Source organism: Centropristis striata, chromosome 14, assembly GCF_030273125.1.
Source record: "Centropristis striata isolate RG_2023a ecotype Rhode Island chromosome 14, C.striata_1.0, whole genome shotgun sequence".
In the NCBI taxonomy this organism is placed as follows: domain Eukaryota; kingdom Metazoa; phylum Chordata; class Actinopteri; order Perciformes; family Serranidae; genus Centropristis; species Centropristis striata.
In genome coordinates this window covers 3,620,969-3,681,916 of record NC_081530.1, presented here as the reverse complement: position 1 = coordinate 3,681,916, position 60,948 = coordinate 3,620,969, and the positions used below count along the sequence as shown (strand labels likewise).

The 60,948-nt window shown below is 36.6% G+C and overlaps 4 protein-coding genes across 6 annotated transcripts in view; 2 read left to right on the top strand and 2 right to left on the bottom strand.

Moving 5' to 3' along the window:
- Window positions 1-853: 853 nt before the first annotated feature.
- Window positions 854-7,130, bottom strand: LOC131984734 (uncharacterized). The gene is made up of 4 exons (XM_059349669.1): window positions 6,750-7,130; window positions 3,220-3,747; window positions 2,352-2,522; window positions 854-1,568 (listed from the first exon to the last, which is right to left on the bottom strand). Exons 2-4 carry the CDS (start codon window positions 3,265-3,267, stop codon window positions 891-893), a joined length of 897 nt encoding a protein of 298 aa, XP_059205652.1. The 5' UTR covers window positions 3,268-3,747; window positions 6,750-7,130; the 3' UTR covers window positions 854-890.
- A 140-nt stretch (window positions 7,131-7,270) lies between these two features.
- On the bottom strand, window positions 7,271-14,010 carry LOC131984737 (uncharacterized). Of its 3 annotated transcripts, XM_059349673.1 has the most exons (6): window positions 13,638-13,995; window positions 12,288-12,337; window positions 11,917-11,951; window positions 10,820-10,863; window positions 9,725-10,104; window positions 7,271-9,637 (listed from the first exon to the last, which is right to left on the bottom strand). In XM_059349673.1, the coding sequence occupies exons 2-6, from the start codon at window positions 12,312-12,314 to the stop codon at window positions 9,494-9,496; spliced, it is 630 nt and encodes a 209-aa protein (XP_059205656.1). In that variant the 5' UTR covers window positions 12,315-12,337; window positions 13,638-13,995; the 3' UTR covers window positions 7,271-9,493. The 3 variants fall into 3 exon arrangements, with proteins under 3 accessions (XP_059205656.1, XP_059205657.1, XP_059205658.1); XM_059349674.1 differs by lacking the exon at window positions 13,638-13,995 and having other exon boundaries at window positions 12,288-12,460; XM_059349675.1 differs by lacking the exon at window positions 7,271-9,637 and having other exon boundaries at window positions 9,651-10,104; window positions 13,638-14,010.
- A 14,184-nt stretch (window positions 14,011-28,194) lies between these two features.
- rpl14 (ribosomal protein L14) lies at window positions 28,195-34,615 on the top strand. The gene is made up of 6 exons (XM_059349678.1): window positions 28,195-28,242; window positions 29,453-29,554; window positions 30,182-30,276; window positions 31,237-31,336; window positions 33,074-33,127; window positions 34,436-34,615. Exons 1-6 carry the CDS (start codon window positions 28,240-28,242, stop codon window positions 34,493-34,495), a joined length of 414 nt encoding a protein of 137 aa, XP_059205661.1. The 5' UTR covers window positions 28,195-28,239; the 3' UTR covers window positions 34,496-34,615.
- Window positions 34,616-39,378: 4,763 nt separating this feature from the next.
- LOC131984725 (SNF-related serine/threonine-protein kinase-like) overlaps window positions 39,379-60,948 on the top strand; it is a 29,560-nt gene continuing 7,990 nt past the window's right edge. Inside the window, exons 1-5 of the mRNA XM_059349657.1 lie at window positions 39,379-39,590; window positions 45,231-45,543; window positions 46,423-46,641; window positions 48,930-49,176; window positions 57,927-58,068. Of these exons, the coding sequence (XP_059205640.1) occupies window positions 45,421-45,543; window positions 46,423-46,641; window positions 48,930-49,176; window positions 57,927-58,068 (731 nt within the window). The 5' untranslated portion in view covers window positions 39,379-39,590; window positions 45,231-45,420. The remainder of the gene's footprint in view (window positions 39,591-45,230; window positions 45,544-46,422; window positions 46,642-48,929; window positions 49,177-57,926; window positions 58,069-60,948) is intronic.

Genomic DNA, 60,948 nt, shown 5'->3' with positions numbered 1-60,948 from the left:
AAGTGTGACAAGTGCAGGCACAAATGTCGGAAGCCAAACCGCTGAGTCAGTCTCTGAATTAAAAAGCTGCATAGTAAAATGTATGCTGTATGGATTGAGTATGACTCATGTTTTGGTACATAGAATAAAAAGGTTGAGTTGTTGATTTATTTCCTTATTTGTGTGGTGGTTTGTGTGTAAAAAACAAACAACAACAACAAAAAAACCTGCAGCAGCATTGGATCAAAATGGGCATGAAGGATTACAAAACAACAAAGAGTTAATACTATAATAATATTACTCAGTAATGCAGGCTGGTCCCAAACCATTAAGAACTATGACTGCTAGTAAACCAGTGAAAGAACTTTGAAATCAACCCTGAAAGACACTGTGAACCAGTGCAGCTCAGCTAAAACCAGAGCTATGTGTTCTGTCTTGTAGCTTTATTTTAACTCCACTTTATGGACATGAACAGGTTTTTCAGCATCTCTTTGATATAGGAGAGGTCGTACCTTCGCAAAATGTATTCATGAAAGCTGCTTCTTCTTTAAGCAATATTGAAAGTTTTAGTCTGAGTCAAAGATAACCCAGTGATTTGAATGATCGTCTCTATATAGGGGCAAATAATCACATCGTTAAATGAGGCTGTATGTGATCAAATCAAAACAAATGATGACCTTCAGTTTACATCACTGCAGCTTTATTGTGAATAAAATGATCAAATCATCAACTTGCATCTTGTGTGTCACATTCAAACAGCTGACAGACATTTACAATGAATGCATTTGTTTCTTTATTATTACAGCAGAAAGTTTTTCAGTTTTTCACTGATAAAGAAAATAAATCTCTCTGGTCAAGTATAATATCGTATAATGACGAACCATAACGGTAATATCTATTAATATTAATATTCAATCACTTCTCCTTTCAGAAATATATGGGTCATAGAAAAGATCAGTGAATTTAATTTTGCCACATTGCAGCTGCTTTGCAAGTTTAGCAAGTTTAGTATTTTCTACCAATTTCAGCAATGTTATAAGTTTTTTCTTAACACGCTCTTCAGCCATCTCCCTCTTCTCTTCTGTGCACTTCTCAGATTTTGGTCGCGCTTCCTCTCTAACCGTTTCAACATTTTTAATCAAGTTGCTCACACTTTCAACTTCAGCACAGTTACCATAGGCCCAGCTCTTATCTTCAACTCTTCCCAAACCAAACAAATTCCCACATGCCCCACAAGGAGGCATTTCTCTCCCATTACTAAGGCTGAACGTCTGGCACCTGACACGCTCTGGAAGTTTGATGGTTCCATCAAAATCATTCTGGATGTCTGGATAAAAGGTCATCACTGCACCAGCTACATAACTGTGCCAGCTTTTAAGACAGGACGCTGCAACCATGATTTGACCAGGATTACGGCCAGAAGTGGACATGGAGACTCCGTAGTACCGGCCTGGATCAGAGGTCTGAGAGATACAGATGGTGGAGGAGGACAGAGGCCTTTTTTCACATGTTTGGCCCATTTCATTGAAGAGCTCTCTCAGGCTGTCTTTTATTTTGTCTTCTTCCTCTTTTCCACACAGGTGAACAAACTGTAAGCAATCACAAATATTATCAAGCTGCTGTTATTCCCACAAAAGCATTAAATCATCCACCGAGTCTTACAATGATGTACACTACTGGTCAAAAGTTTTAGAACACACCAACTTTTCCAGAATTTAATTGAAAATTATGCAGTTTAATGTCTCACTGTACTCTGAAATTAATGCACATTTGCAACATTTAAAATTCTTTATTGAGCATGATAGTGTTTTGAAAGTAAAAATAAGATTCAAAATCACATTTTATGTTGGACTAAAGGACAAAAAAAAGACACAAAATGACTAAAAAAGACAAAATGACCCAAAAAAAGACACAAAATGACCAAAAAAAGACACAAAATGACCAAAAAATACACAAAATGACAAAAAAGACACCAAAAGACACAATATACTAAAAAAAAGACACAAAATGACTTACAAAGACATGAAAAGAATTCAAAAATGGACAAAATAGCCCAAGACTCCATAGAGTTAAGTTGTTAACCCATTTCTTGTTCCCTGAAAAAGGCCTACTTGTATAATTCTGAAATGTACATTATCTTTCAGTTTTGGTTAAGCTTACCTTTTTTTATTTACCTCTGGCAGTTCACCACTTACCTTTGGACCCTTTCAAGCTGTTCATTTGACTTGAACTGCTTGAATTTCAATAAAAAAATGGAAAAATTGGGGTGTTCTAAAACTTTTGACCGGTAGTGTACATTAGGACATATTGTTAAGTGAAGGGGCATTTTATATAACTTTACAACATTATGTAATCACAAACTATAATCTTACCATGTCGAGCACACATGAGAATGGACTTCGTCTGGGCAGCTGAGTGGAATAGTGGGTAAAGGGCCGAGGGTAACGGTCCTTCAGCTCAGTAAGGATGTCATCACTCAGAAATGTTTGTGGGGAGAATGTTGGATCTCTTAAGTTTCCCAAAAAGAAGATGCTGTGAAGAATCTGTAGAGTTGAAACACATTTAACCCTTTATCAGGCAGTGAATTATATTTGGTATCTTCAGGTAATATGTAGAGAAAAAAGCTGCAAATTTACTAGATTAAAGTGGCAAATCTACAAGAAAAAAAGTCGCAGATTTGAGAGATTTAAAGTGGCAAATCTGCGTGAAAAAAGTCGCAGATTTACGAGAAAAAAGTGGGGGAAAACGCAACTTTTTTCTCCCAGATTCACCACTTTAAATCTCATAAATCTGCGCATTTTTTTTCTCGTAGATTTGCCACTTTAACCTGGTAAACTTTTTTGTCAAAATATTATTTTCGTATGTGTTTTTTACACATTCTGGCAATATATAATATCCTCCAATATTCTCTAGGCTTGAAATTTGGAATTTGCAAGTATTTCAATGAGTGTCCTATTAAGGGTTAAAGTGGGGAATCTGGGAGGAAAAAGTTGATTTTCCCCCACTTTTTTCTCGTAAATCTGCGACTTTTTTCGCACAGATTTGCCACTTTAAATCTCTTAAATCTGCAACTTTTTTCTCGAAATATTACCTGAAGTTACCGAATATAGTTCTTTGTCTGATAAAGGGTTAAGGAAATACAATTTTCTATTTGAAAAACATTTTGTATATGAATTGAATAAGAATTTGCCATGCATTGTGTCCACAAACAGAGTTTATAAATGTCTCCATTATACATACCTCATCCACCAACACTCTAGTCTCTGGGATTGTGTCCAGTTCCATCATTATCTCGATAATAAAGATGGCATTCGATCTGAAAACCGTGTCCTCATCTTCTTTTCGTCTAAAATGATATAATCAATTATTTTGTTTATTTTTGGCATATTAAAGCAGAATAGAGCAATAACTTTGGGTTGAGTAAATCAGTGGACTTACCTTTTTTTCTCTTGTTCCATACCAGCCTGTTGCATCAGAAATGAAAGACATTATAACATATATACATGTCACTAAAAACAGAAACAAAATATAAGTAAATATAGGTATATATATATATATATAAAACAGAATATATGAAATAAAAAGCGATTTAGAGTTGAATCATAATGATATTAAATGTCGGCAAAGGAAAGCACAGAAAAACAGCTTCTTACCATTGTGAGTTATCAGGAAATGAAATAGAAAGAAAGACGGAGAGGAAGCCCTGCCCCCTTTTTCAAGCTGCCACATGATGTTAAACTTGATGTCATAATTCTGGTTTTCTCACTGCTGAAAAAGAGAGGAAGTCTTTTAAAGTGCATAGCTGTATTAGGAGAGCCAGGACAAACATGAGAGAACAAACAGCGACATGTCAGGTTCAAAGCTGTTTGACTCTCGAGCTGATCGGTTGCTTGAGAAACTCTAACAAGACACTAAGAGAATTACTTTTCTGACAGAATGTCTGGTTACTTGCAAAAATAGCATCATGTATTGTGCATTTATAGCTCATTTTACCATTGTGCTTCATTTATTTAGCCTATTTATCTAATTTAATTAATACAACTTAACATGATGTTAATGTTCTTTGAATTGTGTTTTTATTTTAAGGTTTGTGATTCCATGTTACAATGTTGTTACAATGTCATTTAGCAAACATTTTTACCAAAGCAGTGGCAGTTCTAGACCAATTTTACTGTGGGGGCCAAGGAGGGGCCAGTGTTTAATCAGAGGGGCACATTAAAAAATGGCAAAGATGATATTTAAGAATTCACAATCTTTATTTTAGCTTATACGTAAGTATATTTAGAAGATACAAATGAGACTCACCAACAATAAGTTTTTTTTTGTATGACAATGGCATTTCTCATTTTTGTGCACAATCACTTTTATTTTATTTTGAAAGTGCAGTACAGTCAGAATGATCTTTATATACACAATATTTTATTGCACAATTGAACTATTATACAATGTACACATTCTGGGTTCCTTTTGTGTACAATGAAATATTGTTTGAACAAAAAAAAAAGGTTAGAATTGTTCCATCGTTCGTTATAAATTGATCATTTTATTATTAATTTGACACAGGGGCCACAGCAGGGGCCAAAGGCTTCTTCACAGGGGCAGTGGCCCCTGGAGGCCCCTGTGTAGAACCGCCACTGACCAAAGTGATGTACAATTGAGTACAACACAAGCAAAGATCAGGCAATCAAAGAATCAGAGAAGCAAAGAAGCAAATAGTGCTTTTTTATCATCGTCCTCTTTTTTACCAGGAGCTGTGCTGCATGTTCAGTCAGATAGGGTCTCACCTTCCTAATTTATAGGAATAATCCACACAATCGTTGGTCATTAATTAAGGCACCCAAGTTTGGGTGGCCATCGTCATCAATGTTACAGTGGTAACAGAGAAACCATGGTTACGGATATATGTATATTGTTGTTGTATATTGAAAAGATAAGTGGGTCTAGGTATGAGCTTTGAGGTTCCCCAAGTAATAAGGCCCTTGTAAGTCCTTACAAGATGCTTACTGTGTGTTTATAAGCCTATATAAGTGTTAATAATGGCATTATAATACAGCTAATAGCAGGCTATAAGAGATTTATAATAAGAACATTAATAAAAGCCTCATGAGTATCTTATAATTATTCATAATAGCATTACAAACACCCATAACCCACCCATTATGTCTTTGCCATGCCTTTATTAATCTTTTGTTTGCTTACTGATATTAAAATATACTTTATTGCTCATCTATTATAAGTTAACTATGCACTTGTTAACAGTTAACTATGCTTTTTGCAGCTAAAGGGATCTAAAGCGAGAACAATGCCTTATTACTTGTTAATTAATGGTTATTACAAGGACCTTAATATAAAGTGTAACCGATTTTTCTTCAGTGACTTGGGGAAATAATTCACTTAGATTTAAAAAAAAATAAGAAATATGCAACAACACAGTTCCATTTTACCTCAAAGCAAATTGGGATGGCAACACAATTTTCAGGAAAAAATATCTCAAAGCCCTCACTGTATAGAACCACATTTTCACATTTATGAGTGATGCACAATATGTAGATGTGTATATTGTTATTGTGTTCTGCATTTAAGTGAGCTTTGCTATTATTTGTGATGTCTGGGTGCATCTTTTCCATGTAAATGCCTTTTAACTAAAAAAATTAATTTAAAACTTACAAAAACAAATATACATATAGTAATAATTATAAATATATCTCTATTTATTTCAATTTGATGTTGTACCCTCCCTCTCATCAGCCATTAATATACTTTTATTTGAAATTATTGTTTATACTTGAATTTTTAAATCAGAGGGTGCAAATAATGTTTCATTATATATATATATATATATATCTACATATATATATATATATATATATCAGACTATTTGAAACAAACACATATTTCAGTATTTAGCATGCACAATTGTTGTGTTGTTGTAGCTCTATGTATTGTTGTGTGAGTTGCATACTGTTGTTTTATGCTAAATGAATGGACAATCAAGTAATATGAATCTGAACTGTATATACAATATCTCAGAAAAGTGAGCACACCCCTCACATTTCTGCAAATATTTTATTATCTTTTAACCCTTTATCAGGCAAATAACTATTTGGTAACTTCAGTGGATATCAAAATGGGGTCGAGAAAAAAGTTGCAAATTTACTCAATTAAAGTGTCAAATCTACAAAAAAAAAAGTTGCAGATTTACGAGATTTAAAGTGGTGAATCTGCGAGAAAAAAAGTTGTTTTCCCCACTTCTTTCTCGTAAATCTGTGACTTTTTTCCACGCAGATTTGCCACTTTAAACCTGCTACTTTTTTTCTTGTAGATTTGCCACTTTAAATCTCTTAAATCTGCAACTTTTTTTCTTGTAGATTTGCCTCTTTAAATCTCTTAAATCTGCAACTTTTTTTCTTGTAGATTTGCCTCTTTAAATCTCTTAAATCTGCTACTTTATTTCTTGTAGATCTGCCACTTTAATCTAGTAAATTGAAAACATTTTTCTCGAAATATTTTTATTTTGGAGATCCGCTGAAGTTACCAAATACGGTTCTTCGCCTGATTAAGGGTTAAGGGACAACACAGAAGAAATGACACTTTGATACAATGTAAAGTATTCAGTGTACAGCTTGCATAACTGTAAATTTACTGTCGCTTTAAAATAACTCAACACACAGCCATTAATGTCTAAACTGCTGGCAACAAAATTGAGTATACCCCTAAGTGAAAATGTCCACATTGGGCCCAAAGGGTCAACATTTTGTGTGGCCACAAACCTTTTTTCAGCACTGCCTTAACTCTCTTGGGCATGAAGTTCAGCAGAGCTTCACAGGTTTCAACTGGCAGTTTCAGTTCCTGAAGGGAGGGGATCATGCAGGTTCGTTAATTGGAAGCCCAGAGAAAACACACACTGGAGAAAAAGTCTGGTCTCATGCAGACCTTTTTCAGAGGTTAAGTTACGTAGCGCTGGACTCAGACTGACACAGCTCTCACAGGGTCCCAGTCAGAATGAGCCCCGATCTTGGTCATAATTCACATTTTCATTCATCTACAGTAATTGGATTTACACCCAAACCAAATCTTATTGGACAGTTACTATGACATGGACAGGCCAACAGCTGTTCAAGTCTCTTTGAAGGTTGTGAGACACAATGTGTGTGTGTGTGTGTGTGTGTGTGTGTGTGTGTGTGTGTGTGTGTGTGTCTTGTTATAGGCGTATCTAGCCTTAACAAGATCACATATTGCAACATAGTGCAAAACTAAGACTTGCTGGAGAGATGTCAGTGCCCATCACCAGTTCAGTTCATGTCATGTGAGAAATTTTTCTTAATTTCTTTATTGAAAAATATTTTACTTACAATATAAGGTACACTATATACAAAATGTTTATGCAAAACTATTATCAATTAATGTTGCACTATCCTTAATTTTCCTACTAGGCTTTAAAATGAATGGATAGAAACCCAAACTAAACATAGTATTCACAAATGATCATTAGATGCCGATTATTTTGACATCAGCCTTAACCGTTCCCTGATATGTGCTGCCGATTCAACAAATATTACACAAGTCTCAATTCAAACAAAGAAACAGTTATTAACAAAACAAACATATTAACAGGAATTTGGTGTTTCTTTTTTCCTGTATCAGCAGCAGCTCACCAGAGAATGGCCTGCTGTTGCCTCAGTGTAATGTAGAGATGTTCTGATACCATTTTTTCCTCCCGATACCAATACTGATACTTGTGCTGTGGGTATCTGCCGATACCGAGTACCGATCCGATACCAGTATGTTATAAAAAAAAACATATCAGCCTACACCTGCACGACTGTGATATGATTATCATTGTGGTAAGGCCTGGCTCTGGTTAAACCCTTTGCAAAACATGAATAAATAGAGCAGATTCAAGCCATTTATTTTTCCAATTATTTTTAAATAAAACAGTATACCAAACAGTAGTGCAACAGCAACTTGGGGAACAATGAATAATAGGCCCGCGCCTATGGAACAGCCTGCCAGAGGACATCAGGCAAAAGGAGGCTCAAGACCCACCTGTTTGGTCTAGCTTTTAACTGATTATTTTACTATTTATTTATTTATTTCCCGTTGTATTTTTTTTTTTAATCTTTTATTTTCTATCCTGTTGTCTTTTAGTCTTTTAGTTTTTATCCTGTCCTGTTGTCTTTTAGTTTTTATCCTGTCCTGTTGTCTTTTAGTCTTTTAGTTTTTATCCTGTCCTGTTGTCTTTTAGTCTTTTAGTTTTTATCCTATCCTGTTGTCTTTTAGTTTTTATCCTGTCCTGTTGTCTTTTAGTCTCTTAGTTTTTATCCTGTCCTGTTGTCTTTTAGTCTCTTAGTTTTTATCCTGTCCTGTTGTCTTTTAGTCTTTTAGGTTTTTTTTTTGTAAAGCACCTTGTGTTGCATTTTTTATGTATGAAAAGCGCTATATAAATAAAGTTTGATTTGATTTGATTTGATAAATACATCTGGGGGTCCGGGGGCAAACTCCCCTGGAGAACATTTTTGCCCTAAAAGTCTAAATTTGGTGTCTCTCGCACATTCTTATGCCACTATTCCATCTTAATCATTGCATATTTTAGAGAATTATTGTAAAGGAGAATAGGGGTTCTTCTATGTTTTATTTAAGGCTTCTTAATTTGACAGTCTTGTAAATTCTGTGGTGGACTCTGCTAACACATCCATGTGCTCTTATTTTGAAAGCTACATGTGTTTGTTTTTATTTTGAAGGCGGTTCTAACACTCAAAGTCAGAATTTGAAAGTCGAAACTTGGAGCTCGGAACAACGTCGAAAATTCTGACAGTCGTGTAGACCTTGAACGCACCATTAAGCTTGACTTTCTATGTGCGCTACAATGTAAACAGTCTAACTAACGGAACATTACTCCCCTGTTTTACTGACAATGTTTGTCGTTGAAAATGGGGGGGACGGATCAGGATCACTATGAATCTGAGGGGAGATTCATAGTGCCATCTGCCTCATGCTGGTGGGAGATTCCAGTGTGAAATATTGCCACACCGCCGACATGCTAGTGCTACTTAGCTTAGCCCCAAACCTCGCGTCAACCTGCTTTGACACACGTGTGTGTCTGTTGCGTCTGTGTTACGTAATCAATTCCTCCTCGTCCCTCTAAAACAGCTGCAGGTTGTAGCACAGCGACACTGTTGTAAGAGCTCATTTAATAAATGACGTGGTATCGGATCGGTGCCTGGACTCCAGTACTCGCGGATTCCGATGCCAGCATTTTCAGCAGTATCGGAGCCATTTCCGACACTGGTATCGGCTAATTGATCGGCGAACTCACGCACGTATCAACTGATGCCGATACAAGTAAAAACGCAAATATCGGCTACCTCTAATTCCAACAAATCAACATCAAAGTCTTTTCTCTGATCACAGCCTACAGTTGTCGAACTTGAATTCATTCCAGTAGGCCAATCTGTTGATTCATCTCTTTGCCTAGTTCCTCTGACGTACAGTTCAATGATCTATAACGTCCTTTTCATGTTGCTCCTGTGTGTGTTTGCTGCTGTGAAGATCCTATGCGGGATTGAAAATTCTTCAAGAATCTGTCCTTTTTTACCGTCACCATCTCCTGATGCTCTTGGGCCCGCCACTTCTTCATTTTTGTCCATTCCTCTGCGTTCTACAAACAATATTAAAAAAATCAGTCATCAGGGTCAACAATCATTAATCCCTGTTTGTTCCCAGCAGCCTAAATGTAACTTCTCACCATATCTCTGTAGGTCTGTCCTAGGTAATAGCTCTGGTCAGCTGGATACTGGATTCCCTCATCAATTAGCTGCTTCAGACTAGAAGCCACCAAATGCAGTTTCTCTCCATCGTAGCCATACACCGATTTGTCCTCACAGGTCATCAGGACGAGCTGCTCACACAGGTATGAGGCCCCCTCCACTACACCTATGACCTGCATGCTTACCATCTTGGGGAGGTAGAATCGGCCCCACGCATCGAACTTGCCCTTGTCGCCTCTGTAAATGGTGTCATCCAAGTCTCCTATCTTTAAGCTGGCACCAGCTGGGCTCTTTAAGAGGAAAGACTCGTGTCTTTTCTCTGAGACAAAGCTTGACACATATTTCAGCAAGTCTGCACCTGCAACACATGCGCAACAAGGTTTTATGATGTGTGAACCAAGGTTATTATAGTTAACGAAAACTAACGAAATAACGAAAACTAGAATTGAAAAAACATTTTCGTTAACTGAAATAAAAATAAAAACTAGAGTTTAAAAAAAAACAATAACTAACTGAAACTGTATTGTGTGGTTACAAAACGAACTAAAACTAACTAAAATTATAGTGAAAATGTCCTTAGTTTTCGTTTTTGTCAACTTTTTTCATTCATAATTCAGTGTTTCTATTTGAACATGCAACACATGGTGAATATGTTTACTGAGACTGGGATGTCTACACTAGAACCAAAATTCAAAACAGTCAATAACCTTATTGGGGCTGAGATGATAAACCGAAGGAAATAAAGGCAAAATTTATTATGACCACTTTGAATCTCGCACCCAACATATAGCCCATTAAAAAAAAACTAAAACTAACACTAAAACTAATAAAAACTAAACTAAAACTAAGCATTTTCAAAAAATAAAAACTAAACCAAAACTAGAAAACTCAATCTAAAAACTAACTAAAACTAACTGAATTTGAAAACAAAAATTCACAACGAAATTAAAACTAAAACTAATGAAAAATCCAAAACTATTATAACCTTGGTGTGAACTCTTCCTTACTTTGTATTGCACTTTTGTATTGTATTGCTTCACTTTCTCTCAGGATAAATAAATCTATCATATTACCTTTTTTGCCATTGCACTGAGGGAAGAGTTGGTAAACTGCTGACCTGAAAGTTAGAAAAGATGACAAACGTTAGATTTTTTTTAAAAATGTCCCTTATAAGATAACTTTTGGAAATCCATTTGTACCACTCTGAATGAAGTATTTGATACTGAATTGGTGATGGACCTCCTGGTGGCAATGCTTACAATGAAATCAGATAAGAATCGCCAAAGTATCTCTTGCAATATTATTGACAGCCGCAAAGAAGTCAATGAAAACCTACAAAAAGAGAGATTACAGAGGGAACTTTATATATCGAAAGATAGACACCTCTCAGAGATAATGGAGGGAAACTGGGTTATGATAATTGAAGGAATATATACTTGGATAATACCTGGATAGGAGGTGACACACATAGTAGTTGTTACGTGCCAGAGGACTGTTTGTGTGTGTTTCTGCCTCTCCCCTAACCAGCTGCTAACCAGCTGATTGGATCCACCCGGAAAGCTGATTTCCACCTGGCCAATCACAGGTGATGTGTTGCTGAAATAGGAGCGTTCTGAGGATCACGGAGGCCATCTTGTTCTTGTGGTGTCTCTGTCTGTGAGACTTGTTTTTGTGTGCTTTGACATTTAAAATTCGACTTGTTAGTGCTGTTTGTTGTGGTGAGGTTGGGACTAGGTTGGGGGTACCCTGTACATTTTTTCATCACGTAGGTTATTCTCTGTTACTCCATTAGGTTATTAGTTGTGCCACCCCTGTATTGTTCTGAAAGCCTTTTTTGTAGATAAGTTAGTTAGGCCTTTTGTTTGTTTGTTTTTCTTCACAGCTAGATTAGATCGGCCTTGTTTTGTTATATTTGTTGCAACTTTCTTTTGGCATAATCACTTGTCCCATCCTCCTCCACCTTAGTGTGTCTTTCTTTTGTTGTTGTAAAATAAATCATCATTGTTCACATCACTTTTGACTTTGTTTAATATTCTGATTGTTGTGTTATTGTCTGCCGGCTGGGTTTAGTCAGTGGACGTAACAATATAAAAAAATATATATATATATGTATATTTAATTGAATGTGTATCTAAATCTTCCAACAAAAAAAAAAAAAAAAGGTTCTTACCAGCACTTCACTGGGCCGTTCTCCATTCTGGCTCTCTGTCAACAGGAAACAGAAATGTCATTGTTAAAAGTAGAGGTGGAAAACACCTTTTTGAAATCACACTAACAATATACTAATCATGTGTCAAATACTAACAAGAAAACCCTGTGACTAACAGAGGTTTACTGCTGGCCTGTGTTAAAGTGCAGGCCATGTATAGCTGGTAGGTTGTCCTATAGCGACTTTTAATGGATTAACATGATGTCATTTCACACAATGGAAGCACTGAGTTAAAATGGGGCCAGTTAACTGATGAAAAAATAGAATTGTTTTATGACTAAAGAAACATACGACTAAAATGTAATTTTAGCTAAACAACAGGTGTTACTTACTTTCCTTTGGACTGGATCTTTTGCCATGGTCAGAGTCAAAAAAACTAAAACTGGCAAAAACAAAGAAGTTGTTAAATTCAAGAGTGGAAGAACCAAAACGATAAGACAATTTAGCTGTGAGATGAAGACAGAAATAGAGAACAAATAATTATAACAATCATCTTACACATACACACACACACACGCACACGCATATATATATCTATATATATATATATATATATATAAATAAATAAATATATAGAAATAGAGAACAAATAATTATAACAATCATCTTACACACACAAACACACACACACACACACACACACACACACACACACACACGTGTGCATATATATATATATATATATATATATATATATATATATATATAATGGTTGTATTTTTCAATAATAATAATAATAATTTTTAAAATGTAACTTTTGAGTCGACCTTATTGTTTCTGAAAATTAGATATTTATTCAAATGTAAAACTCCAGCCTTAAGTTTGTGCACTTCTGTGAAAGTTGGCAATTTGCTTCCATATCTCTCGAAAATTAAAGTATATAAATAAATAATGGTTGTATTTTTCACGAATAATAATAATTGTATTTAAAATGTAACTTTTGAGTCGACCTAATTGTTTCTGAAAATTAGATATTTATTCAAATGTAAAACTCCAGCCTTAAGTTTGTACACTTCCGTGAAAGTTGGCAATTTGCTTCCATATCTCTCGAAAATTACTTAATTTTTTTAAGATAGTGTGTACACACGTGTGCACATATATACATATATATATATATATATATATATATATATATATATATATATATATACTTATACTTCCGTGAAAGTTGGCAATTTGCTTCTATATCTCTTGAAAATTACTTTTTTTTTTTAGATTGTGTGTACACAATATTTATAGGCTTAACAAATAAAAAGATATAAATGTTTTTTTAAATAGGCTATGCCCATTCTCATTATTTCCCAAAGGAAATAAACTGTTCAAATGTTAAGTGCGTATCTAATATTACGCACATGTTGCGTCACAAGGAATCCGCCCTTGCTTATCTTCTGAAGGCAGAAACATATTAAGGCGTCGCCCTTTGCTCTTTAGTTTTCTTTCTAACCCTTTAATATGCGAAAACTCTTATAACATCACGAATGTTTAATTATAAAACGATGTTTAAATACACCACGTACAACATGAGGTAGGCCTAGCTACAAAACGGTACATTGTCTCCATAACCACATGAAATGTCGCTAAACTGTTTCAAACATAAATTAATTTGAAGGTGTGAGGAAAAGCTCTCTCAACCAAGATGAGTCTAGTAAAATAGGTCTAGTAGTAGTAGTAGTAGTAGTTACCAAAGCTGAAGAAAACTGGAGCGTTTCTGTCTTCCGTGAAGAGTTGCGGGTTATATTTCCGAGTATTCTCGCCTCTAAACAGATATCTCTCCTCGCGTCACTCCCTGTTTCTGCAAATCATGTGACCATGAAACGTTGAAGTTCGCCTCGGGCAGAGCCGTTCAACAGCTACAGACAGGAACTGTGCGTGTTTTTTACTCTCCAGCAGGAGAAAAACTTTATTGACACGCCGTTAACACATACCTGTCATTGGCTGGTATCACGTGGTGCAGAAAGTAGGCCTATTTAGATCTCTTACTTAAATAAAAGTACTAACAAAATGCCAAAAAAGGCACAAATTGACCACAAAATGACCAAAAAGGACACAAAATTACCAAAAAGGACAAAACATGACCAAAAAAGACACAAAATGACCCAAAATAGACAAAAAACGACCAAAAAAAGGAATCAAAATGACCAAAAAAGACACAAAATGATCCAAAATGACCAAAAAAAGACACAACATGACCAAAAAAGACACAAAATTACCAAGGACACAAAATTACCAAAAAGGACACAACGTGACCAAAAAAGACACAAAATGACCAAAAAAAAGACAAAAAATGACCAAAAAAAGGAATCAAAATGACCACAAATTGACCACAAAATGATCAAAAATGACACAAAATTACCAAGAAGGACACAACGTGCCCAAAAAAGACACAAAATGACCAAAAAAAGACAAAAAATGACCAAAAAAAGGAATCAAAATGACCAAAAAAGACACAAAATGCTCAAAAATGACACAAATGACCAAAAAAGACACAACATGACCAAAAAAGACACAAAATTACCAAAAAAAGACACAAAATGACTTAAAAATGAAAAAAATGACCCAAAAAAGGAATCAAAATGACCAAAAAAGACACAAAATGACAAAAAAAAAGACAAAAAATGACCAAAAAAAGGAATCAAAATGACCACAAATTGACCACAAAATGATCAAAAATGACACAAAATGACCAAAAAGGACACAAAATGACCAAAAAAGACACAAAATGCTCAAAAATGACACAAAATGACCAAAAAAGACACAACATGACCAAAAAAGACACAAAATTACCAAAAAAAGACACAAAATGACTTAAAAATGAAAAAAATGACCAAAAAAAGGAATCAAAATGACCAAAAAAGACACAAAAAGACAAAAAAAAAGACATTAAATGACCAAAAAGACTAAAACATATTAACATTAACACAGTGGAGACAGAGCTGACTTCCAAAATGATTTGGAGACCCCCAGAAATCATCTTGAGACCCCAATTGGGGTCCCGACCCCAAGGTTGAGAATAGCTGTGTTAGAGAATAATGAATTACGCATTCATAGACAGTGACCTTTGATACGGATAGTGACCCTCATGCACAGAGACAGAAAACAGAGACAGAATAACAGATTATTTCTAACACATTCCAGCACATTATCCATCATACCTGCATTAACTCATCAAGTTTGTCTGAGTCACAATACAAACCAAGATCAACTTTTCATGGAGACCCCAGTGGATTCATGTGTAGAAAGATGGTGTCTTTCTACACATGAATCATGAAGCTTGATTTACTTACATCTGGAGTCAAGCAAGTTTAATAATAAATATTCACCCCTAATCCCACCTTTGACACTGAAGAGGTGAACATTTTGTTATGTTTTTTTAAAGAAGATTTCAGCTTTATTAGACCATGATAGACCCTTCCAGAGAATATTTGATTGGATTTATATAAAGCTTTAAAAAATACTCAGTCACTTTTTTACACCACATGAAAAAAACTGTATTAGCAGTGCCAACAAAGTCACCAAGCTGCGTAACGAGACTTCATGGTTTGAAATTCAGAAATGAACATTGCAGTCAATAAAAGAACATGTTGGTCTATTGATATCCAATGTTCCATTACCATGTGTGTTATTGACCTCTAAAATACCAAGCTGTGTCCTAAGTGTCTCAAGGTTAACACACTGCCATGTAAATGGTGGTTCTGCACAGACACGCACACATGGGCATGCAAATACATGCAGACACAATTACTCACATGCATACACACATTCATACTTACTGTATTACTGTTTTTCATCTCAAACAATCCTGTTGCACTTTGATTCTTGGCTTTCCTTTAAAAGATGGCAAATAATTCTATAGACGAGAGCACGCTTCCTGTCATTGTTTGCGGTGAAAGAAACAATGTGGCCTGTCAGAGGTGAAGGTTGTAGAAAAAGTCACCTATAATGTAGAGTTAGAGGATCAGGACACTATAACTCAATTACCAAATTTCAGACAAATACAGATCTGAGAAGGTGTGACTTCTCCGCTATTGGTTTAAAGCTTTTGGACTCAAATGTCTGACAGATTTTGAAATTACTCAAAATGAATATGGTTATGCTGCCATCAAGTGGTGCATCTTTGCCACTGAGACAAACCCACTGGAGGATACAGGCAGTAGGAAATCTCCAGTCATACAGAGTTGTAAGTGTAAATTATTGGGTTATCTTCAATATAAAGAAGTGGAAACAGTTTGATATGAGTATATTTGATGTGAATTTAGGTTTATTGCTGTCTCTAAACCCTTTTTTGGTCACAGTGTGCTAATGAAGACATTTTGTTTCAGCTCATGGTTCCAATAGTTAACATAGCTGTATTAGTACTAGTATTATACAGAATACATATGGAGTATGCACACATGTGAGTATAGCTATGTTAAAATGTACATTTATCCAAGATGGAGATTTGTGCGTGTACACAAAAAGGCCTTTTACATTGTAGAAACTGGAGATGACCAGCAGGGGGAGCACAGAGATCACCTCTCTGGTCTCTCTTTTAAAGTTTTCTCATGCAATTAAGCCTACTTCTGATTCCTTCTGCAACCGACATGTTCTGATAATGGATCGACATGTCTCTGAAAATAGACATACTGTGCCACACTACCACTTTGTTTACTTCTGACAGGGAGTGTTTTGTAATGTGGAAGGATGAGATTTTGCATGAACACATATTACTCAGGTGTGCCAGTGCTAAAAACAAATGCAGGTACAAATGTAAACAGCAGCAGCAGAGGATCAAAATGACCATGAAGGATTATAAATCAACAAAGATTCAGTAATGCAGGCTGGTCCTAAACCATTAAGAACCACAGACTGTGTTTGTTATGTCATTTCACCAATAAAAAATAAATAAAAAAAATAAAAAAAGAACCATAGACTGCTAGTAAACCAGTAAAAATAACTTTAAAGTCAACCCTGAAAGACAATGTGAACCACTGCAGATCAGCTAAAACCAGAGCTAGGTATTCTGTCTTGTATAAGGATAATTCCCAGGCTGGTGATTTATATGACTAATCCTAAATCTAAACAATAAATAACTTCAGTTTACATCACTGCAATTTTATTGTAATCAATTATCAGACAGACATTTACAATGTATCATTTTTTTCTTTATTGTTACAATAGAAAGCTTGAACATGAATGATTATTTTATGGTAAGCATTACATAAGAATGAAGTAAGAATTTTAGTGCCCAGAGGTTACAGGGAATTTATTTCACAGGTTTTTACTGATAAAGATCATATCAAAAGACATCTCTCTGGTCAAGTTATAACAAAGGACCATAACAGTAATATCTATTAATATTAATATTCAATCACTTCCCCGTTTAGACATAGAAATCAATTTTGTCAGATTGCAGCTGCTTTGCAAGCTCAGCATTTTCTACCGATTTCAGCAATGTTATAAGTTTTTCCTTAACACGCTTTTCAGCCATCTCCCTGTTTTTTTCTGTGTATGTCGCAGATGTTGGTCGTGCTTCCTCTCTAACTGTTTTAACATTTTTAATCAAGTTGCTCACACTTTCAACTTCAGCACAGTTACCATAGGCCCAGCTTCTCGTTTCTTCACCTGTTCCCAAACCAAACAAATTGTGGCATGACCCACAAGGGGGCATGTATCTCCCATTACTAAGGCTGAACGTCTGGCACCTGACATGGTCTGGAAGTTTGATGGTTCCATCAAAAACATCCTGGATGTTGTCTGGATAAAAGGTCATCACTGCACCAGCTACATAATCGTTCCAGCTGCTAAGACAGGACGCTGCAACCATGATTTGCCCAGGATTAGGCCCAGAAGTGGACATGGAGACTCCGTAGTACCGGCCGGAATCAGAGATCTCGGTGCTCTGAGAGATACAGATGGCGGAGGAGGCCAGAGGCTTTTTTTTATTTTTATTATGTTCCTTCTTCAGTTTATTGATGATCCATTCCAGTTTTTTTTTAATTTTCTCTTCATTCTCTGGCCCAAGCTTGTGTACAAACTGTAAGCAATCCCAAACATTATCAAGCTGCTGTTATTCCCACAAATGCATAAAATCATCCACTGAGTCTTACTTTGCAAATTGCGATGATCGTATCTTTTCAGAAACTATAATCTTACCATGTCGAGCACACATGAGAATGGACTTCGTCTAGGCAGCTGAGTGAAATAGTGGGTAAAGGGCCGAGGGTAACGGTCCTTCAGCTCAGTAAGGATGTCATCACTCAGAAATGTTTGTGGGGAGAATGTTGGATCTCTTAAGCTTCCCAAAAAGAAGATGCTGTGAAGCATCTGGAAAGTAAAGAAAAACATTTAAAGAAATATCATATTCTATTTTGTGAAATGCATGACACATGACTGTGTCAGGCATTTCAAAAGTTTGAATGGGGACTGAAGTCAACAGTCCCCATTATACATACCTCATCCACCAACACTCTAGTATCTTCATGCTGATCCATTCTCCTCATTAGCTTGATAATAAAGTCAGCATTCAAATTGAATATCTTGTTCTCCAATTTTTCGTCTCTAAAGTAATATAAAAAAAAATTATATATATATACATATATATATACACACACACACAAACACACACACACACACACACACACACACATATATATATATATATATATATATATATATATAAAATTAAAGCAGAATAGAGCAATAGCTTTAGGTAGAGTATAAAGTAAACTTACCTTATTTGCTGTTTTCCTCCATCAGCCTGATCCAATCAGAAATAAAACACATTATATCATATATATATATATATATATATATATATACAAGTCATGTGTAAAATTTGATAACAATGATATTAAATGTTGGCAAAAGAAAACCCTGAAAAACAGCTTCTCACCATTGCGAGTTATCAGGAATTGGAATAGAAAGAAAGACTGAAAAGAAGCCCTGCCCCCTTATTCAAACTACCACTCCTATGATGGTCAATGTGATGAAGTTATTATGACAGTTACCATAAGATATGAATTATACTTGTTATTAACATTGTTCCTCCATTGGAGTGTCATAAAGTATATACCTGTATAAGAAGTGCCAGAAGAAACATGAGAGAATAAACATGTCAGATTAAAAGCTGTTTAACTCCAGAGCTGATCAGTAGCCTGAGAATCTCCAACAAGACACTAATGTGAATGCAAAACATGGAAACACTTCATTAGATAATGACTTTTCTGACAGAATGTCTGGTTACTTGCTAAAATAGCATTGTTTGTCAATTGTTGTAACTCAACATGGCTGATGTTTGTTTTCTTTTTGTTTTCTTTTTAAGGCTTGTCATTCATTGATATGTTGTTACAATGTTTCATATTTACTTATCAGATGCTTTTATCCAAAGCAATTTACAATTTAACGTTAGTACAACACAAGGAAAGATGAAGTGAGAAGACAACACATGAGTAAGTGCTATCAGGCAGTGCATAAAGACAGTAGAAATGCAGCTTTTCCCCCCTCTTACTTTCAGCCATGTAGGTTATGTGTGAATGTGTTCATGAAAGAGCTGGCTCTTCAGTCTCTTCTTAAAAACTGAGAGGGACTCAGCAGATTAAATGGAGTTTGGAAGTTTGTTCCACCTCTGGGGAACTACATAGGAGAAGTTAAGTCTGGAAGTCTAGTTTGAGACATGTAGCAGTGGAGAAGCCAGACACCTTTCGCTGGAGAAGTGTTGTGAGCGTGAAGGTGTGTAGACCTGAATAAAGGAGTTCAGGCAGAGATACGAGTAATGAAGTGACATGTTCTGTCAAAGGCTGGTTGAAGACCAGATGTGCTGTAATGTTCTGTATCATCTGCAGAGGCTTGAAGGTGCATGCAGGGAGACCTGGCAGTAGTATGTTTGTGATACCATGAAGGCCTGTACCAAGAGCTGTGCTGCATGTTCGGGTTCAGGTAGTGTCATATCTTCCTAATGACATAATCAACATGATGAACTGTGGCCACATGAACCTTAAAGGTCAGCTGGTCGTCAATAATGACACCCAAGTTTCATTCAGAACTTATGGGCAAAAGTTGCATTCATCTGAGCTGAATATTGATCGGCTGATATACGTAAAGCAAGACAGGTCGGGATGATCCATCAGTGTAACAGTAGTATGAGAAACGATCACTGTGGATGATTGAGCCAAGTGGTGTTTATTGAAAAGAGAAGGTGACCTAGCACCAGGTGGCAACCTCCTGATCTGACTAGTGAAGCAAACTTGGAGGTGCCTTAAGCCTGCAATCTTTCAAAAAGTCCAACAGGGGTCACCAACGTCGATTGCAAAAGAGCTTCGGTCCTATCTATCTCAATACAAAATGAGATGAGTTCTCACTTTATTACCTCAGAAAAATTTCTTGTGGGAACATTATGGTCTCAATCGCTAGTTTTATGTCTATTCCAAGACAATATGAAATAATTGTGGAAATAATGGTCCCATTTAGAAAAAAAATTGATGATAAAGATTATGATTTGGGGCGTGGCTACCTTTGATTAACAGGTTGCTATCACGCGATAGACTTGGATAGTAGCAAAACAATGCTTATCCACAGCACTGTGTACATCTAAATAGCCACAAATCTGTTTTTGTCTCAGAACTTTGGCCCCTTTTTCAGTTCATAAAAGTTTATTTGAACATTTTGTTAATTAAAAAATATCTTGTTCAGCATTCAGTTGTACTAAAAGACATTCAAAGGAGTCGGCTGTTCAGTTTTTCCGGTAAGTACATTTTGTTTTAGTGTTAACCGTTTATTTTTAGATACACCCTTCCTCAGGCCTCCCCAGTCAAAATATGGTCTCCCCTGGTTTCAAAAACAAATTGTTGTGATGGACTAAATCAAGATGGCGACAGCCATAACGACTTACTTGATGCTTTAAACAGGCAGTCCACAAACCAATGGGTGACATCACAGTGACCACGTTCATTATTTATACACAGTCTATGCCTATCCCTGTGGATAAGATGTGTTGTGTGTATACTTCCGGGGGGTGGATGGGTGTTGTTATGTTTCCGAGTATTCTCGCCTATATACTGTGATCAATGCTCGAGCCACTCCGTTTCTGTGCTGCCGTCATGTGCTCATGAAATGTTGAAGTTTGACTTGGGCAGAGCTGTGAAACAACTACAAACAGGAACAATTGTGTGTTTTTTACACTCCAGCAGGAGCAAAACTTTACTGACATGCCCGTTAACACATACATCTCATTGGCTGCTATATTATTATCCATCATACAGTCAGTTACAATGAGTGAGAGTGACAATACAAACCAAGATCCACTTTTCATAGTTGACAACCTGCTGGCGACCCCAGTCGATTCATGTGTAGCAAGATGGTGTTGAAAACTAGATTTAGTTATATCTAGCAAGTTATAACATAACAATATTCACCCCTTATCTCACCCTTGACACTGAAGAGGTGGAAAATGTAGGTCTTTTTATTTTTTTAAGGATTTTAGCATCTCATCTCTCAAATCTTAAAGCCCTCACTGCATAAAACCATGTTTTCATGTACATGTTTTGAATGACTCTTGCACTGACTTGATATGTAGATGTCGTAATATGTAGAGTTGTATCTTGTTTTCTGCATTTAATTGAGCTTTGCTTTATTGTGAGGGACCGAATGTGGACAACAGGTAGTATATTAAAAAAAGGGGGGTCTTTATTTTCTCAAAGTATAAAGCAACAAAATTTTCAAACAAAAGTAATGAAGAATTGGGCCCATAAAAGAGGTCAAACTAACAAAACTGTACAACTGTCAAATGAACAAACTAACAGAAGAAAAAACAGACCTTGTGATTGACCCTTAAATGGGCAAGCACATGTAAAATTTTTGGAAAAATAATTAATTGCTATTTTCTATTGTATCTAGGCTAAAATAACACAATTTCATGATTTTTTTCAAAATATGACTTTTATTTTTCATTTTACAGTTTGTATCTCCCAGGATACACACACATACATAAACTTACCATTTTACAATTATTCAAATATTTCATTTGGAAACTTTAGCAATTCATTAGCTTCTCTCTTTAATGTCTTGTATACAAAGTTTCAAAAAAGTGGTTGATGCTACTTCCAATGAGCTGACATGAATACAAGCAATAGTCTCAAAAATGTCGTCTTCAAAGAATTTGGAGAAGTATGTCAGTGGAGTGGATAGCTCATCTGGTGCAGTGAAGCAACTTGGTGTAACTGTGCACTGGTGCTCAAATTTAGTTTTTCTCCACCTATTGAAAAGGAAAAAAAATATATCGGTAACACTTTCTATGAAGACTACATCTATAGTGCATTATGAGCGCATTCATAGTGAATTATAATGCTCATTATAATCAATCATAATGCATTATGACTGCATTCATAAACACATATAAAGCTTCATGATGCACTATATCAACAGTTATAAATATAGCTTATAATGACTTATAAATCCAAGTGTCTTATGAGTGCTCTTGACTGGTTATAAACTACAGGCTGACTGATGAGGCTTATAATACATTACAACTACTCATACCCCTCTATACACACACCTCAACAATCAATTGTTATAAGGACTCATAGGATGCCATAAGTATAAATAAATGATCAATGTATGCTTTAAGTAAAGTGAGGTTCATATAGACGCATCTATAATGCAGTATAGCTAATCATGATGTTTCATTGTTGGCGTCGATTCTGTTAACAGAATCGACCACAGAATTTACAAGACTTGTCAAAATAAGATGCCTTGAATAAAATATACAAGAACCCTAATTCTTAAAATATGCAATGATTAAGATCAGTGTATTTGATGGAATAGTGACATTAGAATCTGTGGGAGGCCACCAAATCTGGGCTTTTATGGGGGAAAAAAATGTCTAGGAGGGATGTCCCCGGAGCCCCCTAGCCAGCTATTTTTCCACACTGGCTGGCTACTCCATGTCTAGTGGAAAGCATGTTGACAGTAATTAAGAATGACACAATGTAGGATTTGTCTTGTGAGAAACATAAAAGTTGCAGTTCTACCAAATTTCGCCAGTAAGTACAAGCCCAGATGTGCATGTGCAAGCTTTTAAAACAGAGTTTACAAGTCAAATGTTGAAGTTTATGATAAAAAATATCTTACTGAACTATTCATTATTTCAGAGAAGACGCAATTATAGGGGACCCTAATCTTTCACGGCAGCAAAGACAAGGATACCCACCTCTGCTGGGTTAGAGACTCTTCAAGAATCTCTGCATTTGTACTGTCACCAGTTCATGATGCTCTTGATCCAGCCTGTCCTCCATTTTTGCCCATTCCTCATCGCTCTACATACAATATTAAAAAAAGGTGTCAGTGCTCACGTGATCAATCATCAGGGTCAACAATCATTAATCCCTGTTTGTTCCCAGCAGCCTAACTAACTTCTCACCATATCTTTGGAAATCTGTCCTCTGTAATAGCTCTGGTCAGCTGGATACTGGATTCCCTCATCAATTAGCTGCTTCAGACTAGAAGCCACCAAATGCAGTTTCTCTCCATCGTAGCCATACACCGATTTGTCCTCACAGGTCATCAGGACGAGCTGCTCACACAGGTATGAGGCCCCCTCCACTACACCTAAGACCTTCATCCTTACCACCTTGGGGAGGTAGAATCGCCCCCACCCATTCAACTCCTCAACATCTCCTCTGTAAATGGTGTCATCCAAGTCTCCTATCTTTAATCTGGCACCAGCTGGGTTCTTTAAGGGTAGAGACTTCTTTTTATTCTCTGAGACAAAGCTTGACACATATTTCAGCAAGTCTGCACCTGCAACACATGCGCAACAAGGTTTTATGATGTGTGAACTCTTCCTTACTTTGTATTGCACTTTTGTATTGTATTGCTACATTTTCTCTCAGGATAAATAAATCTATCATATTACCTTTTTTGCCATTGCACTGAGGGAAGAGTTGGTAAACTGCTGACCTGAAAGTTAGAAAAGATGACAAACATTTGATTTTTTTTATTAGATAACTTTTTTAAATCAATATGAAAGAAGTATTTGATACTGAATTGGTGACGGACCCCTGATTTAGCAAAGAATCTTTTGCAATATTATTAAGAGCAGCAAAGAAGGCACTGAAATTGACTTACAAAAAGACAGCTAAATGATGACGATTACTTTGTATCGATAGATAGACACCTCTCAGAGATAACTGGGTTATGATAATTGAAGGAATATATACTTGGAGAATACCTGGACAGCAGGTGACACACCAAAGTAGTTTAATATGACTTCTTTAAAGTTTTACTTGCTATGTTTTAATTAATTATATCATTTTTTTCAATGTAAATTGAATTGAATGTGTGTCTAAATCTTCCAACAAAAGAAAGGTTCTTACCAGGACTTCTCTGGGCTGCTCTCCATTCTGGCTCTCTGTCAACAGGAAACAGAAATGTTATTGTTAAAAGTAGTGGTGGAAAAACATTCAAAATTGACTTAAATACGGCATCTTAATAATGCAATAAAAATCTGTAGGCAAATGTTAAATTGATCAATAAATGAGACAAAGAAAGACTGTGTTCCATTATTCAGAAGTTAACTGATGACAAAATAAAATAATTTTTTGACTAAAGGACCATACGACTAAAATTAAGATTAAATAATAGCTAACCAACACAAGTTACTTACTTTTATTTGGATTAGATCTCCTGCCATGGTCAGTGTACTGCTGTCCAATTTCTGTCTGTCAAAAACCAAGAAGTAGTTAAATTCAAGAGTGGAAGAATAAAATGTTAAAACAATTTAACTGTGAGATGAAGATCAGGAAATAGAACAAAAACAAAATCACATTAATTGTGTTAAATATATATATATATATATATATATATATATATATATATTATAGTAATTACCAAAGCTGAAGAGTAGACTGAAGTCTTTCTGTCTTCTGTGACGCACAGCTCTTCCTGCAGCTCACTGGGAAATTCCAACCTGCTGAGCTGACTATAAGTACTGCGAGACATTCGCTTCCCGTAGTCAAGCCAGCCGTCTCTATATAATGTAGTGCGCCCGTATTGTGATATTTACGGTAAATTCACTCCAACCAGGTCCAAGCGAGCTGACAAGAAGTATAAACACTTTATTGTCATTCTTTATCAACTTTTTTTCAGAATAGAACTCTTACCAGCAGAGAGGAGATGAAGTATTAACGTTACATCAACAGTTACATGTACAGTAAAATATTACATTATATTTTTAAAAAATCATAAAAATTAAACTGTCTGTTTCCAGTCACTAATTTCACTGCAGGTTCATTCTATGGCACCTAAGGTATATTATCACAAAATGACAGCATTTACTGTATATGTAACTGTTGATGTAACGTTAATACTTCATCTCCTCTCTGCTGGTAAGAGGTTTTATAAGGTTTTATACTGAAAAAAGGTGATAAATAATAACAATAAAGTGTTTATACTTCATGTCTTGGAGTTGGTTGGTAAAAAGACTTGGACTGGAGTGTGTCGGGGTGTATTTACCGTAAATATCACGATACGGGAGCACTACATTATATAGAGACGGCTGGCTTGACTACGGAGAAGCGAATGGCGGCTCCGCAGTCTATAAGTGATGTGTCAGTCGCGAACTTTAAGTGAACGATGGAAAGCGGTGTTTTGTGTTATGTCCTACTGGTTTCAACACTAACTGTCTAAATTGGGTGGATTAAACTTATTTTTAGGCTGTAACAATAACATTGATAAAATACCGTTAAAATGTCATCCTTTCACCGACAGGCCTTCCTGCCTTCCTGTCATGATGATCAATCAATCAATCAATTTTATATGGAACAACAAGGACATTCTATTTAAACACAAATCCCTCTTTATAGATTATTGGTATAATAATACCAGAATATATGTAGCTCAATTATTCAACAGGGATGGTCTTCTCTACTCTTATAATTAATTTGTATCTGAATATAATATCCCTGTTTCTCCTGTAGATTTTGCCAAAGTTTTTGGAGCGATCCCATCTGGTGTTTGCACGTTGTTTAGATCTCAACCAAGAGTGGAAACCCAACATGTGTCCCTGCTCTCCTTGTCAGACAACCCAGTGGGTAAAGCTTGTTTAACTGGTAATCATGGTAATAACAAATTCATCAGAAGCCTGTTTAAAAAGGATGTCACTACAGCTCCATATGTGCTCTAATATTGGAATAAATACATAGAACACAATAATTGGAAGGAGATCTGGCTACCCAACCGATAATCAATAAAGTAAGACTAATTTCATTTAAAATAATTCATAAATTGTATCCATCCAATCAACAAATACAGTTAGTATTTGTTCAAATTTACTACTGGTACTGCCCCTTTGTCCAAGGTCTCTGGATTGATATTTGTAACTTTATTGCAAGCAATGTTGATAAAGATTGTATTTTGGGCTCTTTGACTTTAACAAAAATAAAGAAAAACTCAATGAAATATTTATTGTAAACCTCATCATACTGATGGCGAAATTTCATATCCATAAATGTAAATTTGCTTAAAGAAAACCATCTTTTGTTGCCTTTTACAATGAGCTCAGGCAGTCCATCGCTTCTATTAAATTCTCCAACAACCAAAAAGCTATTAAAACAGTTGCTATTTGTGAACTATTAAATATATTACTGTGAGCTCCCTGTCCTTTTATCTCAAATGTGAAAGCTACAATTGCATTTAAGAAAGTAAAACCTGAAAAAAAATGTTAAGTAGGCTACGTAAAAAGCTTTATATTTCAAAATCATCATTTAAAGCTAGGCCTACTTGTTGTTTAAACAAAGATATTTAACAAATTGTATTTGATATATATAAATAAAGATATCCAAAGTGTGAGAAAGTCTTATAAAACAAATTAAAATAACATTAGTTACCTCAGCCAAAGAATAGAATGAGACCTTTGCTTTCCTCACAGAAATATGGCAACAGCAGTTACATTTTAGATATTGTACATACAGTCAAGGAACAAAATATTAGACCACCCTTGTTTTCCTCAATTTCTTGTTCATTTTAATGCCTGGTACAACTAAAGGTACATTTGTTTGGACAAATATATTAAGTAACAACAAAAATAGCTAATTAGAGTTTCATTTAAGAGCTGATATCTAGACATTTCCATGTTTTTCTTGATAATGATTTTGGTTATTATCAATAAAACCATAGAAAATGGCTAGATTGCTCTGAAATTTAATTAGCTATTTTTGCTCATATCCCCATATTTGTCCAAACAAATGTACCATTAGTTGTCCCAGGCATTAAAATTAACAAGAAATTGAAGGAAAAAAGGTCTAATATTTTTTTTCCATGAGTGTATACTATTGAGACCAGATCCAGTGCTGCCTTCAAGTGTTCAAATGTTGACATGACAACCTCCAGGATATAATGATTTGGTGTCTCGATATCCCTTTTTTACTTTAGAAATCAGCAAAATTGGGGAAATAAAAGGAAGACGTTGTATGGTCTGTGAATGAAGAAGTTTAACTAATTCAAATGCACTTTTAAGCAACTTCTGTGTGCACATTTATAAATTGATGAGCGAAACCTGGCTTTTATGTTTTCAAGAAAGAATTAGAGAGTTACTTTTTAATTCGTTAATGCTGACCCCTTCCTTGTGTGGTTAACACATTTCTAATAGTGTCTGTGAAGGGCAATATTAGGCACTTTTAAAACTTAGATGCTTTATTAATTCTTTTTTTTTTTTTTTTTTAAATAAACTTTATTAAGGCAGTTGGGTGGGGTGTAATACAAAAAAATACATCAGAACGTCGCCAGGGGGTTTCAATAAATCATAAAGAGGTTGTCATACAAAAATATTATAAAAATTACAAATATTCAGAGTTTTAGCAGCTTTCAAATTAGTAGAGTCTTTAATAGAATTAATATACTGCTTGGTTTCACTTATAAATATAGAAAAGAGGGGATTTTTTTTTTGTGTATCGAGATTTATGTATGTGATATTTTGCCAATAGTATAATTAGATTTATAATGTAATATTGATTTTTTTTTTTGTGTATGGGAAGTCAGTGAAACCAAACAGTATATTTTCAAAACAAAGGGACAAATTAGGTTCAATTGAGAAAAAAAAGGAAGTTACAAATATCTTTCCAGAACTAAAGAACAAGAACAAGAACAAAACCAAAATAAATGAAAAATACTTTCAGGGTGTCCTTCATGATTTATTAAAATGCTCATGTAAAAAAAATAAAGCCGAGGCGGACTGCGCATGCGCACAGTGAAAACGGAAGCCGTATGTGCGTCGACCGGAAGCTGTGACGTCCTTTCTGCTCCCCGACTGCCATCATGGTGAGTTCGCCGTGAGAGTTTTAGCATTTTTATTTGTCGAATTTCTTCTTACATATCTCATTGTTCTGGGACAGCAAGAGTCCTGTGTATTTCTAACACACTCATATGCATATTTGTGAAGTGTTTAATGGGTAGAAGTAAGATTATTTAGAGTTTTTACGCCATTTCTGGAAGATGTCGGCTCCTGCCCGCAGAACAACGTGGTCCTTCAGAGCTAGCTGCTGCTAGCTAGCTAGCTGCTAAAGAGAGCACATTTTATTGAATTTGTCCTCAAAACGCTGACTTGACGCTTTCAAAAATAAATTAATACGATTCAAACTGACTGTTAAACATAGTCCCATCTTGTAAACGCCTCGCTAGTCGTTACAGGAACACATGCTAACTGGTTAGCATTAGCTTGTCGAAACGTATTTAACGTTGTCAGCTGTTGCTGTAACGTTGCTGGTTAATCCTATAAAGCCTGAACCACTAAATAATTGCCAGAATTTTTTTTTTTTTTTTTTAACCCTATAAAGCCAAGTGTATCATATTAGATACAGTAATTTTTGAGACCTCTACTTCATCAAAAACCTGATGTATACATGTGTTGAAGATAAACAAACTGAGCAACAAATTGCACAAAAATACCAGATGTAGCAAAAATGATATGCAGGTTCTACGAGTGGATCATTTATTGCTGCATTAAAAAAACTTCATATCAGCAGATGTATGATGTTGTGTTATATGGAAAAAAAATGTATTTTGCATGATTGAGGAAAAAGGAAAAGTCAAAGTCTTAATAGGTTAAAAATGTTAGGGTTTATATGTTTTGGTTAGTTCGAGAAAAACAAACTTTGTGAGCAACAAAATGCACAAAAAGACCTGATGTATCAAATATGATACAAATTAGAATTCACAATATGCAATTTATTTCTTAAAATTCGTCAGCAGGTTAATAAGCACTCAGTTTTTACAAAAATTGAATTTTCTGGCAATTATTTCATGGTTCAGGCTTTATAGGGTTAATATTAGTCAGCGTCAATCTGTCGAGTGGTTTCTCTGCATTCCGGCTAATTTAACGTGTTGTCGCAGAAATATACGATATATTTTGTTGTGCGTCTGTAATTCTGTCCAACTTGGTATGCTAAAACTGTATGCATCTATCCACTTGCATGAGCTTACCCTCCATTTCAATTTCAGCTGTTTTCTAATGTGAAACTCTCCTTTTCAGGTGTTCAAACGCTTCGTTGAGATCGGCCGTGTTGCCTACATCTCTTTCGGACCCCATGCTGGCAAGCTGGTGGCCATCGTAGATGTCATCGACCAAAACAGGGTGAGCTCCTTAGAGCAGCTATTCTCAACCTTGGGATCGGGACCCCAATTGGGGTCGCGAGATGATTTCTGGGGGTTGCCAAATCATTTTGGAAGTCAGCTCATCTAATGTCCTTTTTTTTGGTCATTTTCTGTGTTTTTTTGGTAATTTTGTGTCTTTTTTGATCATTTTGTGGTCAATTTGTCTTTTTTTGATCATGTTGTGGTCAATTTGTGATTTTTTTTTTGGTAATTTTGTTTCTTTTCTGGTCATTTTGTGTCTTTTTTGATCATTTTGTGGTCAATTTGTCTTTTGATGTTGTGGTCAATTTGTGATTTTTTTGGTAATTTTCTTTCTTTTCTGGTCATTTTGTGTCTTTTTTGATCATTTTGTGTTCAATTTGTCTCCTTTTTGGTCATTTTGTTTCCTTTTTGTGGTCATTTTGATTCTTTTTTGGGTGACCTGAACTGTGCATGTGAGATTCTGTTCAGTGAGTGGGGGTCGTGGACAACATGCATGTTAAATTGGGGGTCGTGACTCAAAAAGTTTGAGAACTACTGCCCTAGAGGACAGTAGATCGATCACTGCAAGCATCACCTTGTATGACATTAATTGTTGACATTGTTTGATGTTCCCTGTGTCTTCCAGGCTCTTGTTGATGGTCCCTGCACAGGCGTGAAGAGGCAGTCCATGCCCTTCAAGTGCATGCAGCTCACAGACTACGTCATCAAAGTACCCCACAGGTGAGCGGCAGCAGCTTTAGATCCTTAAACCAAAAAAAATCCTGAGTAAGATTTGATGGAGATCCTCACTCCAGTAGGTCTGCACCGACTGGTCCAGATAGAAGCTTTAAAGCTGTTGTGCATGTGTGTTCATTCTGTTGTAACACTGTATTCCTGCACAGTTGCAGATAAATATTGCGCTACATATTATTAGTATTAGTAGAGTTGTAATTGTAGATGTAACGTTTCATTGGTTGCTACGTAGCAATGTTTCCACCTTGTGTGATCGAAAACTAAACCTATAACTCAAAAACTCTGTTAAGTCAAAAATTGATTAAACAAGATGGATGTAGTCAGAAAAATTCACATGTTTTGTCTAACAGAAATATTCTTATACGTATTTGTTAGTGTTTATCTTTTAAAAAACATTGTCATTGTGATTAATAAACTGTTGGCTCTCCAACTTGCTGCACACGCGTAGGAATAGTTTGGCTCTCATACCAGACATTCATTAAAGAAAGTTGCTTTAATAAAAAAAAATGTTTAAAATGCACCCATTTAATTACATTTTTCAAATTAAGCATTTTTAAGGTGTCACCAAAGTCTGACAGCAGACATTCAAAGTTTGAATCCAAACCCTTAAAAGAAGCCTTTATTTGAAGAAAAAAAAGTTTGATACAGCCCCATACTTTAGTACAAATATAAGAAGTATATATTACAGCTTAATTACAAAAATGTGTTTTCAAATATTGATTTTTGAGGTCAGTAACTGATAAATTGAGTGGCATAATGCATTAAGGATTTTAATGCCCTTTTATTGCTAAAATCCAGGACGACCACACATTGCGTACCTATCCTGTTCTACTGGGCTACATACATCAGATGCTACACTTTGTCATTAAAGACATCCTAATGTACATAAATTAGGGAAGCAGGTACAATCCACAAGGTGTCTTACTGACTGTACTTAATGGTTCACAGTGCCCGCCAGAAGTTTGTGAGGAGAGCCTGGGAAAAGGCCGAAGTCAACCAGAAGTGGTCAGAAAGCAGCTGGGCCAAGAAGATCGAGGCAAGACAGAAGGTAAATACACTGTTTTAATGTCTGATCATCAATATATTGAGGTTTGGTATGTATGGGTGTCTGTTATAGCCACAGTTTCAGCAGTAACTTTCATGGTTCTGTTACATTTCTTGGCTTTTATAGCAGAGAATATTGTCTTCCAGCTGCTTTTGGACATTTCTCAGAAGTGGCTCCAGTGTTGGTTACAGTTTGTTTGTATTTTAGCCATGTATGGATTTATTTTTTCTATTTGTTGACTGCAGTTGAACTGTATTAATCTTAACTGTATACACACATTTAGTTTGAGTTCTTGTACACTGGAAATGTTTATTTTACATTCAATCAGTGACTCCTATAGCCTGGGTAGTCATGGTGAAGTTGCTAATGGCTAGGTAAAGATATGGGTTCCTGTTTTACCGCAATATTCTGAGTAGCTTGTTGGTATTTAGCATATAGAGACAATCTGATGTTCTACGGTTTTGACACTCAAAAACTTGGCCGGTGCTGTGGTGGCTGGTTCCTCATGGTTTCATGTCAACAATACAGCACATACTGCTTTTGTCAGGTCAAAATGCCATATGTACCAACTCTGTAAATGATAGACTGCAGGGGTTTCTTCCAGAATATTGGTCAGTTTTAAAATGCAAACTAATTTTAATCCAGTAAAATCAACCTAAACCCAGTAAGCATCCAGCTAGGACTAATCACCTTGATGGCTGTGACCTTTGAGCAAACATTAGACTTCTGTAATTTCTAACATTCACAGATAAATTTGAGAGAAAGATCTGTTTGTTTCTAACAATTGTCTGAGAAGAGGGAAAACATGTTTTCTCTAATGTGCTATTTATTGTAAAACAGATCCTGATGGCTTCTTGCCTTTTGAGTCATACATTTAGACACTAGATGATTGCACAAATCATGTAACCTAGCCTGTGTGAAATAATGGGTTACCCTAAAGCAGACCTGGGCACCTTTTCAAAATAAAAGCATCACAACATTGTTAAACACCTTGAAAATGTACAAACATGAAAAACAAGCTATATAATACAAAAACACAAATGGGAAGCTTACTAAAGGACATTTACAGTTGTGTTTAAAAAAAATGGAAAAGTGATATAGTGATTGGAGTATTTACTACTTTTTACTGCTATATTTGATTTACTCCACATTAACAATCTTATCATAACTTGTATTCCTATCAGTAGCAGCTCAACACCAGATAATTTACTGTATTTTATAAAGCGATTAAATTAATATTGAGCAGAATTTAGTTCAGAGTTTTGGTCCGGCCCCCGTAACCTTCGTGGTATTGGTCATGTGGCCCCTTGGGAAAATTAATTTCCCACCCCTGCTTTAGAGGTTAAGGTTATATTGCATAATATAGTTTCTATCAATGTTTGAATAAGCGGTAATTAATTCATCAAAGGCAGCCCATGTCCCCTTAACAGTTGTAGGAAACTCTTGATTGGTTATCACACATTTAACAGTTTAATGGAACTTTTTTGTTTGCTTAAATTGTTTATCCTCACTATGTTTTCTACCTGACATTAATCTCCAAATGGATAAATTCAGTGTAGCGGAAACGACTCGTTTCCAAAGCTTTGTCTGCGTTTGAGTGTTTGTATTAATGTAACAAACTGAGTGTAACCTGTCCATGCTTTCTAAAAGTCAATTCTGCTGCACTAAGGTAATTCTTGTGAGAAACGTAAAGCCAGTCATGTTGTATCCCTGACTTTCTTTTCTTGGTTATTCTTGCAGAGGGCCAAAATGTCTGACTTTGACCGCTACAAGGTGATGAAGGCCAAGAGGATGGTAAGTACAACAGATTTAGGCTGGTTTTTATTCACTCAGATTATTTACATCTACAAGTTAACAATCAAAATATTGTTTTGCCCTTTACTTAACATGATCTAATTAGCAGCATGTTTACCCCTCTTGCTTATTGATAATAAGTTGTTCTAGATAATGGACTTTTTTCTTTAATACTTTATTGCAAGACTTCTTACTTTCACAAACATAATCAGTCATTTCGTTTTCTTTACAATATTGTACCTTGCGTTTTTTTTTTTTTTTTTTCTTTTCTCGTTTTTTCAATATATACAGTACAGGCCAAAAGTTTGGACACACCTTCTCATTCAATGTGTTTTCTTTATTTTCATGACTATTTACATTGTAGATTCTCACTGAAGGCATCAAAACTATGAATGAACACATATGGAATTATGTACTTAACAAAAAAGTGTGAAATAACTGAAAACATGTCTTGTATTTTAGATTCCTCAAAGTAACCACCCTTTGCTTACTAGATTATAAGACATGTTTTCAGTTATTTCACACTTTTTTGTTAAGTACATAATTCCACATGTGTTCATTAATAGTTTTGATGAATCTACAATGTAAATAGTCCTGAAAATAAAGGAAACTCATTGAATGAGGTGTGTCCAAACTTTTTTTTTGCCTGTACTGTATATTCACAAAGTAAATAACAAAACATAGGGTAAACAGACAAACATATATATATATATATATACATATACACAAGGCAAACTGGTATTCCCCAAATGAGGATCTCCAAGAAAAGGAATAAATGGACTTTTAAAGGCGTAATCAGCTTCAGCTGCGGCAACATGATGTCCCTCTGAGGACTAGTTGTTCAGTTTTGGCTGAAACATTCGTGCCTCAGTACTTTCATGTTTCATGTAATTTAATAAGTACAGTGCCCTAAATTGGAATAAGAACACCTTTATAGTTTTAACATGAATTAAATGATCAGGTGTCCTCTGGGTGAGCATGGTGCGTAGTGATGGAAACGGCTGCGTTGAATGTGATCAGCAGCCTTTTCACTGACTAAACAGCTGCAGCTAATAAGATTAATGATGGGTCACTTTGATTTAATTATGTCAGCGAGCAAGCATTGACAATATTTTGTGCTGCCGTCAATGCCTGGGCTTTAGCAGACAAATGAAAAGTGATTATTAACTTCGAGAGCTGCCGCTTGATTTCCCATACGATGGTATTTCAGTTTGAAGGCTCCATTAGTCTAAGTGTAAAGTGGAGCGCTCCTACAGCAGTTATTGAGTATTTTTTAAATTAATGCACTTCTTCTTTTTGTCTCTGCAGAGGAACAAGATCATCAAGCACGAGGTGAAGAAGCTGCAGAAGGAGGCAGCAAAGAAGTGAACAGTGCTCACAAAATAAATCTCCTGTTCAATTGTTCATCTGTGTCTTCTCTTTGCTTTTTCCACTCGGCAAAACCTGTAATGGATCAGTTCGATAAATAAACTTTATAGACTGTTAAAAGCCGGCTCTTACAGTGTTGCATTTCATGAGAACATTAAACTTGATGTAATTTACAATCATAAAGCCAAAGGATGTATTTTAAAAATATTTACATTACATTCTGCTGTGCCAAACATTTAACTTAGAAGAACAGTAAAAAAAAATATATATATATATATATTTTACTCAAATGCAAACTTTATGTATCTTTCTACACACTTGCATTATAGAAAAAATATCACAAAGGTTTTAAATGTAGTTTCTCATTTTAAGATGTACAGTTATTCATTTGGTATTGCCATATCACTTTGCTTTAAAAACATTGAATCTTGAAGAGCTAAAAATATGTTGGGTTTTCTCCCTCGGTGCAACTAGTAAATGGTCCTAAAATGTATTTACGTTGACTGGTATAACTGGGATAATGTAATTGGCATGATTTATTTACATTTACAATATGAGCAAATTAGGCATTTCATTAAAGCTGTAATCATTTTGGTACATATCCATAACAGAAATCTGAACTTCAGATAAAGCCAGGTTCAAAAATCTTTTATTACAAAGAATATTATCTGGTAAAAACCTGATCACTCCATAAATAACAGAATACTGTCAACAGCCATTAAAAAAAAGTCAAGATACATTAATAAAGACCCCCTGCTCCAGGAAATATAGAGAAATAAAACTGGAAAGTTTGTAGGGGAAAAAAGTATTTTTTTTTGTCTTGTAAAATTCCAGACATTTTGAGACACTACATGACATGACATGACATTAAGATACGTTAGACCTTTTTTTAAACCATAGATTACCACCATTCTTTACCCCCCATTACTTGCATAGATTATTTTTGTATTACACATTTTTTTATAACTATTGAAATGCCCAGATGGGAAATTATCTAATGCTAATTTTTGTATGTATGAATGTATGCCGAATCCCAAAATTGACAAGTGCATGAAAAAATATATATTTGCCTCTAGGTCTGGCTACAATTATTTTTACTTTAAGTAAGTGTGGAACTGTGTTGACCTTTAGGTGTTATACTTTAACCCTTTATCAGGCGAAGAAGGGGCTCGTAGGGTAATATTTCGAGAAAAAAGTTGCAAATTTACTAGATTAAAGTGGCAAATCTACAAGAAAAAAAGTTGCAGATCTAAGAGATTTAAAGTGGCAAATCTGCGCAAAAAAAAGTCTCAGATTTACGAGAAAAAAGTGGAAAAAAATGTTTTTCTCGCAGATTCACCACTTTAAATTTCATAAATCTGCGACTTTTTTTCCTGTAGATTTGCCACTTTAATCTGCTCACCTTTTTACCATTGATTTGAGATTTTTTGGTCACAAATTTGAGATTTTTTTCATCATAAATTTGTAATTTGTCTCAAAATATTACCCCCCTCCCCCGGGTCCGTATGTTTTTCTTTCTTTTTTTTGTTTTTACACATTCTGGCTGTATGTAATATCCTCCAATATTCTCTTGGGTTGAAATTTGGAATTTGCAAGTATTTCAATGAGTGTCCTATTAATAGTCTAGTCGTAATTTCTTGAACCCAGAAATGTTGAGTACCCTAAAGTTTTATTGCAGAAATGTCATCTATAGGCCTCATGGATGGAATTTAACTTGGTTGCTAAAAGTTGCACTTTGGGCAATTTGCATAATTAGCATAATAAGACAATAAAGTAAAGACACCACAGGTGAATAGGGTAAAAAAGAATAATAATAGATATCACCATGAAACTTTCCCAGTTGATTACTTATGTTAAGTGGAGAAAAAAAAATGTATTGCATGTTTTTGTATTTTAATGTTTACATATGCAAATGAGGCCATAACTCATCAAATATGTGCTCATTTGCATACAGACAAAGGGTTAAATACTGACGTGTGGCGTTAATGACACTTTGCTCTTCCTAACTTAGTCTGGGCACATGATTTGATCAGGATTCAGGATTTATTTAGAGCAGGGGTCTCAAACTCACGGCCCGCGGGCCAATTGCGGCCCTCGTGACGATATTTTGTGGCCCCCACCTTGATATGAAAGTTTAATGTGAGTTTTATATGAATGGCACTTTGCTGTGTTGTGTGTGGAATGTCCCTTTAATTACTTTTCTTGGTAATTTTGTGTCTTTTTTTAATAATTGTGTGTCTTTTTTAATAATTTTGTGTCTTTTAAAAAAAATAATTTTGTTACTTCTTGGTAATTCTGTGTCTTTTTTTGGTCATTTTGTGTCTTTTTTAAATGATTTTGTGTCTTTTATGGTAATTCTGTGTCTTTTTTGTCATTTTTGTGTCTTTAAGTAATTTAGTGTTTTTTTCAGTCATTTTGTGTCTTTTTTTGGGTCATTTTGTGTCTTTTTTAAAATAATTTTGTGTCTTTTATGGTAATTCTGTGTCTTTTTTGTCATTTTGTGTCTTTAAGTAATTTAGTGTCTTTTTTTGGGTCATTTTGTGTCTTTTAAAAAAAAATAATTTTGTGTCTTTTATGGTAATTCTGTGTCTTTTTTGTCATTTTTGTGTCTTTAAGTAATTTAGTGTTTTTTTCAGTCATTTTGTGTCCTTTTTTTGGGTCATTTTGTGTCTTTTTTAAAATAATTTTGTGTCTTTTATGGTAATTCTGTGTCTTTTTTTGTTCATTTTGATACTGCCTCCAGCGGCCCCCAGGTAATTTGAGTTTGAGACCCCTGATTTAGAGTCTTCACTCCAGCCAGTAGTACAGAATTGTTTGTTTTGTAAGAAGCATTTTCTCAAACATCCACTAGATGGCAATGTTGGCCAATGATGGATATTGCATTCTTTGTCTTTATTTTTATTTACTTAAAAGAAACAGAAAATCAACACCTTTTCAGATGCACGTGGGTTGGTTAACGCAAAGCAAAAACCCCTCTGTAGATTAAATACGGGCCATGTTGTGGTGATGGAAGAAAATGATTAATTATCTAATTGAGTTGGTGTTGTTTAAACAGACGGCCACACATGTGCTGTCTGTCCTCCCAATGGCTTTGACTTGTAACAGATGATCATTTAACAGTCTTTTTATAGAAAAAAGCCTACAGCAGCCCGGGCCTGGCTGACAGGAAGCAGCATGGTAGGAGATCCTGTCACCAGCCAAACAGGCTCCACTTCAAATCCCAGAGAGGAGCTTGTAAATATTACATAACAACACACTTGAACATTGCCCAGCTGGTTCAGTGCTGAGAACAGGGACACAGTTAATACCAACACACACACACACACACACACACACACACACACACAGACACACACACACACACCAGTTGTTGGACTGGTAATGTGGCGGAGGAAGGAGGTCCGAGGGCCGTCTCACTTATTAATAGGAAGTATAGAAGCAGATGATGAGCCATTGTTCTTGTGTATCCTAAGCCTTATAATGAACACAAATTCTATATTTTACTCTCAGTTGATTTGCGTTAAATGCTTGATGGCATCACCTCCGGTCAGGTAAAGATCAATAAGATAAAGTACATTTAGTATCATTATCATGAGGCCTGATAAACACGCTTTTCTCTGAGCGTAGTTCTGACGTCAGAGATGAATGATACGGATGCGCAGTGATGACAGAGCTGTCATTTACTTACAACAACACCGGAAAACGGGACAGTTATCCTTCAAAATAAAACAACAATAAATAAAGAGTGCCCATTTTATGTCCTGTAAGGCAGCTATTCTCAACCTTGGGGTCTCGACCCTAATTGGGGTCCCGAGATGATTTCTGGGGGTCGCCAAATCATTTTTGGAAGTCAGCTCTGTCTCCACTGTGTTAAAGTGTTCATGTGTTAATGTGTTTTAGTCCTTTGGTCATTTAATGTCTTTTTTTGGTAATTTTGTGTCTTTTTTTGGTAATTTTGTGTCTTTTTTGGTAATTTTGTGTCTTTTTTGGTAATTTTGTGTCTTGTCTGGTAATTTTGTGTCTTTTTTTTTTTATAATTTTGTGGTCAATTTGTGTCTTTTTTGGTAATTTTGTGTCTTTTTGTGGTGATTTTGTGTCTTTTTTGGTGATTTTGTGTCTTTTTTTGGTAATTTTGTGTCTTTTTTTTTAGACAATTTGTGTCTTTTTGTAGTCTTTTTGGTCATTTTGTGTCTTTTTGGTCAATTTGTGTATTTTTGTGGTCATTTTGTGGTCAATTTGAGTCATTTTTTGCCTAATTTTATGTATTTTTTGGGTCATTTTGTGTCTTTTTTTTATCTGAACTGTGCGCGTGAAATTCTGTTGAGTGAGCGGGGCTCACAGACATCATGTATGTTAAATTGGGGGTCGCGACTCAAAAAGGTTGAGAGCTACTGCTGTAAGGGACCATAAAAAGTGGAGCCAATATTGAGGTTTTTAAGAATCTTGTTAAATACCTATATATTGAGCACTTGGGTACATATTTGTACCTTTTACCACTTGCACTGTAAACAATGTTTACAGAAATTACAGTAAAACACTGTCAAATTGCATGAGAAATAGGGCTAAAAAATGTAAATTGCATATCAACATAATAGACACTTTTAATTACCAGGAAAATGTTTTCTTTTTTCTGTTTAATTACAGTTTTTGCTGATATTTACATTTAAATTTACAGTAGAAAACCCACTCACTGTCATTTTTACTGGGAAGTTCTGTAAATTAAACCCATACCCATATTTCTGAGAGTGTATTTCATAGTTGAACTATTCAACTTGAAGTAATTCAGGATCTTGCTTTTATTTTGAAAGCTGAACTTCCTGTATTATCCTGCTGCGTGTGTTTTTGACGCAGCTGAAGGAGCCAGAGGGAGGAGGAGAGAAAGAGGGAGGTAGAGTTGACAGTGTGACAGACTTACACTGGGACTCATTGGAATAACCGTCGGCCGGGTTTCTGTCTGTCCGTACCGAGTGATGAACTGAACACCGGAGGGTTCGAGTCCCGGTAAAACCCGCAGCTCACACCGCCCGGCCCGGAGCCCCGCACACTCCCGCAGTTTTTAAAGGGACCAGATAGGACGGCTTGTGATTCCTGTGTGGTAAGTCGGACTGGTTGGTGTAGCGCATGCAGGCTGATGGTGTGTGGGCCCCGTGTAGTAATCCGTGTTAAGTTAAACTGGGCTCCGCTGCGTCTCACTGGGGCACTTTTTCTTTAATGCGCATCCTTTCTAGGCGCATTTTAACATGCTGCCCGTGTCTTCACAGCTTTCATATGTGTGCTGTTGGCGCAGGCTGCTCTGCGCTGTCATGTTGTTGTGCATGCAGCCAGCAGGCATGTTGACAGTAGAGGGGGGTTGGAAGGGTCCCATATTGGCAAGAGCACCTATGCAGTAATATCTGACACAGTGTAGGATGGTCAGACAGTTGACAATGTAGTGATATATATATATTTTTTCCTTCCACATGCCATCAGACTGTACAATAACAAATAGTCTGGTTCATTACATACAGTCGTTATGCACTTTATGTGTTTTTTATGCACACTGTTCATTGCACCTTATTTGTTTCATGGCACCAACATTTTTATACTGCATATTCATATTTATTCTGCACTGGAATTCTACTCCTTAATACATACTCCTTCTTTAGACACTAGACACTTTAGACACATTTAAGGATCAAAAATCATTTAAAAACACTCTCACATGCAAGCACATTGACCAGCAGTTTCTACTCTAAGGGGCTGGTTCATTTTCATAACTCCAACCAGGTATGATAAATAAGCAAGGAAAGAAGCTGAAATTCAAAGCAAAAGGTCAGAAATCAAAGGACATGTGAAAACAATGACATTTTTTCATGCTTTTTCTTATAATACATAGCCATTCACACTGTTCATTGCACCTTATTTGTTCATGGCACCAACATTTTTATTCTGCATATTCATATTTATTCTGCACTGGAATTCTACTCCTTAATACATACTCCTTCTTTAGATACTTTATTTTTTATTGTATTTTTATTGTATTTTTATATTTTATTGCTTGAAGTATGCCTAGGTTGTTCTTTTTATTTAATTGTGTTGTTATTGTCTCTGTGTGTAATGCTGCTGCTACACTGTAATTTCCCAGCTTGGGATAAATAAATAAAGTATATCTATCTATCTATCTATCTATCTATCTATCTATCTATCTATCTATCTATCTATCTATCTATATATATATATATGGGTCAGTGACAAATAAGGGTTGGCAAGATGTCAAATGGTGTAACCACAAAATAATTATAAATATTAAACTTTTTCCACCTACAGTGTATTTAAGTGGACTTATACGTATAATTACTTCATTTAAAAAAAAAACATATTTTTGAGTATTTCTACATTTACACATTTCGTCAATATTGAGCAGAATGTATTCTTAAAACAACCTTTTTTTTCCTGAAGTTTTGACAAATTATGTAAAATGTGTTATACTATACCATAATGTTGCAATGTAAACATGGATTGCATTTTTTTTTCTCATTTTAGTTCACTTTTGTTTTCCTGTATATAGATTTAGATATCAGATTTTTATGGGGGAAAAAATACTGGTTACACCAACTGACAATGGATTAGATCACGTCATTGACCCATATATATATATATATATATATATATATATATATATATATATATATATATATGTATGTGTGTGTGTATTGTAGTATCTGTAAGCAGTGGTTCACGGTATGGAAATCTCTGCAAGGAGTGGGAAATGGGTGTAGGAAAATAATATTTTCAGTATTGCAAAAATATATTCTGTGTGTGATGCTGTATTGATTCTCTAAAACACTATTGATTTTTAATAAATAGTTGACATTGATTTGTACCAGCCAGATTGCATAAAAAAGTAGTGCAATGTTGGATACAGTTACAGAGATAAATGCAAGTGATGATGACACAAAAAGTGAACTTTTTTTACTCCTATGTTATGCACATGCTGGTGTGTTCTTTATACTATGACATTTTTTAATTAGATTGAAAAAGAAATCACAATATGCTCACAGTAGCACAATTTATTGTAATATATTGAACCTCTGTATCATAATTCGTATCAAAAACGGCAGATTCTTTCCAATACACAGCCCTTATTGTAAGTTTGTTCTGAGGGGTCATGACAATGGTAACTTTTCTCTAATTTGCGGAACTAGTGTATAATTATACCTTTATCTATCTGTATCTTTGTTTCTGGAGTGCTGGATCTTTAATGCTTACCATCTGCAGCAATAATCTTTGCTCGTAAATTTACCTGATTGTCTTCCACACACTGATATCTTAATCAAATGTACCAGGAAACTGATGACAGTAAACCAGAGGCTTGATAACTCCAGTTCATATCTTGAATCTCAGGCTGTGAGAGTGCAGCAGCTTTCATAACAAGTCCTTGACCTCATGTATGTGTGTTTGTGTGCACACTAGCGCATTACTACCTTGTAAATCAATACATCTCCAACACCTTGAACAGTTACACAACCACCCTCAAAGCGTGCAGGACTAATACAGCAGTAGTTCTCAACCTTTTAGAGTCACGACCCCCAATTTAACATGCATGTTGTCCGCAACCCCCGCTCACTGAACACAATCTCACACGCACAGTTCAGATCACCCAAAAAAGAAACAAAATGACCAAAAAAAAGGAAACAAAATGACCAAAAAAGAAAAAAATTGACCACAAAATGACCAAAAAAGACACAAAATGACCAAAAAAGACACAAAATGACCAAAAAAAGACACAAAATGACCCAAAAAAGAAAAAAAATACCAAAAAATACACAAAATGACAAAAAAGACACAAAATTACCAAAAAAAGGAAACAAAATGACAAAAGACACAAATTGACTACAAAATGATAAAAAAACCCATAAAAATGACGAAAAAAGACACAAAATGACCAAAAAAAGACACAAAATGACACAAAAAAGAAAAAAAATACCAAAAAAGACACAAAATGACAAAAAGGACACAAAATTACCAAAAAAAGGAAACAAAATGACAAAAAAAGACACAAATTGACCACAAAATGATCAAAAAAGACATAAAAATGACCAAAAAAGTCACAAAATTACCCCAATCGGGGTCCCGACCCCAAGGTTGAGAATAGCTGTAATACAGTATGTTGAAGTGTCGGAAAGACTGCAGGTTTGGCTTCTTTTTTTTTGTCAGAAATCACATGCTCAGTGATTATTAGGCCTTGATTGAGGATAGCAGATCCACCACAGCTCACGTTGATCTCACCTAACCTGCCCTGTCAGCCCGACTGGTGCGTATGCACGCATGAAAGTAGGCACAAGTGTGTATGTGTCTCCTTTCATGGCTTCAGTTTTTGAAACATCAACACCTACATGTTGTCAGTGTCAGGCGAATAACTCAGCAGAGTTGAGAGTACTTTTGTGTCTGTGTGTATGTGTGAGAGAGAGCGAGACGCTAGCAGAGACAGATAGAGATGTCAGCCTCCTATTAAAAGAAAAATGACTCACTCTTTTCTCACAGGTACAATCCTCCAATTGAGGATCACACAAAACCCCCCAAAGAGCTTTTTAGGCTTTCAAAGTTTCATTTGAGCAACCACAGACTGCCGTCGGGTTAGAGAGACGTTTTTATTTTTTCCTCTTACTGTATCTAGTTCCGTTGATAGGTGTGTTCCTTGGCGACGGTTATTTAGTTTCCAGTTGTCTCTGTGATTCCAGGTGAGTAGGACACACCTAGGTGAGGTATCACCTCCCAGGAATGTTCTTTGCCTGTGCATTGTGTGTGTTTTTTTGCCATCTCTGTGCTCTTGGCACGCAGGTAGATTCCTGTAGGAGGAATGCCATGCCTCCCCTGGAGGCGTTGTTTCATAATCAGGGCTGTGAAGCAACACATTGTGTGACGACGGTAGCTTCTGGGGAACAGAGCAGACGGCCAGACGTGTGAGCACAGTCATATGTCAGATGATTTAGTTTCAAATGGTAGGGTTTGGTCACCCCTGAGGGGCCAAACACATCAAATACCACAACATTAACTGTCCTATGGTAGAGAAAATGGACACTGGTGCGTTTTATTGACTAGAACTTGAAAAATAGTCAATTTAATTGAGAAGCAGATGAACAGAACGCTGGTTCAAGGTTCCCAAACAAGAGGGTTTCTTTTTCCTTTTCTCCATTTGATATCATTGTCAATGGAATATCTTTGGGTTTTGAATTGTTGGTCTGAATCAGTGAACAAATAATTTACTAATGGAAAAAAGAGATGAATCAGAAATCTAAAATAATGATAAGTTGAAGCCCAAAGTTTACCTTTACTTCTTTCAATGGTAATGTTATGGTTAGTGTATAAAATAAAGTGAGAAATGTCTCGTCAACACTTAAATTAGTTTATTGTATCAGTGCAAGAGAACTGATTCAGACTTTTCTTTTATCCAATACCAGTAATTGCTCCTAAATATCCATATAGAACACTGAATCATCAGCATATTTAATGATGTAAGCCATGTGTTGGGTTGTACTGGGTCTACTAGTTTGGTTTTAATTTTTTGTTTTTAGTAAATGAATATTGGAAACACTTCCATATCTGTGAATTTACAGTAATCACTGTTTATATAAGTAAATGAAAACCCAGATGTAATTCATAGTTAAGCTAGCAGCGTGGCTCTAGGGTTGGTAATGACAGTCGGTCAGTTGGTTCCCCACTTTAGTCCAGACTGAAATATTTTAACAACCTTTTGCAAGAATCATCATTAAATTTAGTACAAACTGGATGACCTTCAACAACATTGTTGATTCCCAGACTTTCCATCTTCGGGTCAAAACTTAAATTTATTCCAATTCTTTGGTGTAACGTCTGTAAAACGTAACAATCCCATTAGTTACTTTTAGTTACTTTTGTGGTCCTTACCAAATTCGAGGATGTGAACACACTGAGCTAAATGGTGAACATTGTAAACATTATACCTGCTAACATAAGGATGTTAACAATATATATGTTAGCATGCTGAGCACAATATGTGTAGCTTTGCAGAGCTGCTAGCATGCCTGTGGGTTTATTTTTTTAGATTTGGGTGCAAATGAATCATAGGAAATCTTTGATTCCACTATTTTTACCAATTTAAATGTTACATCTTCTGCTATGGCCTAATGGAAATGTTATTGTACGTTGAGCTGAAGATTCTTGGTTTGACTACAGCCTGGATCTTGTTGGGCTGCACGCTGATGTAGCGGTTAGCACTTTCACCTCAATTTGAATCCGGACCAGCTGTGTGGAGTTTGCATGTTTTCCCTGTGGGTTCTCTCCGGCTTCTTCCCACAGTCCAAAGACGTGGTTAAATTGGGGACTTAAAATTGTAAATAAACCGTAGGAGTGAATGAGAGCGTGAATCGGTGTCTGTCTCTATGTGTCTGCCCTGCAATGGACTGGCGACCTATCCAGGGTGTAGTCTCACCCAATGTCAGTTGGTATTGCACCCTGAGTTTGTATGAGTGGTTAAGGATAATGAATGAATAATTGTTACATCATACAATATTATGCAGAGAATGCAGGAAATGCAGAGAATGCCGTGTTGACGATAACAATTCATCAGACCGGTTCATGACTCAAGAGTTCAAACAGGAATTCATGCAAAGCAGGGACTCCATTTATTGTAGAGATTCATTCAAGTGACATTCAGTGTGAATGAGAGGATTTTGATTCCCTGACTCTCTTGTTGTTTCACCATTTTCACCTTCAGATCACGACAAGATGGGATTGAAGTGAGCGGATCACTGGCAGCGCAGCAAGACAAAGCTTTGTGAATATTTTACCAAACTACCGCCGTAAAACCTCGCCTAACTTCAGCCGACTGAGGAGGAGATGGAGAACTGACCCGGGACCAGCAGGCAACAGAAGGCAGCTTCTTCTTCCCCGTCCCACCAGCACCCATGGCCGGGCTCAAACGCCATCACGATGGCAAGATCGCCGGGCTGTACGACCTGGACAAGACGCTGGGCCGTGGTCACTTTGCTGTGGTCAAACTGGCCCGACACGTGTTCACTGGGGAAAAGGTGCGCTTGTTACCAAGTCTGCAGGGATTGCATTTCCTCACAGTCATATAACTTTAAATAGATTTCAGCCTCACCCTTAGAGACAGACATACCAAAGAAAGGTGATTAGCAACACAGTTTTGAGCAATGTCTCCTGATGAGTTGATGGGATTTGCCAACGTATTGTGTTGATCTTGGCTTTTGTGAATGTTTTTGCCTCACACATTGGTCTAGATGTTGTTTCTAGGGGCGTGTTCCACCTGACAAGACTTAACACTAAATTCTTGTAATGTTTCTGTTAGATAATCATCACAATATCTTTAGTATCGGCACTACACATCAGCAATTAGCTGCTTCATTCCAAAAGTACAGTAACCTCTACAGCAGGGGTGTCAAACTCTGGCCCGCGAGGCAATACCAAATTATTATATTATTGTACTATAAAAGCTGACCCGCCGGTATTATACGGCACATTTACCGCTAATACTAGATTTATTATTGTTATTTTATTTTTAAATGTATTAACCTGTTGAAAAACTTTATTTTGGCATGCAAATAGAAAAGAGGCATGCGATTTTTATTTAATTTTTATTTAATAAATTAATGACATTGATGTGTTTCTTATTTGAAATTTGATTTTGCATGTCTGCACTATTTAGTTATATATTGTATGTTTATAAGCGTTGCTGGTTCCATATTTAATGTTAAAGCAAAAATGTTTGGTATATATTAAAAGGTTTATTTGTTCAATGTTGGCCCGCGATTTTATTCAAGTTTTAAATTTTGGCCCATTGTGTATTTGAGTTTGACAACCCTGCTCTACAGTTTGCAGAAGCTGCCGCTCATAGCTGTCGATAGGGACAGATGTTTATCATCGCTTCTGTTTGTCTCATTCTGCAGGTTGCAGTGAAGGTGATAGATAAGACGAAGCTGGACCCGGTGGCGCGGGGACACCTTTTCCAGGAGGTGCGATGCATGAAGATGGTGCAGCACCCCAACGTGGTGCGCCTCTACGAGGTCATCGACACCGCCACCAAGCTCTACCTCATCCTGGAGCTGGGAGACGGAGGAGACATGTACGACTGCATCATGAAGCACGATGGAGGCCTCACTGAAGAGGTGAGTGGGACTACTGGGACCTAGCCTGGGTCTACCCATACTGCCTTGCACGCTCAAATTTAATTTCGAACCTCCAGGCGGTCTGGCAACCAGGGAGGTTTCTTAGCCCTGTTTTAGGGATCCAATCACAGAGCGGGGAGGGACGGCAAGACAATGACGCGTACTACTCGGCACTTGGAAGCTTGTAGTTTTGTAGTTTTCTTACGGATCCAACATGGCTGCTGCAGACGCAAAACTCTCTTTAGCTGTAGATGGTGTTTTAAATAGTTTAGAGCGAAAGTTGAAAGGCGAAAGGTCTCTTGGCGGCTCCGCTGTCCCCCGGCTCGTAGCGAGATCACCGGCGTTACGGTAGCGGGGCTATTAGCCACTAGCGGCACTACTCACCGGCATTACGGTAGCGGGGCTATTAGCTACTAGCGGCGCTAATCACCGCTGGTGATCTGGCTACGAGCCGGGGGACAGCGGAGCCCCCAGAGACCCGCAGCAGCTTGTTTATTGCCCATAAAATCAGTGGATGTGTGTGGCTGAATGACATGAGGGGGAATAAAGCGTGAAAATAAATAATCTTGCAGAAAGCGAGAACTGGTTTTATAGACTTTATAGACTATAGCTTTGATAGACATTCTAAGCGCCCAATAAACGGCTCCGGAGGATCGTAAACCACACCTCCTCCACGGAGAAATGAATGGCTGGTTTCCAGACTAGACCTCATTTGAGATTTGGCTGGTTTCCAGACTAGACCTCATTTGAGATTAGTCTGGTGTTAGCCAGGCTAACTGGGACCAGTAGTTTGCATTGACCTTGACCCTGGCCTTCAAATGGCAGATGGAGGTTTAGAAGTCTCTCTACAACCTCCACTGGTCGCTCCAGAGAAGCCAAGAGGCAAGAGATCAATAAAGTATCATATTAATATTAATTCTCCTGCGAATGGATGAGAATCACTGAAGTTGAAGTCTTTAGGGAACGGATTCAGGTGAACTTTTTTCTTTTCAGGTTTTTTTTTCTTTTAGATGAGACTATTTTGTGGGAATGCAATGAAGGACACTTCAAAGGTAGTTTGAAGCTCACCAATTCAGTGCGCATACCGATTCTTTTAAGTTAATCAATTCCAGACACCAGGAGGCAACTGTGTGACATTGAGAGCTGTAACATTACAAGTTAAGCAGGGAAAAGGGATAAGACGTTCTCAAACTCTGCAATGGTAATAGTTTTTTTATTGAGTTTTTATGTACAATTACAGGTACACAATGAGGTAGATATGCGTATTCGCCAAAATGTCAAACCTGCTTTCAAGTGTCCACAGAGGCATTGTTAAAGACCGAGGATGGCTCCATACAACTTTTTTATTTCCTCAACCTTAAGCATCTGTCAATACCAATCCTATACCATCTTTTTTCTTCTTAAGATGTTAATATTACTTTTGTAGGGATGCACTTTGCTTAACTATCTAAAAAAACATATTCAAACTGCAAAAACAAAAGTTCTAAAGAAGGAAACATATAGCCCACAATATGACTCAGTTATGTAATACCGCTGCTTCTTTACATTTATAACTTTTTCACACAGCTTCTCATCTTTGTGAGCATATCACTCAAAGTTTATACGAGCATTTAAGTTGTAGTCTAGGCTAATAAATCGTATCAGATTGTACTTTTTTTTTTTTCAAAATATCCAATCCAGTGATGTTAGCCAGTATCAGACCAATACTAATACTGATTATTGGTTCAGTGCATCCCTATTAACCCTTAATAGGGCACTCATATTGGAGGATATTACATACTGCCAGAATGTGTAAAAAAAAAACATATGAAATAATATTTTGAGAAAAAAGTTTACGAGATTAAAGCGGCAAATCTACGAGAAAAAAATGCGCAGATTTATGAGATTTAAAGTGGTGAATCTGGGAGAAAAAAGTTGCTTTTTTCCCACTTTTTTCTCGTAAATCTGCAACTTTTTCGCGCAGATTTTCCACTTTAAATCTCTTAAATCTGCGACTTTTTTTCTCATAGATTTGCCACTTTAATCGAATAAATTTGCAACTTTTTTCTCGAAATATTACCTGAAGTTACCAAATATAGTTCTTTGCCTGATAAAGGGTTAAAGGCATTGCTAGTTGTTGAATAACACTGTGTTCTCTCGGAGAATCTAAATGACCTATAGATGTGAATATTTATATTTAAGAGTTGTCTGTCTTATGTTTTCTGTCTTACCAACTCACAAACTAATTACCTAACATTATTAAATTATCACAGTGAGATTCATCACTATTTCTTGCTCTCCTTTCCAAGGTGGCCAAGTGTTACTTCGCCCAAATTGTCCACGCCATCTCCTACTGTCACCGGCTGCACGTGGTGCACAGGGACCTGAAGCCGGAGAACGTGGTGTTCTTCGAGAAGCAGGGCGTCGTCAAGCTCACTGACTTCGGCTTCAGCAACCGCTTTCAGCCCGGGAAAACTCTCAACACCTCCTGCGGCTCGCTGGCCTACTCCGCTCCTGAGATCCTGCTGGGGGACGAGTATGACGCCCCGGCTGTGGGTAAGTCACAAGAGCTGGCTCATCTGGGTTATGTAATGAGGAGTTCCTCAGCAGAGTTGGATAATTGTTTCAGTCCATAGTCCAATGTGTGTTGGACATGATGCACACTGTCCTCTACTGTATATCAGCCTGGTTCACTGATGCTTTCACATTCACACTGCTTTACAGATATGACCTACTGATAGTTCTGAATACACTTTGACCATACTGTATGACCTACAGCACTACAGTGCAGACAACTTGCTGGCACACTGTCTTTATCAGCCAGCTGATAGAAGGAGGGGAACTGCTCAAAGTCCAGTGCTGTGTTCCAATCCCCATACTTCCCGTACTTACTATACCTAGTTTGAGTACGCAGGGTGTTCCGATTTCGATCGCGGTGAAAAGAAGTGTACCTAAAGGACCCGGATGTTGCCCTCATAACGGACAAAACTCTGAGTGTGGAACGATGTACACTATACGCACCCAACGGCCGCCATCTTGTCTACGTAGCGGAAGAGGCGGAGACAGGCAGAGCCGCTCAGCTCGAAAAAAAAATGTTTGTAACGGCGGCCGAAACAACAGCGGAGTCTTGATAACGTTGCTGACTATGGCGTCATATTTGTGTCAAAAGTCGCGCGAGCTAAAACACATCTGCACGCGCATTATTTCGTGTGTACTTTTTTGATCTTCGCCCCGCCCCCAATGTGTCAAAAGTCCTCGCTACACCGCGAGCGAGCACGGGGGAGAATCTGCTTCACGCGGTTGCTGAATATGTGCGCGAAGATCAAAAAAGTGCACATTATTTCGTGTCACGCGCGCGTGCAGTTGTGTTTTCGCTCGCGCGACTTTTGACACAAATATGACGCCATAGCTGAAGACGCCGGCGCATTCTCCACATTTGCTGTGTTAACGGAGCCATATTGCCGGATTGTAGAAGTAAAGATTAAACAACACAAAGGGTAATTTTTTTCGCCGTTCAAAGCGGGAAGTTTTTCGCGGGTGACGAGCCCCGGCGGCTGTCGCGAGCGTCATTTCCAGTAAGTGCATCATGTATTAGATTTGGAACAACACTCACCTGCTGAAATCTGCGTACTTAGTCAGTGCGGATAGTGTGCTGCGTTTAAGTGTACTCATGGAAGTATGGGTACTGGAACACAGCACGGATCTTGTTAGCGTACCTGGCAGCTTGGAAATGAGACTTTAGCTTAACCCACAGAATAGCAGCCCTAAACCTGCAGTTTATTTTTCTCTGTGCTTTACGTTCATTGACAGTCATGGCCTTTCTGTGTATAATAAAATCTGATATCAGATCAGGCTGAAATTGGTTTCCTCAGCACTCTCAAGCAGCCTCACCACCACCACCACCTCCACCCTTCTGTCTCTCCCATCGATAGTGGTACCAATCCTTGCTGAGCCACAGCTTAGATATTCAATCAAAATGTAATGGAAAAGAAATGAAACAGAGGCGTGTAGATTCGTGGGGGGAAAAAAAGGGGGAAAAGCGTAAAAGGGGACAGAAAGAAACAAGAGTGAAGAGTCACAGGGAGAAAAGCATCCCTCTGTTTACCCAGAGGCCACTGCGTCAGAGCAGGAGACGAGCTTTTTCTATTTTTCTGACTGAGTGCATTCGCAGCGGCTATTTTCTTCTGTCTGCATTCGCTCCGTCTCAGTCTTTTTTGTGGCCAAGCAGACGAGCTGCTCCCGAATATTGAAGGTGGAGTAATAATAGTAATTTAACTGCATGTGTGTTTTTGGCTGATGGTGTGAGTAGCTGGATACGTGAGGTCAGCAGTCCTGCAAAATCCTGTCTGAGCACTTGACCCAGATGACAAATCAGATGTTTGTGGACATGTTGTGTGTGTGTGTGGACATGTGTGTGTGTGTGTGGACATGTTGTGTGTGTGTGTGGACATGTTGTGTGTGTGTGTGTGTGTGTGTGTGTTCATACTGCCTGTCTGTGCGCTTTTGTTCATTCAGCTGAGATGATGATGTTTTGATTGCGGGGATTATCCACCCAGCCGGGATGTAATACTGTGTGATTCTATCAGCGGTGCGGTTTGATGTGGAACAGGCTGAATGGAGGCCAGAAGTCCTGACTTTCGGGGCTTTGAGGTTACCTGGCCTGGGATTACATGGCTGCCAAGATACCTGCTGACAGTCGGTTGGGCGCTGAGTTTTGCTGGTGGCGTGCCAGGTGGCGGCGCGCCCGGTTTGTTGCAGAGATAAAGAGGCTGTCCTCGCCCAGCCCTCTGAAGTCCAACCTGTTTGGAGTTTGTTGCTTTTTTGAGGAAGTGCTGAAAATAATTTTAGATGAAAAGTGATCCAAAATAGAGCGAGGGAATGTTGCACCAGTAGACAGTATACCGAAGGAGCCAATTAGCAAGAGCAAACTGCAAAAAACTGAGAAAAGCTATAATTATTTATTCATCCAAAGTGTCATGTAGGGCCCGACCAAAATGGGATTTTTGAGACAGATACCTATTTCGAATTTAGGGGGAAAAAACAATATGGCAGCCGACTCTGTGAACTTTTGAGTTGGAATGAAATTCGGCCTTTTCTATGAGGATTTTGCACCAGTTTTGCATGTGTATATCTACGTTTTTATACATTGCACTGTCAACTACATCACCATCTTTGGAGATTAAGTCCCACACCTTACTGCCAGTTCTATGTCGCTTTTCAGCTATCTTTAGCTGATTAAGTAAAGTAAACTTTATAACATGATGATGACACCATTTCCAAATCACTTCCAGTATTCTGCATTATATGTTCTGTGAAACCATTTTTAATATCGGCTCCGATTGATGCCAATAGATACCAATATATCTATGATAGGCCAATATCTGTCTGTAGTCGGCTCTAGTGGTAAGTGCTTTTACCACCATGAAAACCATTCTCACATGCTTTAAGCCTGCAAAAAAAAAATTAAAACTGTGAGAAATGGCCATCACATTCTCCCATTCTCCAGGATAGTGCGCAGTTAGTGTATAAAATGAATTCTGCTGACAGAATAATTTGTGGTTTAACACAGTGCCAGCATGCTTGTGCACTGTCGGGAGCAGATGATGGACTAATAAGTGCTATGAAAAGATGCCTGCCTCCTTTTGCCTTCTGATGTTATGCAGTGTGTGGGCTCTCTCCTTTTTGTCTCCAGCAAATGGAAAGTTAAATATAGATTTGTGCTTCCTCTTCAAGAAGCACAAGCTGCACTTCAAAAAAAAAAAAAAAATTAACTTACCTAATAGCAATTACAAAGAACATATCCCGAGCACATGCATAATTTAGAGAATAATGAACACAAGCGGGAGGATTTTGTAAAAGAAAAAGGAAAAAAAAGACGTTGCATAATGATCAGCAGGACAGGATGCAGAACTTGGCCCACCCTGCCTCTGGGTTAACAGCGTCAAGACACAAGGAAGTGCTTTTTGGTTATCTCTGGGAAGTAAAACACAACACGGGGCAGCACAAAGGGATGTTTACACTCCCAGCTGTCACCAGTAAGTAGCCGGTGTCGGTAGCTTAAGTGATGCTAATGTGCAGCGACGCGAAAGGTGTTATCTAGAGATGTGTCAGCCATCTGGTTTATAAATAAAGTTATCGAGGAAGGAAGTTTGGCGGACGGCTGACGCAAGTAGTGAGGGAGCAGGGTCACGGTTGCTAGGATACGTTGGCTAGGGGTAAGATGGTGGTGGGGACTGCAGCAGCGTTTGCTCCTCCATCAGCAGTATGAGACGCAGCTTCGTAGCCTCAGAGCAATAAATACTCACCACCCACAGTAAACTGGCACATTTACTTTACCAGATTGAAATCTCCGGCGCTTCCTGGCAGACTGCAGTGATATGAAGACATATGATCATATGATGGGGCTGCTGGGGAGGACAAACCCACTTTTTAAAACATTTTTTTAACCCATAAGAACCCATGGTGACACCCGTGTAACAAACACTTTAAATCTTCCAGAATCTCCCATATTCAGAACAAAATGTGGAAAAAGTAGCTAATTTCAAAAAACGTATTTTTACTGACCATAATTCCCGAACAAATTAAAGTCACAATGTTTTATATATATGTTATGGAGATGTAAACAAAAATAATAATCTATTTATTATTGATTTATTCTTATTTTGTGACTTAAAAACAAATCTGACAAAAAATTATTGTTAAACAGCACTATAAATGTTGTTGAGATGCAAAGAAAAAGGAAAATTTGTGTCTCTGTAAGCAGAAAATGTGTCTAGTTTTTGTATTTGAAAATAAGAAATATCATAAACAGAAATACCATAAACGCCCAATGTATCGTATATGTCACATCACAGATCTTTGACATTTAGGGGTAGTATTATTATTATTTTTTTAAACATCATTATGTGTTCTATGTGTCCACTCTGTGGTATATCCCCCATAATTTTCCTTTAAGGATTATGGGTCTGGGTTCTTATGGGTTAATATGTGTTAACCCATTGAGGCCTAAAACGCCTGTAAAAACCTCTGGGCAATTTTAAAATAAGCTCCTAAAACCTGAAGTTTTTCTGGAAATTCAACAGAAGTGTCAACGCTTCTACTAAATGCACTTTGTGTTGCATTTTTATGTATGAAAAGCGCTATATAAATAAAGTTTGATTTGATTTGATTTGATTAAATAATTGATTTTTCAGCCTCTGTAGCAGATAGAAATGAAATTCAAAAAGTATTTACTACAAAACGATGTATCCGCTTTCCAGGCTTCAATGGGTTAAAGCAGGGGTCTCAAACTCGCGGCCCGCGGGCCAATTGCGGCCCTCGTGATCTTCTGTATCTTTTTTTGGTCATTTTGTTTCTTTTTAAGTAATTTAGGTTTTTTCTGTCATTTTGTGTATTTTTTTGTTCTTTTTGTGTATTTTTCGGGTCATTTTGTGTCTTTTTTTAAGTAATTTTGTGTGGTTTTTTGGTAATTCTGTGTATTTTTTGGTAATTTTGTGTCTTTTTAAAGTAATTTAGTGTGTTTTCAGTCATTTTGTGTCTTTTTTTGTCATTTTGTGTCTTTTTGAAGTAATGTTGTCTTTTTTTTGTCTTTTTGTATCTTTTTTAAGAAATTTAGGTTTTTGTCTGTCATTTTGTGTCTTTTTTTTTTTTAGTAATTTTGTGTCTTATTTTATTCATTTTGATACTGCCTCCAGCGGCCCCCAGGTAAATAAAGCAAATCTATAGGCAGAAACAGTTGTTTCTTGCCCTGGTTTTGAGGATTTCGGCTATTTTTTTCTTTCTTCTTTCAGAATAGTGGAATGAAAACATCCAAAACAAATCCATTTGGCTCTATATTTTATTATATTTAATCCATTTGCTGCTGTCCATTTCTCACCAGTGATCTGTTTCATATTGAAGAGTCAGCTTTTTCCAAACCAGCATGACTCAGTTCAAAATAATGTTTCAAAACACAACTTCTCATCTCTTCTCTGACATGATGTTGACATCAGATGATTTGCTGCCACTACATAGTTCATAGTGATGTTTGTTTAACCCATTGAAGCCTGGAAAGCGGATACGTCGTTTTGTAGTATTTGTATAAGCTCTCAAATACTTTTTGAATTTCATTTCTATCTGCTACAGAGGCTGAAAAATCTATTATTTAGTAGAAGCGTTGATACTTCTGTTGAATTTCCAGAAAAACTTCAAGTTTTAGGGGCTGATTTTAAAATCGCCCAGAGGTTTTACAGGCGTTTCAGGCCTCAATGGGTTAAGAGAGACTGGATTTAAATGAATGTCTCTGATTGCAGTAAATATATAAAAATCTAACATCTGTCGTAAAAGGAATGCATAAAAATAAGATGTCATACTGCTTAACCCTTAATAGGACACTCATTGAAATTCTTGCAAAGTCCAAATTTCAACCCTAGAGAATATTGGAGGATATTACATACAGCCAGAATGTGTAAAAAAAACATACGAAAATAATTTTTTGAGAAAAAAGTTTACGAGATAAAAGTGGCTAATCTACAAGAAAAAAATACGCAGATTTATGAGATTTAAAGTGATGAATCTGGGATAAAAAAGTTGCTTTTTAATATGATTACAAATTTATAAAACATAACAGTGTGTTCAGTAGTTAAAATTAGTCCTATCTGGACAACATTAAAATGCTACTTATATAAATGCATCAATACAAATAATCTTATAATATATTTAGAACATATAAAACAATCTGAGTGTGTCCACTCTGCATAACGAGTACTTTTACTTTTGATACTTTAAGTACATTTTGGTGCTGATACTTTTGTACTTTTACTTCAGTATGTTTTGAATGCAGGACTTTTACTTGTAGTGGAGTAAATTCACAGTGTTTTATTAGTACTTTTACTTAATTAAGGGATCCTAATACTTCTTCCACCACTGGCTGTTTGCTACCTGCACGGAATCAAATTGCACACAAGCAAAATACGACTCTGAATTAACGCTAATGTTGCTGTGTGTGCTGGATGTGTATCTTCTATGTGTTGTTATGTCAAGGTTGTCTTTACAGCTTGTTCCCCTGCACCCAAGTGGTAAAAAAAAAATCAATTAACACAGCTTTGAAATAAAAAAGTAAATCTGACTTTGGCTGCTCACAAAAAAAAGAATAAATGCTTTGTCTGCTGTTTTATTTGCACGCTGCATTACTTTATATCTCAAGCACCAAATCCTGCAATTATTTTTACAAAGCCGTCAAGAAAAAAGGGGTCAGCATGCTGCATTCTTTTCAATGTCACTGTCACTCTGCTGATCGTCGCTATATGACTGCAGAATGTGTGTCAGTGGACCATCCTGCTGACCAGAGCGCCAGCAAACGCCCGGAGCGGAAAGTTGCTCTTTTAAAATGGATAATCGGACCAAGAGAACTGTTCCATGAAATTAGCATTTGTATGAAGCTTTAAGAGATGAACACGTTAACCCACTTTCCCACGACTGTGTGTTTGTGTGTGTGTGAGCATGACGCTGGCGGCAGGCTGCAGTGCAGAGCCTCATCCTCGGTTAGACAGATGTGTCCTAAGCCAGCACATATTTATGGAAATGGCTCTGATTGAATATGATTCATGGTTCATTTGAACTGGGGGGGAAGCAGCTCTCTTTTTTTTTTTTTTTAATCTAGGTCACTAAGCAGAGAGGACATATGTGTTCCACTATTTTTGTGTGTTTCTCAGGCCATCTTCTTTTTATTTTTTAATACTTTTTATTTATTAACATGAGATCATCATGGGTGTTACAGTTAAAATCAGAATATTCTTTTACACATGCATGCATGCATACATACATCATGGCATAATGTCACACTACACTGTAAAAAAATCTGTTTAATTTACGGTAAAATACCGGCAGCTGTGGTTGCCAGAATTTCACTGTAAAAAATACAGGGAGTTTTCTACTGTAAATTGTAAATTGTAAATGTAAAAATCAGCAAAAACTGTAATTTAGACTGAGTAGTGCCTTTATTTTTAGGGTGATTGTGTCCTTGTGACATTATGGTATTTCTCCATTCATTTTACATGAAAAAACGGTGTGTTTAAAAGTTTTGCATTATTCACGGTGTGTTTAAAAGTTTTGCATTATTCCTTGATTTACGGTAATTACAAGCATCTACTACGGTGATATTACATTTTTAATTTTACGGCCTATTTCTGATGCAATTTGACAGTGTTTTACTGTAATTTTTACAAACATTTTTTACAGTGTATTCAAGGTGCATACACGATCCATTTTTCCCAGCGTTCAGTACATTTCTCCACCTGAAGTCTTAAAACAAAAGTAAGTCTCTCCATACAGTAAATTTCTTGAACGATCCCTCGCCACTGGACCAATGTTGGGGGATCTAGTTGCAACCACTTTCTGGTTATGGCTTTTCCTACTACTTGCCAAAAGGATCTTCAGTCAGTATTTGTCCTTGTGCAGGACTTTTTCTGGAATTTTACCGAGGTATAGGGTAACAAAAGAAAAATCAAGATCCACCCGCATGATTTTATTCATCTCGGTTGACACATCCCTCCAAAACGACTGGATTTTCGGACAGGCCCAAAAAATATGAAAATGGTTCGCCATAGAGGTTCCACATTGTCTCCAACAGAAGCTCTGAATGCCCGTTTAGGCAAAACAGTAAATTTGATAAACAGATTAATAGTGTTTTAAAATCTTGTTTTTATCATCTTCGTCTTTTATCAAAAGTGAAACCGTTTTTATCTTTTAACCTTTTTGAACAGATCGTGCACGCTTTTATTTCAAGTCGACTGGACTACTGCAATGCTCTGTACTCAGGCATCAGCCACAAAGCTTCTCTCTCGTCTGCAGTTAGTCCAGAACGCCGCGGCACGACTTTTAACAGGGGCCAAAAAGCTGGAACACATTACCCCGATCCTTGCGTCTTTGCACTGGCTTCCTGTTAATTTTCGGATTGATTTGTGAGTTTTGTGGTCCTCTGTGTCTTTTATTTCTTTTATTTATTTTACTACTTTTAACTACGTCTTTTATTTTATTTTACTATGTTTATCTGTTTGATTGTATTGTTTTATTTATGGCATCATTTTAGATTTATACACTTATTATTTATTGCTGATTGGTATATGGAATTGTTTGTTTTATTGTTGATGTTATGTACAGCACTTTGGAGACGTTTGTGTTGTTTAAATGTGCTATACAAGTAAAGGAGGATTGGATTGGGATTGGATTAGGCCATCTTCTTTTTAAATATCACACTTAGTTCTCATATCATATGCACACGAAGATCTTTGGTATGAACGGACTGCCTTCTCTCTGTGTCTCTGCAGATATCTGGAGTCTGGGGGTGATCCTCTTCATGCTGGTCTGCGGTCAGCCCCCCTTCCAGGAGACCAACGACAGCGAGACGCTCACTATGATCATGGACTGTAAATACACGGTGCCTCCACACATCTCCCATGCATGCAGAGAGTGAGTAACGCGCACGCGCAACACACACACACACGTCCGCACAGATGGACGGAGTACTCTGCAGGTGCTGCATATTTCATGTTTATAGATGTGTGAAGAGAAAGAGAGGCGAGGAGAGAGGAGCGGCCTCTCCTCTGCTGCTCCTCGTTGTCCTGCTTTCACTCGCTGCTGCAGTCAGCTGCTCCGGCGGAGATGCAGCGCTGCGTTAAGTGTATCTAATGCACCCTTTAAAATCGGCCCTCTATTTTTAACATTGTGAGGGTTTAACGATGCGTCACAGCAGAGCGGGGCGAAATAGGTGCTGGATTCATTTTGAGTGGCTGTAGCTTTTGAAAATACATTGTTTTTAAACTTCATTCATTTATGCACATTGGATATTGGCCCACGTCCTGATTCATGTGTTGTTTGCTTGTATCCTTAAACTAGTAGTTCTCAACCTTTTTGAGTCGCGACCCCCAATTTAACATGCATGTTGTCCGCAACCCCCGCTCACTGAACACAATCTCACACGCACAGTTTGGATCACCCAAAAAAGAAACAAAATGACCAAAAAAGACACAAAATGACCACAAAATGATCAAAAAAAGACACAAAATGACCTAAAAAGACACAAAATGACCAAAAAAGACACAAAATGACCAAAAAAAGAAACAAATGACCAAAATAGAAACAAATTGACTACAAAATGATAAAAAAAAGACACAAAATGACCAAAAAAGACACACAATGACCCAAAAAAGAAACAAAATGACCAAAAAAGACACAAATTGACCACAAAATGATTAAAAAAAAGACACAAAATGGCCTAAAAAGACACAAAATGACCAAAAGACACAAAATGACAAAAAAACCAAACACAAAATGACCAAAAAAAGACATTAAGTGAACAAAAACACATTAACACATGAACACTTTAACACAGTGGAGACAGAGCTGACTTCCAAAATGATTTGGCGACCCCCAGAAATCATCTCGCGACCCCAATTGGGGTCCCGACCCCAAGGTTGAGAATAGCTGCCTTAAATAACCTGCTCACGCATGTTATAAAACAGCACTGGGATTTATTGAGCCAGTGAAGTTAGTTATGCTACATCTGTCTTTGCTAAATTCCAAAATCACAGGTGGATTATTGTATTCATGATAATCTCAGGCAGGGTTTGACTGATCTGGAATTTAAAGGCAAACACTGATAACAGAGCTCTTGGATATTAGCTGCAGAGGTTATATTCTGTCCTGATGACTGATATCTTTGTTTATTACTGTTTGTAATGACAGCAGACGTATTGATCAATAACAGCAGAAGTATTCTATAGAATAAGGTGAATTTATACAGTCTATGGGTGAATATTATCCTTCATGCTTGAGGTGGACAGCACTGATTAGCCATTATTAGATTTTATATCAGTGCTGTAGCCTTTTAGCTACTGAGGTCCTTATATACACTACTGGTCAAAAGTTTTAGAACACACCAACTTTTCCAGAATTTAATTGAAAATGATGCAGTTTAATGTCTCAGTCTACTCTGAAATTAATGCACATTTGCAACATTTAAAATTCTTTATTGAGCATGATAGTGTTTTGAAAATAAAAAAAAGATTCAAAATCACATTTTATGTTGGACTAAAGGACTAAAAAAGACACAAAATTACCAAAAAAAGACACGAAATGACACAAAAAGACACAAAATGACTAAAAAAAGACACAAATGACCAAAAAAAGACACAAAATGACTTACAAAGACATGAAAAGAATTCAAAAATGGACAAAATAGCCCAAGACTCCATAGAGTTAAATTGTTAACCCATTTCTTGTTCCCTGAAAAAGGCCTACTTGTATAATTCTGAAATGTACATTATTTTTCAGTTTTGGTTAAGCTTACCTTTTTTTATTTACCTCTGGCAGTTCACCACTTACCTTTGTACCCTTTCAAGCTGTTCATTTGACTTGAACTGCTTGATTTTCAATAAAAAACTGGAAAAATTGGGGTGTTCTAAAACTTTTGACCGGTAGTGTATTTCAGATTCTGCTTAAATCTAACCTGCAATTTATTCGCAAAGATTAGGTCACATTCATAGAGCGTGGAATTACCCTGCATTCGTGTGGTGGCATAATAATCTGAAAAATGACTTCCTGACTTGTAAAACTTAAGTAAACACCACCTCAAGAAGGAACAACAACTCAGAAGAACTCCATCTGCTGATCGTAAAGTCTGATCAAAAAGCAATCTTACAATTGATCTGTACAAGGTCATAACCTATTGATACAAATCGTTTGGTAACAATGGTGTTTTTTGGGATTAAAAGGTCAAAAGTTATTTAAACTGCTGTGCTTGTATCAGACCTTTGTCAGTTCATTAATTTAATTAAAAAGTAATCCAATCATTACTGTACAAGACCTCTCCTTTTCATCCTGTCTCTAGCTTTTAGTCATTATTCATAACATGCAGTTGATTTGCAGTCTAATAATATTAATAATGCTTTGTAGAAAGTCAGTGTGAACAGAAACTAAACCCTAGAACTAAAACGCACAATTTTGAGGTATTTTACTTAAATATTTCCATTTTATGTAACTTCACACTTTACTCCACTACATTTAGAGGCAAATATTTTACTACATTTAGCTTTAGTTACTTTTAGGTATTAAGAGTTAAGATGAAAACTGAGATCAATTTCTTCTAGTATTTTAATTAAACCTCATAATAATATATTAAGTAGTTAAAATGAGCCTTGTCTGTACAAAATTAAAACACTGCTTACATGAATGCGTCAAAAATAATAATCTTATAATAATATATATAATGTATGAAGCAATCTAAGTGGGGCAATTCTGCATAATGTGTACTTTTACTTTTAATACTTTAAGTACCTTTTGATCTTGATA

Coding starts and splice junctions, on each gene's coding strand:
- rpl14 (XM_059349678.1), top strand. Junction 30,277..31,236: donor GTCATCAAAGTACCCCACAG/GTGAGCGGCAGC, acceptor AATGGTTCACAG/TGCCCGCCAGAAGTTTGTGA. Junction 31,337..33,073: donor AGATCGAGGCAAGACAGAAG/GTAAATACACTG, acceptor TTATTCTTGCAG/AGGGCCAAAATGTCTGACTT.
- LOC131984737 (XM_059349673.1), bottom strand. CDS start 12,314: ATGGCAAAAGATCCAGTCCAAAGGAAA. Junction 11,952..12,287: donor AAGATCCAGTCCAAAGGAAA/GTAAGTAACACC, acceptor TCCTGTTGACAG/AGAGCCAGAATGGAGAACGG. Junction 9,638..9,724: donor GACAGACCTACAGAGATATG/GTGAGAAGTTAC, acceptor TATTGTTTGTAG/AACGCAGAGGAATGGACAAA.
- LOC131984734 (XM_059349669.1), bottom strand. CDS start 3,267: ATGATGGAACTGGACACAATCCCAGAGACTAGAGTGTTGGTGGATGAG. Junction 2,523..3,219: donor CTAGAGTGTTGGTGGATGAG/GTATGTATAATG, acceptor TCAACTCTACAG/ATTCTTCACAGCATCTTCTT. Junction 1,569..2,351: donor TCTCATGTGTGCTCGACATG/GTAAGATTATAG, acceptor GATTGCTTACAG/TTTGTTCACCTGTGTGGAAA.